This window comes from Nicotiana sylvestris, chromosome 10 (assembly GCF_000393655.2).
Source record: "Nicotiana sylvestris chromosome 10, ASM39365v2, whole genome shotgun sequence".
NCBI lineage: Eukaryota > Viridiplantae > Streptophyta > Magnoliopsida > Solanales > Solanaceae > Nicotiana > Nicotiana sylvestris.
In genome coordinates, this window is record NC_091066.1 from 129,590,575 (window position 1) to 129,662,663 (window position 72,089).

Below are 72,089 nucleotides of genomic sequence, written 5' to 3' on the forward strand. Positions count from 1 at the left end.
GCTTCCCAAATGCTACCCTTACCCGAACACCGGTCACAGTGCCAGATGATCCCTCATACTCTCCAGATCCACCCGCTTATCATGGCTTTCCCAACCACCCTAGTAGCTCAATCACTCATCTTCCAATTACCTTTCCCAAAAATTACCCTCCTGTCTTATCCACCATCCCCAACAATGAACACTCACTCAAAGCTCACGATGCCCAATATTACCCCTCAAAGGTTGCCCACAAGGTTCCTAACTCATACAAGCAGAGCCCGCGGGATGAACCTCATGTTGTAAATGAAAAGTTCACAGGAATAAAAGGGCGAGATGGGAAACCCAGGAGGCCGAAAGGCATAGAACAGTCCTTAAAGAACAAGCAAGGAATGGGAGACCAGGGTAGCATGTCTTACAAAGAATTGTCTATGTCCCCCGATGTTCGTCTGCCTGCGGGATTTGAAGTGCCAAAGTTTAACTTATATGATGGGTGTGGGGATCCGGTAGCCCATTTGAGGGATTATTGCAGTAAAATGAGAAGTGTTGGCGAGAAAGATGATTTGTTGATGGCGTACTTCAGTGAGAGCCTGACTGGGGTAGCTTTGGAATGGCATAATCGTCAAGATGTTGGTAAGTGGCCTACATTGGGTGACATGACTCAAGATTTTGTTCGATACTTTCAATACAGATCAGGTGTTGTCCCAGACCGCTCCTCCCTATCTCAAACGGAAAAGAAACCCAATAAAAGTTTTAGGGATTTTTGGCTCATATGGAACGAACAAATTGCTCAGGATAGTCCACCCATTGATAGAAAAGATATTGGTGAGCCCCGCCGATGACAGGGTCCAGTGGTCGCTCTTTCTAAATGCTTTCAACCTCAATGTCGACCTCATGGGTATGCTTGTAATGCTCCCCAATGCTACTTCTCCCCACAGAAATCCCAAAGTCGTACATCACTTTCCCAGTACCCTATCCACAATGCACCACCATATGCTCCACACCCACAAGGCTCGTGATGTCCCACACCACTTCCCCAAATGTCTTACCCGCCCCCACGAGCCTGCCAAAAACCCCTGGATCAAGTTTCCGACCCAATCAAGCATTTAAGAATGAGAGGTTGCTGAAAAAAGAAAAGGCTTTCACCCCCTATTGGAGAATCATATGCCAGTTTGTTCCAAGGGTTGAAGCAATTGGACATGTTGGAGCCAATTCATATAAAAATGCCAAACTCTCTGTCAAAGAAGTTTGATTTTTCTCAAAGGTGCGCATATTGCTCAGATGCTCCGGGGCATGACATAGAGAAGTGTTAGAATCTGAAGAAAGCAATTCAGAAGCTTATTGATGTAGGCGACATTGTCGTACAAAATCCAGATGCAGCAAACACTAGCCAAAGTCCATCGCCTGTGCATAATGAGACGTATATGGTGGGTATGGTTTATTCTGAAAAGGAATGTGATAATTCTTCTGGGAGCCTTGGAGGTCCACGTGCTACTAAGCTTTCAGTGCTATCAGAGGTTGATCATAAGAACGAGCCAACAAAGGGAACCCAAAAGCAATTTGTTAATAACAATGTGATGGAAGTTTGTGAAGGTCCTAGTAATGTTGATGCAGAATTCAGTGGCTAAGATGCCGAACTTGGCAATTGGAAAGACGCTCTTGTCTTGGTTAGCCAGGGAGGAGTTTTGGTGGTTTATTTTGTTGTCATTTCTGTTGTCCGGGTTATTTTCGGGTTGTAATCCAGATATTGTCTTGTGACTCAAACCCTTCTATCCTCTTATTTTTCCTAGTTTGTTTAGTCTAGTAGCTTGTTTAGTGTTGTCTAGGTTTGTTCTAGGTTTGTAGCCCCAGTTTAGTTTGTTTGTTTTGTTGTCCAAACCCTGTCACCATCTGTCTAATGCAATTTTCTGTTTTCTGTGATTTCTAGTCATTTTCGTTTAGTTCTCTTTTCTTTTATAGTTCTTTTCCTGTTGACTCTAGTAACATGATATGTATGCGTAATTCGCGGCCTGGTCTTAAAAATTCAGTTTAGTCATGAAGCAATGAATGAAACAATTTTGAAGATGATAGGGACATTTGAGGGAAACAAGTAAAGGCATGTTGAGATCACTTCAAGCCCGAATTGTGTGAAATTGGGGCAGATAGAATATGAAGAAACCCTATTGAAATGCATCATGCCGCATCGGTTTGAAGGTAAAGGCAAGTTTGCCCAAATTGACAGGGGTCGTTCGTGGTAATGAGAGTGAGAGTGTTGTCCAATGGTTCTTTGTATATAGCAGATGTAGAAGGCGAATGTGTGGATACGGTCGTCAAGTCTGGCACAATCAAAAGATGTTACGAATGTTTTTCTTGGTTTATTTAATTGTGTTGTTTGTACCTGGCATGTTTTGAAGATTGGAATGACGAAGGCATTTTGTTCTGCTATCTAAACACTTTATCCTTCGTTACCCCTTTGAGCCTCATTTATTTTCTTTCATACCCCTCTTTCGGAATTAGTTGCAAAGATCAGAAACGCAAGCGTGAAAGATGAGTAAAGTAAAAAGAGAAAAGAAAAAGACTGAAAAGAGAGAGAAGAAAAAGAAGAAGAAAGAGAAAAGAAAAAGAAAAGAGAAAAGAAAAAAAATAATAAGAAAGAGAAGAAAAACAACAACAAAAGAAAAAGAAGGAAAGAAAAGAAAAGGAAAAGAAAAGAAAAATCACAACAAACAAAGTAATTTCTATAACATGAACTACGTTCGACCTGATTCCTTTTAAGGATACGTAGGCAACCTCACAGTTCGGTCTCATCAAAATAAAAATCCAAAAGTCCCCAAGCAAGAAACTGGGGCAGAAGTTATGGTTGGTGTAAGAAAATCTGGTTCCGAAATTTGTAATGTTGAACCCATGTGAATAGTTTTGAGCCTTTGATATCTTTTCTTTTTTAACCCTATCCAAAAGCCATATTACGGTCCAAAGAAAGACCTTCATATCAGTCTTCGAGGAATGCCAAGTCAAGCAAGGAGAGGTAATTCATATTAGGGGCAACACTCTGGTCCAAGCAGAAACATAACGAAAATGAGAGAGTCTTATTGGTGAAAACTCTCATGGGCACCGTAGGGCGACGGGAGCTGAGAGAAATCCAAAAATGAGAGAGTCTTATTGGTAAAAACCCTTGAGAGCACCATAAGGCAACGGTAAGTTGAGAGAAAGAACAAAATGAGAGAGGCTTGATGGTGAAAACCCTTTGGGCACTACAAGTCGAATAAGGATTGTGAATCAGATTAGATGATCGGAGCATTGAAGCCCAGTTTCACGGTTTAGAGGTATAACAGGATTTGAACATCAGACTTGCTCAACAGAATAGGCTACATGTGCATGTCATGGTCATTGGAATTGGTATCCACATCTAATAGGTTTCTACTTTGTAGTTTTCTTGTTAGGAATCATCTCTTTCCTTTGTCCTTTACTCCGTTCCTTTTGTCTTGTTTACTTCCTCTTCCTGAGTCTGTTTGGTCAAAATAGGTGAGAAATGACTTCAAAACTTGCCACCAGCTTTCCAATTACACAAAACGGGATCCGACCAGCACATCAAAGTGGCATAAGTTAGGAAAGAACAACAAGCGCACTGAGTTGGTAGCAATCAACATGTTTTGGGGTCCATGAGAAATACAAACGTTTGGTATATTTCAATTCATGAAAAGTGCAATAGATGGAGGGTGTAGGGTGAACGGATCAAAGGTATTTTCCGTGATAAGATTGACAAAGAAAGTGGTTAACCAGTGACAAGCAAGGTCTTCTAAGCAGAAATCAAAGTTATCATGGCAAGTGAAGGAGCAATAGACCTCAAGGCCAAGGCTAGTGGTTTAAGCAAGAAAGAACAATGTACATACTGAGTGGGTGGCAATTGGCACACTTTGCGATTCATGTGAGACACAAAGGTTTGGTAAATGCCAGTTCATGAGCAATGCAACAAATAGAGGGTATTGGGTCTAAACGGATAAGAGGTATTTTCTGTGATAAGGATGACAGAGAAAGTGGTTAGCAAGGTGTTCGAGTGGAAATCAAAGTTATCATGGCAAGTGAAGGAGCAATAGACCTCAAGGCTAATGCTAGTGGGTTAAGTCAGGAAAGAACAACATGTATATTGAGTGGACGGTAATTGACGTGCTTTGGGATTCATGTGAAACACAAAGGTTGGTAAATGTTAGTTCATGAGCAATGCAACAGATAAAAGGAATTGGGTCTGAACGAAGAAGGGGCATTTTCTGTGATAAGGATGGCAGAGAATGTGGCTAGTCCATAAGCAAGCAAGGTCCTTGAGGGGAAATCAGTTATCATGAGAAGTGAAGGAGCAACCGCCCTCAAAGTCAAGGCCACAAACCAACCACCACATTTTTAAACTGATAAGATTTTTCTTTGATTTGAAACAGGGGTAGGAAATTTCGGTTGTTTCGGAGAAACCCTCCGTGGAGAAAGGCAGTCACCAAACAGGTTTGATTCTCGATTTTCAGGACCCTCCTGGAAAATGGGACCTAGTTTAAAGTTCAGAAGTAGCATAATCTAGCATAAATGTATCTCAAAAGAATATAAGTTAGCTTAGAAGTTTGCATGTTCGAGATAGGATTCAATTAGCAGTTTCCAGGACCCTCCTGAATAATGAGACTTAGATTTAAGATTTCGATTAGATAACAACATTTAGCGTAAACTCTGTTGTAGGGTAGTATAATTCAGACATGAAAGTTGTCACCCTTAAGATAAAATTTGACCTTTGATTTTCAGGACCCTCCTGGATAATGGGGAGTAGTTTAAAGATTCTCTTAGATAGCAAGAATTAGCAGAAGTTGCACCTGCAGAAGATATAACTTAGATTTAAAATTGTCATTTAGTTAAGAGTTGTCAGGACCCCCTGCATAATGGGACCTAGCTTTCAAATTCTTAGTAATATTGGGTAATATGATTCAGTTTAACACTTACATCTGTGCCCAACCACCAACTGGGGCAGAAAATTTCTTTGTTTTTGTCTATTTTGTTGAAGTCAGGAGCCCGCCTGGAGAGTAGGGAATACTTTCAAGCGCAGCAGTCAGGAGCCCGCCTGGAGAACAAGGGAGTATAATTTAGATTTTAGCTTTCAAATTCTTTGTGTTGTCTATCTTGAAGTCAGGAGCCCGCCTGGAGAGCAGGGAGCACTTTCAAGTTGAAGTCAGGAGCCCGCCTGGAAAGCAGGGAATACTTTCAAGTCAGCAATCAGGAGCCCGCTTGGAAAGAGGGAATACATTCAAGCGTAGCAGTTAGGAGCCCGCCTGGAGAACAAGGGAGTACAATTTAAATTTTAGCTTTCAAATTCTTTGTTTTGTCTATGTTAAAGTCAGGAGCCCGCCTGGAGAGCAGAGAATACATTTCAAGTCAGCAGTCAGGAGCCCGCCTGGAGAGCAGGGAATACATTTCAAGTCAGTAGTTAGGAGCCCGCCTGGAGAGCAGGGAATACTTTCAAGCGCAGCAGTCAGGAGCCCGCCTGGAGAGCAGGAAATACATTTCAAGTTAGCAGTCAGGAGCCCGCCTGTAGTACAAGGGAGTACAATTTAAATTTTAGCTTTCAAATTCTTTGTGTTGTCTATCTTGAAGTCAGGAGCCCGCCTGGAGAGCAGAGAGCACTTTCAAGTTGAAGTCAGGAGCCCGCCTGAAAAGCAGGGAATACTTTCAAGTCAGCAATCAGGAGCCCACCTGGAAAGCAGGGAATACATTCAAGCGTAGCAGTCAGGAGCCTGCCTGGAGAACAAGGGAGTACAATTTAAATTTTAGCTTTCAAATTCTTTGTTTTGTCTATGTTGAAGTCAGGAGCCCGCTTGGAGAGTAGGGAATACATTTCAAGTTAGCAGTCAGGAGTCCGCCTGGAAAGCAGGGAATACATTCAAGTTCAGCAGTCAGGAGCCTGCCTAGAGAGCAGGGAACACATTTCCAGTCAGCAATCAGGAGCCCGCCTGGAGAACAAGGGAGTACAATTCAAGTTTTAGCTTTCAAGTTCTTATTGATATTTGGTAATGTGATCCATTTTACACTTACATCTGTGTCCAGCCACCAAACTGGGGCAGAAATTTTTTTTTGTTTTGTCTCTTTTGTTGAAGTCAGGAGCCCGCCTGGAGAGCAGGGAATACATTTCAAGTTAGCAGTCAGGAGCCCGCCTGGAGAGCAGGGAATACATTCAAGTTTAGCTGTCAGGAGACCGCCTTGAGAGCAGGGAATACATTTCAAGTTCAGCGGTCAGGAGCCTGCCTGGAGAGCAGGGAATATATTTCAAGTTAGCAGTCAGGGGCCCCGCCTGGAGAATAGGGTCAGTTTTTACTTTGGTCAAGCTTAGTTTATAGTTTCCTAGTCTATTCTTTAGTTTAATTTCATCATTGCATCAATAGTACAAGTGGTTTACAATTTTGCTAACAACTCACAAATCTTCCTAGAGCAAATTGGGGTAGAAAAATTCCTTTATTTTTCCTATTTTGTTGTAATCAGGCGCCCACCTGGAGAATAAGGGGAAACAACTCGAGTTTCAAGGGAAAGCAGTTTCGAAGGAAGACAGTTCAAGTTTCAGGGGAAAATGGTTCAAGGTGCAAAGGAAAACAGTGTCAAGTAACAAGAGAAGACGGTTCGAGTCCAACAGTCAGGCGTCCACCTGAAAAAAAAGGAAAAGCATCTCAGATTGCAAGTCAAGTCAGCAACCAAAGAATCTCGCGGCAAGAATGCGAGTCAACAGTCCGAGGTGATAAACAGAAGTTAGTCACAGTAAAGAAAAAAGAAAGGAAAGAAGTGAATCCAAATGCAGAAATTGATGAAAGATGTGGGTTGCTCAAAACATGGCCGAGGTAACAAGCATTGCATACCTGGTCTTGATCCGAAAAGTTGAAGAAGGATGAACTAGCACCTGCAACTAGCAAGCATCAAGGTTCAAATCTAAAGTCTGCATGAAGAACCATTCAAGACTCAAGATCAAGCTTCAGAAGACTTATAGATAGGAATCTTGTAACTCGTAATTGATAGGCTTAGCTAGTCTTTTTCATGTTTTGATTTTGATGTAATAGCAGGACTGTGGACCGGAACCTCAGCGGAACGGCACCTCGACCGGATCTCCACCTCGGCATACTCCGTCATCTCACTCATTTCTGAACTACACTTGGCCTGATTCCTTTATAACCAAGGATATGTAGGCAGCCCAGATAACAGAGCTCGGTCACATTCCCTTCTCTCTTAGCTTTGGTCTCTCCAAATAAGGGTCAGGTCAAAAACCTGTCTAGTCAGTCCTTGTCTGAAAACTCTGTATGTTTCCAGTCAAAGAGGGGCAGCTGTAGACATGTGATTTTTGACCCTCCCCAAGATTTTATATATTAGCGTACAATATTTAATTTAGGCCTAATATAGAGATATTAAGCAATCTTGACTCTTTTACTTTATTTTATTACAAGAAAACAAAAATTACAAAAGATAGGTTCATTAATGTTTTGTAGTCATTTTTAATCTTAAAAAAAATATGCAAAAATAGTATCGTATTTTTATTTTAATATGATATTTGAAAATACTAAAAATAGATTTGTTTTGATGGTAATTTTTATTTTAATAATTATTTGAATAGTAGGAATAATTAATAAATGGACTCATATTTTTAATCTCGTTCGAGCGGAAGAATAGAACTTAGGCTCGAGCAACCCATTTTTAGTCCTAATTTTGGACCTAGCCCATAATTGTCAAGCCCATAATTCCTAGGCCCATACCCCTTAACCTAAAAACCCTACCAAAACATAAAATATAAAAAGAAGGCTTTAGACTAAAGAAGAAAAAAAAACGGAAAAAAAAGGCTAAAAAAGGTTGCGCCAAAAGGACCCCCCATCGGATCTCTTTCTTCACCAACTAAGAAAGCTTCTTCGTTTAAGAAGCTGGAACAAAAAGCAGCAAAAGCTGCGCATGGAGGATAACGAAGGAGGCTAAAAAATGCACAAAAGTTGCGCAGTTTTCAGAGAACGACCCCGAGCCCCCTTTTTGAACCTGGAACGATCATCTTCTTCATGAAGATTGAAGAAGTTAGCTCTTCATCTGTCTAACACTAAAAACGACCCCCCCCCCCCCCGTATTCCATCTCCTTCACAACCCCAGTTCCAGTCGCAACACCAACCAAAAACACCTCCCTGACCAAGAAAGCCCTCCATCGTCGTAGCTTCCCACCTATAACACACACGTATATAGCTGCAACGGGAGGGCAGCAGCAGCGAAAGCAGCAGGAGTGAAAGGGAGGCGACGAGTGGAATTCGGAAAGTCAATGAAATAGTAGTCTCGATATAGGTTCGTCCGAGCTATCCGTTTGCGAATCCTAGGTGCCGATGCAAGGTCTGTCGTTGAGTGTTGTCGCGTTTCCGGCGAAGTTTTCGGCGAGGCTTCGATGTCGAAGCTCTAACTCATAGATTCAGTTTTTTTAGGTCTGTTGGATCCTTCTCTATTTTGTACGTGTTGACTTTAATCATCAATAAAATTTGTTCGACAATTGGATTTTCTAGTGTTGAGACTCGAAGCAAAATTTGAAAAAAAAAAAACTTTAGTTTCTGAGATTGATTTTGGAGCTGCGTAGCCTCGTTTCGCTGCTGGAATTTCGTTGCTTTGAGTCCATTTTGGAACTCGCTTGTGAGATCTGCTCGGAGCCAGTCGTTGAAGTCTCGAGGTCGTTTCATCGAGGGCTGGTCACGGTTCGATTTTTGTACAAATTCCCATCGGAGCTTGTCGTTGCACTTTTATTTGGCTACAGTGAAAGGTCCGTTTTGATTCATCTCATTTACATGACTTTAAAGTCTCATGTGTTTTGGCTGAAATTTCTCTTTGGTTTCATAATCATACTTTCTTGTTGTTGTTTATAAAATGAAATTTGGCATGGATTAATTTGCTAAAAATATTTGTTTAAATTGAAGCTCAAAACCTTTGAAATCAAAAAGGGCACATGTAATTGAGCAAGATATATATACAAGTTTAGTCATAAGTTTCTTTCCCTCTGTTTCGTTTCATTGGATGGTTATTTGGCATTTTGGTTCTTTCTGTTTTGATTGATGTTTGTCTTAATAGGTGTTTATACTTGTTCAACGATTTTATCATTTTTAATTCCTCAAGTATTTGGTCCGATTGATTCACATGTTAATGGGTTGTGATGGATATGCCGATTTGAGCATTAAATAGGCTGAACTATAGTTTTTGTTGTTTAATCAAACTATTATAATTGTGGACACGTTCGCGTGACACGGTTATGATTTCTTTATAAATAAATCGGAGTATATGTTCGCGTAACTTCGGCTAAACTTTTTAAATAAACAAAGTGTTATTAATTACGGACACGTTCGCGTGACATGATTTTTGACGCGCCAAAGGAAAAGAGTATACGTACGCATAACTCAACTCTTTAACTATGAATATTCAAGTGATTTAAAAGCGGTAAAGGGTAAACGCACATAGGATCTAAAATCAGTAATTAAATAATTTTAATAAGCCAAGTATGATCAAAGCGACCATGCTAGAACCACGGAACTCGGGAATGCCTAATATCTTCTCCCGGGTTAACAGAATTCCTTACCCGGATTTCTATGTTCGCGGAGCGATAATAGAGTCAAACTTCCTCAATTCGAGATTTTAAACCGGTGACTTGGGACACCCTAAATTATCCCAAGTGGCGACTCTAATTTTTAATAAACAAACAATCCCGTTTCGATTGTCCTTTAATTGGAAAAACTCTCTTGTATTTATGCCCTTTACGGGGTGTAGGTAAAAAGGAGGTGTGGCATCCCTAATGTTGCAGGGCTGAGTCGGCAAGTTATGGGAGAAACTCACTATTCTCGTTATTCTATCCATCCAAGAGCAACAAAGATGTATCATGATATCAAGGAGGTATATTGGTGGGACGGAATGGACAAGGATATAGCAGAGTTTGTTGCTCAAGCGCCCTAACTGTCAGCAGTTTAAGATTGAGCATCAAAAGCCCGATGGATTATTGCAGGCTATGGAGATTCCGACTTGGAGATAGGAAGTAATTAATATGGATTTCATCGTGGGCTTACCTCGTACCTAGCATAAGTTCGTTTTGATATGGGTGATTGTTGATAGGCTTACAAAGTCAACCCATTTTCGGCTCGTACCTAGCATATTAAAGAGATAGTATGACTACATGGTGTCCCTATATCTATTATCTCGGATAGAGGGGCTCATTTATAGCTAACTTCTGGAGGTCATTCCAAAAAGGATTGGGGACTCAAGTAAGTCTTAGTACAACATTTCATCCCCAGACAGACGGATAGGTTGAGCGTACTATTCAGACACTGGAGGATATATTACGAGCTTGTGTGATAGACTTCAAAGGTAGCTGGGATGATCATCTACCGCTTATTGAATTCGCATAAAATAATAGCTATCATTCTGGTATTCAGATGGCTCCATACAAAGCTTCTTACGGATGGAAATGTAGGTCGCCTATAGGGTGGTTTGATGTTGGGGAAACTACGTTAATAGGACCAGAATTGGTACAGTAGGCAATCGAGAAGATTAAGCTTATACAGGAAAGGTTATTAGCAGCAAATCTTATGCGTATAATCGATGGTGAGACTTGGAATTTCAGGTGGACGACTGGGTATTCCAAAAAGGTATCACCGATGAAAGGTGTCATGAGATTCGGAAAGAAAGGAAAACATAGCCCTCGGTACATGGGACCATAGAGGATCATACGCAAAGTAAGCCAGGTAGTATATGAGTTAGACTTGTCTTCGAACTTGGAGTCTGTACATCCAGTCTTTCATGTGTCTATGCTCCATTAATATACCAGAGATCCTTCCAAAATTGTGTTAGTTGACGATGTTCAGGTCACAGAGCAGCTATCATATGAAGAAACTCCCATTGCTATATTAGAAGGACAGATTCGGAGATCGGAACTAAAGACATAGCTTTGGTGAAAGTACTTTGAAGAAATAACAATGTGGAAGAAGTGACTTAGGAGGCAGAGGAAAACATGAAGAATAAATATTCCTACTTATTTCCTTCTCAAGAGAAGGATCTGAATGAGACGTCATAACCTTAAGGTACGTGTATGGATTCTGGTGTCAGTTATTGTCGTTGGTTGTGTGAGGCCATTGTCGTTATTAATGATTGTGATCCTATGTGGAGTTGAATTATTAAGGAAGAGTTGGTTGTAGTATTGTTACAAAGGTGACTCTTCCAAGGTTATATAGATCCCGGAGAGTTAAACATTCGAGGATGAATGTTTCTAAGGGGGAAGGATATTACATCTCGCGTTTTCATACGTTACAAGTTTCGTCTTCAGTTAATCGATGTAGACTCAGGTATGAGATTATCTTGAGGTTAATGTATTTATGCTATCTATAACAAACGATAAATAAGTGTCATGAAGGATAAAGGGCACACAAATTAAAGACAACGAGTTTCGTTGAAGGTGGCCGATTTGGGATAAAATATGGGTCGAGCGATAATACGCGACAATTATGGACTAGTACCATGCAAGGTACCATATGACCACGGTAGTACGATGTATAAAATATATTAAAAATAAACAAAATTTTAAGTAATTTGAGATAATTCTTAATTATACAGGTAATTGGTTAATTATCGGGTAGCGGGACATTACCTAATTAATTAATCAAATAAGTGGATAAGATTAAATCCCTCCCTCCCTCCCCCAAAAAACGTGGCAGAAGGCCACTACTTAAAAAAATGACTCATATTGATTTATGAGTAGGTGGCTACCAAAGATTAATTGAAATATTAACAAAGCAAGACTTAGTAAATGTCTTTGTTTCCATGTTCATTTGGACAAGAGATCAGAATGTCCTTTAAGTTCAAAATAGGAATCATATATCAAGTCTCCATTTTCATTTGGAAAGGAGTAACGTAGTCATTCCTCAAAAAGCAAGAGATACATTCTTTCTTGATCTGAAAAATTCAATAACAGAATTTAAGAAAATTCGTTCAGTACCTCAACAAGCAAGAAGCTTGAAGTTACGTTCAAGAATTTCGAAGAAGCAGAAGCTTAATCCGATTTTTGGGGTTCTAAGTTCAATCCACGAAGGATTCCAATGAAATATTATACGGAGTTTCCCTACTCCAGGTATGTTAAGGTCATCCCTTCTTTCTTTTGGCATAGTCCAAATTATACTAAAGAAACTAGCAAACGTATAGTTTCCATAAATTGCTCTATTCATAGAGATACTAGGGGTGTCTATATTCTTGATTTCCCATGATAATTATTATTATATTCTGTTCATGGGTCTCAGAATAATACGCAGTTGAAAAAAATTTATCCAGAAGGAATATTGAAATTTTTACGTATTTTTCATGCATTTCACCCATTTATACATGTGCATTGACCCATGACCAGATGGCGTTATATACGCGTATATATGTAAATATATGTATATGGGATATGGAAAAAGGTTACGACGTTATATACGCACCACCACCTGATCAGCTGGTATATGTTGATGATGTTGCCCATAGTGGTCGAGATAATATGATGGGATGCCCTCAGTGGCTTGATGATGTTATGTACACCTATACCCATGCATGACACGACATTTATATACACATGCATATCATTATAAATGTTTCAGAATTTACAAAGTTATTCAGATTTACAGATGGATTTCTTTATCCCATGTTTCATCTATGACTTTTATGTATAGATTTTCATGTCTTACATACTCAGTACATTATTCGTACTGATGCCCGATTTTACAGGGCTTGCGTTTCATGTCCGCAGGTGCAGATAGGCAAGTTGACGGTCCCCCTTCTTAAGATCCCTGATCAGCGAGAGTTGGCGTGCTTCACTTGATCTGAAGCTGCTTTTGATTTTGGTATGATACGTTTGTATATATATAGGTATGGCGTGGCTCAGTCCCGTCTTTGTATAGTTATGTTTCTATTAGAGGTCTGTAGACAATATGTCTAGTTGGATAGTATGTTGTCTTGCCGGCTTCCAGTTTTGAGATGTACAGTTGTCTATAGCAGCCTTGTCGGCTCGCCATATGTATGTTGTACGTATATGTATGTATGCCTTTTTGGGTAGATTTCCTTCATGTACATTATTCTCGTAATTCAGCAGAACTTATTCAGGTTTATATCTTAGACGCATGCTTAGGGGGTGTTTGACAGGTAAGACTCGGGCACCCGTCGCGGCCCATCGGCTTGGGTCATGACAATTACCATCGGTTTGTGGAGGGGTTTTCATCTATAGCGGCCCCAATGACAGTTTGACCCAGAAGGGTGCCCAGTTCAGGTGGTCGGACGAGTGTGAGGCGAGCTTTCAGAAGCTCAAGATAGCTTTGACTATGGCGTCTGTGTTGGTATTGCCCACAGGTTCAGGGCCATATACAGTGTATTGTGATGCATCTTGTGTTGGACTTGGTGGGGTGTTGATGCAGAATGGCAAGGTTATTGCATATGCTTCACGTCAGTTGAAGATCCACGAGAAATATTATCCAGTTCATGATTTGGAGCTAGCAGCCATTGTTCAAGCGCTGAAGATTTGGAGGCATTATTTATATGGCGTGTCATGTGAGGTGTTCACGGATCATAAGTGTTCGCAGTATTTGTTCAAGCAGAAGGAGCTAAATTTGAGGCAGAGGAGGTGGTTGGAGCTATTGAAAGACTATGATATCACCATCTTGTATCATCCTGGGAAGGCCAATGTAGTGGCTGATGCTTTGAGTAGGAAGTCAGTCAGTATGGGCAGCCTTGTGTATATTTCAGTCGGTAAGAGATCACTTGCTTTGGATGTTCAGGCTTTAGCCAATCAGTTCGTGAGGTTAGATGTTTTTGAGCCCAGCCATGCTCTAGCTTGCACAATCCCTCGTTCTTCATTATTTTAGCGTATCAGAGATCATCAGTATGATGATCCTCATTTGTTTGTCCTTAGAGACATAGTGCGGCACGGAGGTGCCAAGCAGGTTACAGTTGGAGATGATGGAGTTTTGAGGATGCAGGAACGCATTTGTGTGCCTAATGTGGATGAACTTCGTGAGTTGATTCTAGAGGAGGCCCATAGTTCCCGGTAATCTATTCATCCGGGCGCCGCTAAGATGTATCAGGACTTGCGGCAGCATTATTGGTGGAGGATGATGAAGAAGGATATTGTGTCATATGTAGCTTGGTGTTTGAATTGTTAGCAGGTAAAATACGAGCATCAGATACCTGGTGGTTTGCTTCAGAAGATTGAGATTCCTGAGTGGAAGTGGGAGCGTATCACTATGGATTTCGTTGTTAGACTCCCACAGACTTAGAGGAAGTTCGACGCAGTATGGGTTACTGTGGATAGGCTAACCAAGTCAGCGCATTTCATTCATGTGGCAGTCTGCTATTCTTCAGAGAGGTTAGCTGATATTTATATCCGGGAGATTGTTCTTCTTCTTGGTGTGCCCTTGTCTATTATTTCTGACCGAGGTACGCAATTTACCTCACATTTTTTTAGGGTAGTTCAGTGTGAGTTGGGTACACGGGTCGAGTTGAGCACAGCATTTCATCCTTAGACGGACGGACAGTCCGAGCATACTATTCAAATTTTGGAGGATATGCTCCGAGCATGTGTTATTGACTTTGAAGATTTTTGGGATCAATTTTTTCCATTAGCAGAGTTTGCCTACAACAACAGGTATCAGTTAAGCATTTAGATGGCTCCCTATGAGGAATTATATGGTAGACGGTGTCGGTCGCAGGTTGGATGGTTTGAGCTGGGAGAGGCTCGGTTGTTAGATACAGATTTAGTGCAGGATGTCTTGGATAAGTCTAAGATCATTCAGGATAGACTTCGTACAGTCAGTCTAGGCAAGAGTTATGCCGACCGTAAGGTTCACGATATGGCATTCATAGTTGGAGAGTGAGTGTTGCTTCGGGTGTCGCCCATGAAGGGCGTGATGAGATTTGGGAAGAAGGGCAAGTTAAGACCTAGCATTGGGCCTTTTGACATCCTTCGGAGAGTGGGTGAGGTGGCTTACGAGCTTGCATTGCCACCGGGTTTATCAGCAGTGCATCCAGTGTTTTATGTGTCCATACTTTGAAAGTATCACGGCGATCCATCCCACGTGTTAGACTTCAGCATTGTCCAGTTGGACAAGGACTTGACCTATAAGGAGGAGCCGATAGCTATTCTAGACCGGCAGGTTCGTCAGTTGAGATCGAAGAATTTCCCTTCAGTTCGTATGCAGTGGAGAGGTTATCCTATTGAGGCAGCGACCTAGGAGTCTGCGTCCAATATACCGAGTCGATATCCCCATCTTTTCACCAACTCGGGTACTTTTCTATGTCTGTTCGAGGACGAATGGTTGTTTTAAAGGTGGAGAATGTGATGACCCAAAGGGTCATCTTGTGTTTTAGAATCCGAATCCGGGTTCCAACCTCATTTTCTTTCTCCTCGATTTGCGTGCGTAGTCCGGACACATTTCCAGAAAGCTTTTATGTGAAATTTAAGAAAAAGATTGATTTTGGCCTTTAAATTGATTAAAATTGACATCGGTCAATATTTTTGGTAAACGGACCTGGACCCGTGACTAGACGGTCCCGTAAGGTCCGTAGTAAAATATGGGACTTGGGCGTATGCCCGGAATCAAATTCCGAGGTCCCTAGCTCGAGAAAAGAATTTTTAAAGAAAATTATTTGCTGGAAAATATAAAGACTTTTGGAAATGAAATGGTGTGTGTTCTTGAGGGTATTGGGCCCGTATCTTGGTTCCGGAACCCGGTACAGGTTTAAAATAATGATTAAGTCGAATATGTGAAATTTGGTAACAGTCGGAGTTGATTTGGTATAAATTGGACCCTTAGTTGAGAAAATGGAAATTTCAATGTTCTTAAAGAATTTCATGAATTTGAGGTTAAATTCGTAGTTTTTGGTGTTATTTTGATGATTTGATCGCACGAGCAAGTCCATATAATATTTTTAGACTTGTGTGCATGTTTGGTTTGGAGCCTCGAGGGCTCGGGTGAGTTTTGGATAGGCCACGGGGTGATTTGAACTTAGGAAACTCAGTTGTGCATCTGGTATTTTTGCACAGGCCTCTGATCTCGCAATTGCGAGATCAGGCTTCGCAATTGCGAAGTGAACAGGCCTGGGAAATGCGACAATTATGTCGCAAATGCGAACCAGGCCTGGGAAGGCCACCATCGGAAATGTGAACTCTGGACTGGAATTTGTGAAGCCCTTCTGTCACAAATGCGAAGGTAGCAGAATTTCAAAGGGTTCGCAATTGATCGCAATTGCGATATCTGCAACCTGTTAATTGAGATTTCAGACGGGATTTTCATCATTTTTCAAATTCTCTCAAACCCTAAACATCCCTAGGCGATTTTTCAAAGACCCAAACTTCTCCAAATCATAGGTAAGTGATTTCTAACTCATCTTCTTCAATCTAATTCATCTTTTTACATGATTTCACTTCAAAATCTAGGGTTTTTCATGGAAAATTGGGTGGGTTTTGGTAGAAATTAGGATTGTCAAATTTTGGAGATTTGGACCTCAATTTGAGGTCGGATTTCAAAATGAATTGCATATTTAGGTTCGTGGGTGAATGGGTAGTCGGGTTTTGGTTCGAACTTCGAGTTTTGGCCAAGCGGGCTCGGGGTCGGTTTTTGACTTTTTGGGGAAAACATTGGAAAATCTATATTCATGCATTAGAATTGGTTTATTTAGCCTATATTGATGTTATTAAGTAATTTATGACTAGATACAAGCAGATTAGAGGTAGAACCAAGAGGTAAAGCGGTAATTGAGGCTTGATTTTTGACCGTGGAATCGAGGTAAGTGTTTGGCCTAACCTTAGCTTGAGGTAATAGGTGTTGTGGTCTTATTTGCTACGTATTAGTACTGAGTATGACGTATAGGTGTGGTGACGAGTATCTATATGTTGGTGTCAAGCATGCCTGTGAGTCTTATACCATTATCGTTGTGAATCTTATTATGTATTGTCCATGCTTAAATTGATGATTATCCATGTTGAACAATACTTATGATATTTCTTGGGAGTTGACCATAGTTGAGTATTGACTCAAGCTGAGACTTATTATGTGAAATTAACTGTTGAAACGAGATTGGTTATAGCTGATTCCCTTGCCGGGACGTTATTGATTATATTGTTGATTCCTTTGCCGGGATGTTATTGTTTATATTGTTGATTCCCTTGTCGGGATGCATCGCTTCTATTTATTGGGTGAGAAAGAGTGTAAAGCACGAAGGGTGATGTCGTGCACGATATTGTGAGTGAGTGTTAATGCACGAAGGGTGATGTCGTGCCATGATTATAAGAGGTAATGCACGAAGGGTGATGTCGTGCCGTTTATGTTGTTTTTTATGGTGAGTACGAGAGTAAAAGCACGAAGGGTGATGTTGTGCACGTGTTACTGTTTCATTATTCTTGTTGATACAAAAATGATGTTCATTATGCTTCTCTATTGGTTTATTGTTAGAAATTGATATTCCGCGCAGCATGTTCCCTTCCCATCTTTATCTGTTATTTCCTGTTATTATTGTTCTGTTTGTATACAATTTAACTGCACAATATATTGTTGTTATTTTTATTACGCATTTTTATGGTACTAATATATCATCTCCTATTGTTTTTTGAGCCGAGGGTCTCCTGGAAACAGCCTCCCTATCCTTCGGGGTAGGGGTAAGGTCTGCGTACATATTACCCTCCCCAGACCCCACTTGTGGGATTATACTGGGTCGTTGTTGTTGTTGTTGTTGTAGGTTTATATGGTTGTCGTGTCCTAGCCTCGTCACTACTTCGCTGAGGTTAGGCTCGACACTTCCAGTACATGGGATCGGTTGTATTGATACTGCACTATACACTTTCTATGCAGATTTTGGTGTCGGATCCTGTAAGTAGCTTGAGGTAGCTGCCTTCAGTCCAGGGAGACCAAGGTAGTTCTGATGGCGTTTGCAGAGCCTGAAGTCCCCCTTTCCCCGTTTTAGTTTTCTGTTGTCTCCTATATTTCGAGAACAGTTGTACTTCTTTCAGACTTGTATTTGTAGTAAATCTTAGTCGTTCGTGGATTGTGACACCAGATCTTTGGGGTAGCTATGTATTTGAGTTATGGCACTGTTAAATCATTTTTTGCATTTCTTAATTATCTTGCTTTAATTAATATCTGTTCTTGTTGAATTAGTAATAATGGTAGTAAAATTGTAACCTTCGGCTTGCCTAGCTTTCACGAGTAGGCTCCATCACGACTCCTAAAGGTGGAAAAATTCGGGTCGTGACAAAGACTGTCATCCTTTAAGGGAATATGATGGTCAAACACTCCTCTTGAAGGTGGTAGCTTCCTTAGTTCCTGAAATAGCCCATGATATTCTTCCAGTAATGCTTGCACTTTAGCTGGTCTTTCCTCCAAACTACTGTCCTGTTTCTCTTTAGTAGGTGACGTTGGGCACACCTTGATCATAAAAATTTGGGCATCATTAGCAGTAATGTTGTTGAAAGCCTTTGTATCTACAGTTTTGAAGGAAGGCTGGATGCCCTGTAGAGCAACTTACTTGCCTTGATACACAAACCTCATATACAGCTTCTCAAAATTGATTTGACTGTCCCCCAACTTGCTCAATCACTAAATTCCCAATACCACATCATAGCTTCCTATGGGAAGCACCAGAAAATCATCTTGAAACATGACACCTTGCATCAACCATTTGAATCCCTGGCTTCCTTTCACTGATTGGATAACCCTTCCATCAGCTACTGATACATCTTGAGGATTCATCTGATAAGCCTTGCATCCAATACTCTGAACTGCCTTTTCATTAATGAAGTTATGTGTAGAGCCACTATCAACGAGGATATTAATCGGTTTGTGCTCAGTGAACCCTTGGACCTTTAAGGTTTTGCATCCTCTGGAACCATGCAAGGCTTCTAAAGAGTCTCACAGCTTTCTATAGCCTCTTCTTCTTTCCCTTGATCTGTGGTGCCCTCTTCAAGTTCTACTTCTTCAGTGATAACCGCATTTGTTTCTTCAAATTCCAAAGAGTAGATCTGCTTTTTGGCCTTGCATATATGCCCTGGCACAAACTTTTCATCATAGAAGAAACACATTCCCTGAGCTCTTTTCTCCTCCATCTCAGCTGGAGTGAGTCTCCTTCTCCTATTATTATCAAAGCTGGTAGTAACTGGCCCTTTGCTTCCTGCCATGATTCCCTTAGAAGGTCCACTAAATCCTGGTCTTGAAGCTGCCTTAAATGTATAGTGTGCTGCAGTTTACCCTTTGATGGCCTTGCTCTGAGCAGCAAAACTTGCCTCTTGTAGTCTGGCCAGGTAATAAGCTTGAGGCAAGCTGCAGGGGTTCCATATTCTAACAACATCCCTGAGCTCAGGTTTTAAGTTATTCAGGAAGATGTTGATTGCATGCTCAGTAGCTAGGTTGATCCTGGTGATAACACTAACAAAGGCCCTCTGATAATCCTGCACTGGCCCTGTGTGCTTGACATTCATGAGCTCAGTCATAGGATCAGAATACTCAGCCCTAAAGCTGTCACAAAGTGCCCACAAGTACTCTTTCCCAGTAGGGAGAAGCAGTTGTCCTCTACTCCTCATGTAACCTAAGTGCCACTACAAGGCATCCCCTTCAAAATGCATGGATAATAACTTCATTCTCTGCTGAATTGTAACATCCTCATCAGCAAAAAAGTGCTCCACCTTATATAACCAAGTTCTCAAGTCTTCACCATTGAACTTAGGAAACTCATCCTTGTGATATTTAGCAAAAAAGATGTTAGGTAAGGCAATAGTGGGAGTGTAAGAAGGATTCTATTATTTTTATTCGCAAAATATAACATAAGTTAAATTTAAATTATTTAAAAAGTAGATGAGTAAATTTGGCCCTTTTCTCTTAAATAAAAGTTTCTCACAATTTGTCGTTTGCTTTATCAACTTGTTTCTTTTTCAAGTTTGTCCTCTCTCAATTTCTCTTTGACCTTCTGGTTAAGATCGAATACCATATTTCTAAAATAAGGGCTATTTTTTAGTTCTGATTTTCTCATTCACGCAAAAGTAAGGCCAAAAGGGACAACAAAATTGAACCTTGGAAGTGTCATTTTCATTTTAAACATTTTTCTTTAATTTTGAGTAGGAACACTGACTTTTCTTCTTTGTTATTAGAACATTCAAATTTGGAGTTCCGCACAGGACTGTTTTTCTCAATCTAGCAACCGTCCAATTGCTGAAATTTTCTGTTCCCATTTTGGCTAAGTACTTGAATAAAGCGTTTAACTTTCTTTTCAAAACTGTTCAACTGTAAATCGGAAAAAGATAAAGGTAGGTATAACTTTTCGATCATTATTAGTTTTAGGGTATACTTTCTTTACAAAACTAATGTTTAATTGTAAAGTCATGTCCTTATTTCAATTGGGTTGAATATTTATTACATTAAAAATGGGTTAATTTATTAAAAGGATAAGACTTGTGATATTTATGTTATAAGATAAAGTTGTGTGACTTTAATGAAAAAAAGACATAGCTGTGTACATTTTAAGAAATTTACCCTCGAAAGTTTATTTGACCTCAGTTATGCATAAGCATTAGATCATTGACTTCTGGTTAACTAATTACGCACGCAAAATTAGTAAGTTCGAGTTAACTCAATTTCTTCATTTTTGTTAACTTTTTCGATATATTGATAAAGAGAAATTGTAGTAAAATTGAAATTGTAGAGTTCCGTATGAGATCAAACTGTCGCATTACGGTGAGTCACATTCCAAAACATGATATTTTTAGACATTAGGACCTATATAGCATTTTTATGAATAAAAAGAATAGGGCAATTTCTAGTATCTCTTAATTACTTAATCCATTATTATTGAAGTTTACATTTATTAGAATTTTGTTCATCTCGTAAGATTGACAAATAAAAAATACAAGATATAGCGGAAATGTGCTATTTAAAAAATAAAGAACCTATCCTTTGTAGGCTGCCGTTTCATACTCAATAATCAACAGTGTCCAACTAAAACGTTTTTTAGCTATAAACTCCCTATAATAGGATAGGATGAATTTATGTTATCTTAAAAAGTTAAGAAATCATGTTATTAAGACAGTAATCTATATTAAAGGCAACATTATCACATGCAATCGAGAAAATCGACTGCATCCTAAGTTCAATTTTTTTTAAAACTTTTTTGGCTCATTAAATGATAAAAATATACAAACACTCTCTACTTTCTCCTATGCCACATATAATCCTAATTAGGCTCACCTAGAATTAGAGGCGGAGCTAGGATTTGAAAATAATGGGTTCGAGATTTTAATCTTTTCAAATTATTGGATTTTAAATTAATAATTTGTTTGTACATGTTCAATAAACTTTTAAAGACAAATATAAAATTTGAACCAAATCTACTGTGTTCGACTGAACCCGTGTCTGAAGCTCTAGCTCCCGCATGCCTAGAGTTGATGGTTTATTGGGAAACTATTAGCAGTGGTCCATGGAATGTGCATATAACATATCTATAATTGCGTATGTGTTTTCTTGTATCCTTAGGACAATAGACTCTATCGGTTATGGCGCACGTTTGATTTTTAACTTTTATATACTGATATTATAAAATATATTTCTTACTAATTATAAATGAAATTAAGAACTTAAAAATTAAAATATGTACATTGATGGCGTGTACAATCTTTACACCATATCATTTATTCTAGTTATTATGTTTGTAAAAAGATCTATACAAGTAGGATATTACTGTTGAGTTTTGGATTGTTGAGTTTTTGTTTAAGATGAAATAGTCTTAAAATGAGAGTGAATGGGAAATGGGATTTAGATTTGGATTTGGATTCGGATTTGATCAAATGATCGATCGATTGATTAATTATTTGGACCAAATTTATTTGTTAATAGTGAATATTAACGTGATATAATCCGTGTTTGTAACGGATGTTTTCCAATCTGTGTATTGTGTTGCACCAAGAAAGAAACAAGATACCTAGTGCACCTCCCACCATGGCCAAGTGCTCCTCCCACCGAGCAAGTGTTCATTCCACCATGTAAGTGTTTCCTCCATGATATCCTAATGCTTGTTCCACCATGGAGGGGCGGATTTCTCTCACATGACTGCTATAAATAGAGCAGAAGTTGTAGAGAAAGGATAACACACCGGAAAAAAACACTCGAAACACTCAGTATACAATTGATATACACTCTGTATATAATTTTCTGTATATAATTGATATACACTCTGTATACACTCAAACTACACTCTGTATACACTGTGTATACACTGGAAAAACGAATTGCAATCTGATATCCTCTTCAGTAAGAATTCAACATCGGCTATACATTGCATTCCTTCCTCTCAGAATTTCCATTCGACTTCTGAGTTCTCCTCCCTTGTTCTACATTGTTTTAAAACTACAAACAAAGCAACTGTAAGTGTGATTTGCTGCCGAACTTTGCGTTCGCTGAAATACTGGGGTTTGAAGTACCGCTACACCAGTGTGTAATTCGTTCTATCCTGGGAGGAAATAATCCATAACCTTGGGTACTAGGAGGGGATTAAATTCCTTAAGGAAACACTGTGAATTCAGTGGGTTCGAATTAATTTTTGTTTTAGTTATATCATTTATATTTACGTATGTTACTGCTGTAGGTAGCTGATAAAGAGGATAATATATATCTAAGAGTGGAAATGTTAAAACTTGATCTTCCATCATTCCATATTTATACCAGATAAGAAGTACTATACAGGAAACAACAACAACAACAACAACAACAAGCTTAAGGAATTTAATAATTTTAATTTCTGTATTTGTGTTACTTTTATTATTCTGGAAACTTAAAACCTTTGTGGTTTTGTGTACTCCCATTTGGAGAGTAAAGCCTTTGTGGCGTTTTGTTGGAGATTAAAATCTACGCGATTTTTCACTCCAGTTTTAAACGTTTGTTTGTGTCATTTTTATAGTAAAAATGGCAAATGACGGAAATCAAGCTGTTCCGATGATGACTGCCAACGCATCGACAAGTCGAACTCCGGCGTTGGCACCGGCAGAGAAACCCGGAAAATTTTCCGGGATGGATTTCAAGCGCTGGCAGCAAAAGATGTTCTTCTACTTGACTACGTTATGTCTACAGAAGTTCATCAAGGAAGATGTTCCTGATCTTCCAGATGAAACTCCAGAGAATGATAGCTTTCTCGTGATTGAGGCGTGGAAGCATTCTGACTTCTTGTGCAGGAATTATATTCTTAGCGGACTGGAGGATAATCTGTATAATGTATACAGTGGCGTGGAGACGTCAAAAGAATTGTGGAATGCGCTTGAAAAGAAATACAAAACTGAAGATGTCGGGATGAAGAAATTCGTTGCTGCAAAATTTTTGGACTACAAAATGGTAGATAGCAAGTCTGTTATTACCCAAGTCCAGGAGTTACAAGTGATTATGCATGATCTACTTGCTGAAGGTATTTTCAAATGAATGCTAATGTTGAAAGTAAAATTTTTAGTAATTTTACTAACGGAATTTTCTTTGAAGGTCTTGTCATCAATGAGGCATTCCAAGTAGCAGCAATAATTGAGAAGTTGCCTCCATTGTGGAAGGACTTTAAAAATTATTTGAAACACAAACGAAAGGAGATGTCCCTTGAAGATCTCATTGTTCGATTGAGAATCGAAGAGGACAATAAAGCTGCTGAAAGGAGAGGCCGTGGAAATTCAACAATAATGGGAGCAAATATTGTTGAAGATAACAAAAAGAGAAAGAAGGCTTCTGGTCCGAAATACAACCCAAGCAAGAAGCGGTTCAGTGGAAACTGCTACAACTGTGGGAAAACCGGACACAAATCTACGGAGTGTCGTGCTCGGAAGAAAGACAAGCAAAGGGGTCAAGCAAACATGGTAGAAAAGCATGATGATGTTGATGACTTGTGCGCCATGCTTTCTGAATGCAACCTGGTAGGAAACCCAAAGGAGTGGTGGATTGATTCTGGAGCCACTCGCCATGTTTGTGCTGTGAGGGAAGCATTTTCTACATATGCTTCGGCTGGACCCGAAGAAACGCTCTCTATGGGAAATGCTGCTACAGCAAACATTGAAGGATACGGTAAGATATTTCTCAAGATGACTTCTGGCAAGGTCATGACTTTGAACAACGTCCTTCATATTCCCGAGATTAGGAAGAACTTAGTCTCTACTGGACTTCTTGTAAAGCACGGTTTCAAGTGCGTTTTTGTATCTGAAAAGGTAGTGATTAGTAAGAATGAAATGTTTGTAGGAAAAGGTTACCTTACTGAGGGCCTTTTCAAACTGAATGTAATAGTTGTTGAAACTAATAATAAAACTTCAGCTTCTTCTTACTTACTTGAGTCAAATGATTTATGGCATGTACGTTTGGGTCATGTCAATTATAAAACCTTGCGAAAAATGATTAACCTGGAAGTATTGCCTAAGTTTGAATGCGAAAAATCAAAATGTCAAATATGTGTGGAATCTAAGTATGTTAAACATCCTTATAAGTCGGTTGAAAGGAATTCAAATCCTTTAGACTTAATTCACACAGATATTTGTGACATGAAGTCAATACCATCTCGCGGTGGAAAGAAGTATTTCATAACTTTTATTGACGATAGTACTCGATATTGCTATGTTTACTTACTTAATAGTAAAGATGAAGCAATAGACGCATTCAAGCAATACAAAAATGAAGTTGAAACGCAACTTAACAAGAAAATCAAAATGATAAGAAGTGATAGGGGTGGTGAATATGAATCTCCTTTTGAACAAATATGTTTAGAATATGGAATTATTCATCAAACAACAGCCCCTTACACTCCCCAATCCAATGGGATTGCGGAAAGAAAGAATCGTTCATTAAAGGAGATGATGAACGCATTGTTGATAAGTTCTGGTTTGCCACAGAACTTGTGGGGGGAAGCCATTCTTACGGCCAGCCGAATACTAAATCGAGTACCCCATAGTAAAACACAATCCATTCCATATGAAAAATGGAAAAGAAGGAAGCCCAACTTGAATTATTTTAAAGTGTGGGGGTGTTTGGCAAAAGTGCAAGTTCCTAAACCCAAAAGGGTAAAAATAGGACCGAAAACAGTTGATTGTATTTTCATAGGATATGTGACTAATAGTAAAGCATATTGATTTCTGGTTCATAAATCAGAAAATCCCGACATTCATAATAATACGGTTATAGAATTAGATAATGCTGAGTTCTTTGATAATATATATCCGTATAAAAAGGAATGCGAGTCGATTGGTGAAGGATCTAAACGACCTCGGGAAGAAACAAAAGAAAGTACTTTTAATCAAGGGGGATCCAAGACGTAGTAAACGTCAAAGAACCTCTACTTCGTTTGGACCAGATTTTGTGACTTTCTTATTGGAAAATGAGCCTCGAACATTTAAAGAAGCTATGTCTTCTTCGGAATCATTGTTCTGGAAAGAGGCAGTCAATAGTGAAATAGAATCCATATTGAACAACCATACATGGGAATTGGTTGATCTTCCTCCTGGAAATAAACCTTTGGGTTCTAAATGGATTTTTAAGAGAAAAATGAAAGATGATGGCACTATTGATAAATTTAAGGCAAGACTTGTTGTCAAAGGGTATAGACAACGAGAAGGTCTTGACTACTTTGATACATACTCCCCAGTTACAAGGATTACGTCCATACGGATGTTAGTAGCATTAGCTGCAGTGTATGGTCTTGAAATTCATCAAATGGATGTTAAAACGGCCTTCTTAAATGGAGAGTTGGAGGAAGAAATTTACATGGAACAACCTGAAGGGTTTGTGGTTCCAGGTAAAGAAAATAAGGTATGTAGACTTGTTAAGTCCCTTTACGGACTAAAACAAGCACCCAAACAATGGCATGCGAAATTTGACCAAACAATGTTGTCAAATGGTTTTAAGATAAATGAATGTGATAAATGTGTGTACATTAAAAATGTTCCAAATCACATAGTCATTGTTTGCCTATATGTGGATGATATGCTGATAATGAGTAATAACATTGCCAACATAAATGCTACTAAGCGTATGCTAACTAGCAAGTTTGATATGAAGGACTTGGGAATTGCGGATTTAATTCTGGGGATTAAGATCCAAAAGACTCCTCAAGGTCTGGCATTGTCACAATCTCATTATATTAAGACAGTACTTGAAAAATTCAAGCACTTGGGCTTTAAAGTTGCAAAGACTCCAATTGACGTAAATCTTGCACTAGCAAAGAATAAAGGCCAAAGCATATCACAATTGGATTATGCTCGTGTGTTGGGATGCTTAATGTACATCATGAATTGTACACGACCAGATATAGCTTGTGCTATAAGTAAACTAAGTCGATACACGAGCAATCCAGGTCAATCTCATTGGATGGCAATGAAACGAGTTTTGGGATACTTAGAACATACCCAAAACTTTGATTTGCACTACAGTAAATATCCTGCGGTGATTGAAGGATATTGTGATGCAAATTGGATCACCGGTTCAACTGATTCGAAGTCCACAAGTGGATATGTATTCACTATTGGTGGAGGAGCGGTATCTTGGAAGTCGTCCAAACAAACATGTATTGCCCGCTCTACAATGGAGGCTGAGTTCATAGCCTTAGATAAAGCCGGTGAAGAAGCTGAATGGCTCCGGAATTTCTTGGAAGATATTCCATTTTGGCCCAAACCGTTGGCACCAATATGCATACACTGTGATAGCCAAGCGGCAATTGGAAGGGCTGGGAGCGTTATGTATAACGGTAAATCTCGTCATATACGACGAAGACATAAAACCGTTAGGCAACTTCTCTCTAGAGGAATTATCACGATTGACTATGTAAAGTCAAGTGATAATGTGTCAGATCCACTTACAAAAGGCCTAACTAGAGAGGTAGTTGAGAAATCATCGAGGGGAATGGGACTATGGCCGAGAACAAGTCATTGTGGCGGTAACTCTACCTAGAAGACTGGAGATCCCAAGATCTAGGTTCAAGGAGATCAAACAAAGTCATTAATGACGGTTCAACATTGTCAACAAAATTTGTTTTAGTCCATTCTCGTGATGAGACAATGTTCAGTACCAAGGATAAAGCATTAAGGCTTTTTAATGATTTCTAAATTTGATACAGGGTATATCAAATAGTGTATCTATGAGATGACACGTTTAGGAATCACCTATGTATGTGTGAAGTGTTAGCCGCTTCAAGGAGAATTTTGCAAGGCCAATTCTCTACGCACTTATGAAACCAGGCAGTGTTCATGGCTGAAACGAACACAACAATGAGAACCAAAGACGGTTAAGGGATTGATTGTGTGACTTATGGTTGTCTAGGTATACACTAAAGTTCGACGGTTCAAAGATATCAAATCTACCGATTGACCGAGTATATCCGACATAAGTTCACTACGGAAAGTTCAAAGGGAAACCTACTTATCCAGATGCAATTAATTCTTGTTTGCAAATCACACAAGTTTTTCATGCATACTTCCATGATATAGCCATTCCCCATTCATGTGGGGGATTGTTGAGTTTTTGTTTAAGATGAAATAGTCTTAAAATTAGAGTGAATGGGACATGGGATTTGGATTTGGATTTGGATTTGGATTTGATCAAATGATTGATCGATTGATTAATTATTTGGACCAAATTTATTTGTTAATAGTGAATATTAACGTGATATAATCCGTGTTTGTAACGGATGTTTTCCAATCCGTGTATTGTGTTGCACCAAGAAAGCAACAAGATGCCTAGTGCACCTCCCACCATAGCCAAGTGCTCCTCCCACCAAGCAAGTGTTCATTCCACCATGTAAGTGCTTCCTCCATGATATCCTAATGTTTGTTTCACCATGGAGAGGGCGGATTTCTCTCACATGACTGCTATAAATAGAGCAGAAGTTGTAGATAAAGGAAAACACACCAGAAAAAAACACTCGAAACACTCAGTATACAATTGATATACGCTCTGTATACACTCAAACTACACTATGTATACACTCAAACTACACTCTGTATACACTCAAACTACACTCTGTATACACTGTGTATACACTGGAAAAACGAATTGCAATCTGATATCCTCTTCAGTAAGAATTCAACATCGGCTATACATTGCATTCCTTCCTCTCAGAATTTCCATTCGACTTCTGAGTTCTCCTCCCTTGTTCTGCATTGTTTTAAAACTACAAACAAAGCAACTGGAAGTGTGATTTGCTACCGAACTTTGCGTTCGCTGAAATACTGGGGTTTGAAGTACTGCTACACCAGTGTGTAATTCGTTCTATCATGGGGGGAAATAATCCATAACCTTGAGTACTAGGAGGGAATTAAATTCCTTAAGGAAACACTGTGAATTCAGTGAGCTCGAATTAATTTTTGTTTTAGTTATATCATTTATATTTACGTATGTTACTGCTGTAGGTAGCTGATAAAGAGGATAATATATATCTAAGAGTGGAAAAGTTAAAACTTGATCTTCTATCATTCCATATTTATATCAGATAAGAAGTACTATACAGGAAACAACAACAACAATTACTCAAAAGAAATTGAAGAATTCTCTTTACGAACATTAATTGGTAAAAATGGAAAGCAATCTTAGTAAAATTCACAAAATAATGCAAAATCTTTATACCAGGGATACACATAATTTGAACTCTTATTCTAGATACCAATCAATTCTTATGTATATAGAATTATCTTCAATTGCCTTTTTAAATTACTTGATTATCTAACTATATTTTACAATATAAAATATAAGATAGTGTAAGAGTTTTTTTTTTTATATTGTCCTATATAATCTAAATCCACTTTATGTTAATCTCTTTTGTTAATGATCGTAATTTGACGTGTATAATTTAATTTGACTGAATATTTAGCTTAATATATATATTTAGATTATACTTTTTGAAGTGATCATTGATGATAACGGCCATGATTTTGCGGGGAAAAGATTGCACCACCAAATTGAAATCATTTTTTGGACGATTTCTGCCTCATCTTATATAAGTAGCGTGTTGATATGCATGGATAACTCACTTTTCTCTCTCTATCTTTTGTTTAAATTCAATTTTTTAGTCTGAAGTATTACTTTTTGATAAGTCATACACTTGCCACCGTATACGTGACACAACAAACTATTCATAGACTTTTCCTGTATATAAAGTTGCTACTCCATCTTTTATTGGTTCTTCAATTCATTACAGTGAGAAACTTTCATTTGCTCTACTTTTCATATTAATGGCGGCTCGTGTGTTTACCTCTCGTCTCTCTCGCTCTTTGACATCCTCTTCTCATCTGCTCTCAAGAGGTATATATATATATATATTTTTTCTTTTATGAATCATTTTTTCATCTGAGATTTATTACTATATGTTTGTTTTGTTTTTCTTGGATTGGGTTTTTGTGTAAATGGATTTTGATACCTTTGTTTGATCATGATTTTGTGATGTGCATTTCGAAATATGATGAGTTTTCGTTGAAACTCTTACATTTCTTCATGATCTATAATGAATTCCATGACCATGTTATATCATAAGCCCTGGATGCATTGTATTTCAAGATCTGGATTGAAAGTTTCAATTGCCGTTTGGTTATAAATTTTGGGATTAAATGTATCCTGTGTTTGGTTGAAGGTGGGATAAGTTATTCATGTTATAATCCTGGTATATCCAGGTTTGATCATTGTGGATAAGCAAAAATCCCATCTGGGCAGAATAGCTGCTTATCAATACAGCACGGCGGCTGCTATTGAGGAACCGATCAAACCAGCTGTCAATGTGGAACATACTAAACTTTTTATCAATGGCCAATTTGTTGATGCTGCATCAGGTAAATATGTTGTCGCACTAATAGATTCTGTTCTCTTTTTTCCATATCAACTTTGGCCATTTATTGTACAATGGAGCTAATTTTCTTGAGATTTTAGGAAAAACATTCCCTACCCTTGACCCCAGGACAGGGGAGGTAATTGCACATGTTGCTGAAGGTGATGCAGAAGATATTAATCGGGCAGTAGCTGCTGCTCGTAAGGCTTTTGACGAAGGACCATGGCCTAAAATGAATGCTTATGTATCGAATTCTTATCTCTCAGTTCTCTCTTATGCTATGTTAATGGTTGTGCACGCGACATTGCGCCTAATTCTCCATCTCTCATAACTGCAGGAAAGGTCAAAGATATTGCTACGCCTTGCTGATCTGATTGAAAAACATAACGATCAAATTGCAACGCTCGAGACTTGGGATACTGGGAAGCCGTATGAACAGGCTGCTAAGATTGAAGTACCAATGGTTGTACGTCTACTCCGTTATTATGCTGGTAAGTCAGAAAGCCAACACGAAAGCAAGTATATCATCACTTATTTCGCGTCGAAAATATTAATGATCTCCTATTGGTTTTGCAGGCTGGGCAGATAAAATTCATGGTATGACTATTCCTGCAGATGGACCATATCATGTTCAGACATTGCACGAACCAATTGGGGTTGCTGGTCAGATTATCCCATGGAACTTTCCTCTTCTCATGTTTTCTTGGAAGATTGGACCTGCTTTAGCTTGTGGGAACACTGTCGTGCTAAAGACAGCTGAGCAGACACCATTATCTGCATTCTACGTAGCACATCTGTTACAGGAGGTAGCATCCAAATTTCCATTACTTCTAATACTATAGTCACTAAAGTATTTCTTCTGTTTCCATGAGTTTATGGTGTTAATACAATCAGAAACTGAAGCATATACTAATTGATGAGGAATTTCAACAACTCTTTTTCTTTTTAACACATTGTTGTTGCTACTTTCTACAAGTTATCTATTGTATGGAATATCTCTAATACTCAGTTATCACTAACAGGCTGGGCTGCCTGAAGGTGTTTTGAACATCATTTCTGGTTTTGGTCCAACAGCTGGTGCTCCTCTTTGTAGTCATATGGATGTCGATAAGGTAAACTCTTTAAGCTCTTCTTCAGTCCTATAGTCCACTCTGTGTAACAATCTGACATTTGTGGCTTTTCAGCTTTTAATTCTCCACGAAAGTAATCTGGCAATACTTTGGTTGGACCGATTGCGAGACACTGCAACTACTCCTCGTTCATATTCAAGCACTGATCTCATATATTGCATTTGCTGCCATATCTTGTCAAAACTAGTGGTGTCAAATGAGCTAATATTCCTCAATTTTATATTATTATTTTAAAAAAAAACAATGAAGAGATCTTTGTTGCATGTTGTATCTGCAACTTTTGAAAGGATGAATTTTTATTCAATAATAAAGAAGGCAAATTTCATAGATTTCATGTAGAAAATCCAGCCATCTTATAGTTTTGATCCCATTATGGAAGTCTAGAAATATTTAGTGTTATCATCACACTCATTCTCTTATCCAATCATGGAATTGTATTAAGGGATTTTAGAGTTGGCAGCTTTTGATTCTTTAGCGCGCTGTGCTATTTAATGCAATTTATCCAAAGTCAAAGTATTAGCATGGAAGTAGATACCAGTATATTGCATTGGATTGGACACTGATTCACCTTCGTTTCGTCCACAGCTTGCTTTTACTGGATCGACAGATACAGGAAAAGCTATACTTTCACTGGCTGCTAAGAGCAATCTTAAGCCGGTGACTTTGGAACTTGGAGGGAAATCCCCTTTTATTGTTTGTGAGGATGCTGATATTGATACGGCCGTTGAACAAGCTCACTTTGCTCTCTTCTTTAATCAGGTTATTTCCAATCTATACTTCTGCAAAAAGGTGTTGGTCAGGTTAATGGTAGATACTAACATCAATGGCATTTATTTTAAAGGGGCAATGTTGCTGTGCTGGATCTCGGACTTTTGTTCACGAGAAAGTTTATGATGAATTTCTTGAGAAGGCAAAGGCACGTGCCTTGAAACGAACAGTTGGTGATCCGTTTAAATCAGGCACTGAGCAGGGTCCTCAGGTATTGATGATCCCTTATCTCTATTACCGATCATGATCAAAATAGTATCATGGAAAATATGTCCTTCCTTTTAAGTCATTTGTTGTGGTAATACTAAACCTAAGAGTTTCATGTCGCAACAGATTGATTCAAAACAGTTTGATAAGATCATGAATTACATTAGATCTGGTATCGATAGTGGAGCAACTCTTGAAACTGGAGGTGAGCGACTTGGTGAACGGGGATACTATATTAAGCCCACAGTTTTCTCTAACGTTAAGGTATATACATCACTTCACTTTAATAGACACAATTTCAGCATCAACATCCACATATTGTTATAACTAACACATTGTAAAATTGTCAGGACGATATGCTGATTGCACAAGATGAAATATTTGGTCCAGTGCAGTCCATCTTAAAATTTAAGTATGTCTGAACGCCCTAATGTATATGTAAGCATGGCGCTTTGAAACAGATTTATTTATTACATGAATTTGTTATTACAGGGATGTTGATGATGTGATACGGAGAGCTAATAACAGTCGGTATGGTCTAGCTGCTGGAGTATTTACACAGAACATTGACACTGCAAACACATTGACACGAGCCTTGAGAGTTGGAACGGTATGGGTTAATTGCTTTGATACCTTCGATGCTACAATTCCTTTTGGTGGGTATAAAATGAGTGGACACGGAAGAGAAAAGGGAGAATACAGTCTCAAGAATTACTTGCAAGTAAAGGCAGTTGTGACCCCATTGAAGAATCCTGCATGGTTATAAACATGATCCTCAGCAATTTTTACAAATAAAACTATATCAAGTTGCTTTATTTTATGATGCTGATGACGATAAAGTGTTGGTTTTCTTTAAAACTTGCTACTATAAGCAAACTGCAATTAATTTTAACAGGCAGCAGGGTTTATTGAATCGTCATTTCTCTTTTATATATCCTCCTTGCATATATGTTTTATCTATCCCAATGAAGATCTAAACTATGAAGTAGAATCCATCCGTTAACGCTGTGATTCTTAGATAGACTGGTCATGAAATTCTGTGAGAACTGAACAGCTTTTTAGGTTATAGGGAAAAATATGACAAATTATAAGAAAACTGCACATACAAACACAAGACTGAACATTGTGATGATATACTGTAGACCTACTAGAGACCTTAGTACATGGAATGGTTATAGAATACAAAGAATACAAATGAGACACTGATTACAAGTGATGTTGGAACTATTTCTGACTCGTATCGTCAAGTATATATCTTTTCATGTTCATTGATCACCATCAGGATTGATCTTCTTTTTGCTGTTCTTGACAAGGGAAACAACGGACTGACCAATTTTCTCACCCATCATGGTGGAAACATGTTTTTTCTCTTTAGGAAGTAGACTTCCTTTCTTGGGAGTGAATGGGAATACGCCACTTTTGCGCGCTCCACTGCCTGCCATCTCTGCTTTTCCTTTTCCTTTGCTTTCCTTATCTGCCATTTTTCTCTTTCTCTCTTCTTGCTTTTCTTGCTTAAGATAGTAGCTTAGTTTGTTATGTGAATTGTGTGTCTCTAACCAACAAGGAAAAGAGGCTTCTTATAGGCCTAAGAAACCAATTCTCCTACTACCATTTTGATTAATTTCTTGTGTGTGTATGTGTAATGTGTATGTTTGTGTGTGTTTAAGCAAGTCAACATGAGTTCAAGCAAAGATCATATTCTGAGCTATGTGTGTTTGTGTGTGTTTAATTAAACTAGTCAACATGAGCTTGAGCAAAGATCATATTCTGAGCACAAACAAAGATCATATTGTGTGTATGTATGTTTATAGCTAGTCAACGTGAGCTCAAGCAAATATTATATTGTGGTGTTTGCCTTCAGGCGGAAAAAGAACACAAATTCCTATGCTAAATCCTGTGTGTTGTGGTGTATGCCTGTTGACATTACGAATGTCCTCTAGCTGATATATAATACTCCCTCCGTCCCAATTTATGTGACATTATTTGATTAGACATGAAGTTTAAGGAAAAAAGGAATGTTTTTTGAAATTTATAATCTAAAAAAAAAATTAAAGTTATTATTTTTAAATATTGAAATGTGACATTCTTTTTGGGATATATTTAAAAGCGAAAAGTGTTATTGTTTCTAAATATAGAAACGTGATATTCTTTTTGGGATAGACTAAAAAAGAATTATGCTACATAAATTGGGACGGAATGAGTACTAGTTTGACGGGCTATTTCACCTAAAATTAATTTTTTGTAATGAAATAAATTGTATCTATACTTATGTATCCCCTAAAAATAAAAACGCTAGAAAGTTATAAATCCAGTGCCATGAACATGTACATCTCCTCCAAGTTAACGCGGAGGCAAGTTTATAAGCCAATTGTTAGATAATGACATACCGTGTTTTACCTATCATTGGTTATGACATAAGTCCCAAGCACTGTGGGTATCTCCCATGAAATTTAAATTTTTAATACATTTAAAAACAAAAGTGACATTTAAAGATTGATTAATATATGAAATAAAAAATGTATAGTAAAATATGTCTAAAAATTGTGTAAACCAATAAAAACATTGATTTAACTATATATCTTGACATTCATAATATATGTACATAATAATATTGTAAATTGCCTAATTCTCGATTGTAGAACAAAATTATAGATTATTATAGTCAAATAATGAAGATTAAAAAGTAAAAAATTATTTGGAGACGAATTTTAATAGAATTCAAATTTTACACGTTTTAATGTTGACGACAAAATAAACTTACGGAAAAAGCTTCATGGTGTCACGCCTTGGCTAAACTGCCTGTGATTGTGTGTGTGTGTGTGCTGGGGTGTGAATCTCCGCGTTGTCTTATTATTTTGTATTGCCATTTTTCTTTTAGATATAACCACACACAGAAGAAAGTTCTTCCTTCATCTCAGCATACATGACATTATTTTACTTTAGAACTTCCTAAAAAGTTAATCATTGTTCTATTAATGGTATTTATTTCTAAATAATTTTAACAATTCAAATGTAATATGGTATTTGTTACTATCTAATTGATTTTTCAACATCATTTTAACGTTTTCTTCCAGTGTACTGATATATAAATGAAAAGGAACATTTACGTTCTTGTCCTGCTAAACACCGTTACTCCACCATATAAAATCAGAGTAAAGAAGAGTAATTTTTTGCACAAGATGAAAGAGTCGTGATGTTACTTTTGTATGGAGAATTTATAGGTATTTTGAGGAGGACAAGCATAACTACGAGATCAAGTTACACTGGATTTCAACGTCAAGAGATAATTCATTTTGAACAATATAACTTAATTACAGCTTCACAATTATTATTTTTGCATAAATATTGGGTACAAATAATTTGTTTTCGTACAATAATATTTGTGGGCGACTTACTAACTACTTTCACAATAGATTTAATTGAATAAACCACTTCAAGTGTCACTAAATGTTCTTCTTGCTAGTATTCTTTTTTAACAAAAAATCAGGAACTAAAAAAAAAAAAAAAAATCCAACCTCATGTACTGCTATCAAATTTCCCTTGCTTCTTCCCAAAAGTCCTAGCAATTTCTGAATTGTGTTCACACAAACTTGAAGAGGAAGCACAAAGGAGATGCTTAAAGAGTCACTATGGCAATATCCTCAATTTCTTTGTAACTAGAGTGAAAGATCGCATACTTGTACTAAAGCTTCTCGTAGACCAAATAATCATCTTTCTTAGAATCTTTTCCTTTTACCATATTTCATTCTCTCCCATTTTCTTAATAAATTTTTTGGTGATTAAACGGGTAGGGCGTCCGCAAAGGAACAATCCAACAACTAAAATACCACAATTTGAACTAAGTTTCACGAATTTAAATCTTAGAATTTTTTTACCATGAATTTAAGTCTTAAAATCGAGATTGAAAAACTCAAATTTTATTCGTTTGGTTTGATTTATAGATAAAATCCGATACAATTGGTTTGAAACTTTAAATTGATAATTAAAAAATCCGAACAAACTTGATCGATGTATACCTCTAATTCAATTAATATGCTCTAAGGTAGGGGTGTTCATGGTTCGGTTTGGATCGGTTTTTCCCTAAAAAGAAACCAAACCAATTTAGTCGGTTTTTCAAATATTAGAACCAAACCAAACCAATTAAGTCGATTTTTTCTCGATTCGGTTTATGTCGGTTCTTCGGTTTTTTCAGTTATTTGTCGGTTTTTTCTTAAATATAAGACATACACTACCAAACATATATTTCGACGACCACATTTTCAACGTAACACTATCAAATCAATTGTCCTTTGAGAAATCTATTATTTACCAAGATATATTGATGATAATTGAATCAAATAGTGATGAATAATTTAAGGACTTAATTAAAAATATATTATTTTTAACATGAAATAGATTTTTACACTTAACAAAAGAAAACTATCAATCAAACTAGAAAGTAAAGGTAAAGAACTGTACTAAAAGTGCAAACGATTAACATTTACTACAAAATTTTTGAAACTTTGTATAAAAATATACATATATATACGTGTAATAATAAATCTAAAATAGCAACTCCTATATTCGGTTTGGTTCGGTTTTTTTAATTAAAACCAAAACCAAACCAAATTTGATCGGTTTTTAAATTTCAAAACCAAAACCAAATCAAACCAAACCAAAATGTATCAGTTTTTTTGGTCGGTTTAGTTTGGTTTTCGATTTGATTCGGATTTTCGGATTTTTATGAACACCCCTACTCTCAGGAAAATGTACTTGTGATCCATTTATCTAAACCAAGCATTCTTTCGAACATTAATTGTCCTTGGTGTGATATGATTAAAAAGTCTAAATACTCAGTGCGAGTCTACTCACAATATTTCTTTTTACTTAGGTGCACTTTGTTTAGAGCTTAAACTCACAAGAGTCAGGGCCGGCTCAATGGTAAAGCCACTCAAGCAACTGCTTGAGGCCCCATATCTAGGGGGGCCAATTTTTTTTGATATTATAATAAATTTTCTGATATTAATAAATAGTTGTATCTGCATTTGATGAATTTTTAAAGAAATATTTAGTATATAAAAAAAGTATATCCTTCAGAAATAAGGAAACTATGGGACCGTGCTATAACTCTCAAAACAACCGGCCGGGTCGTTACATATTATCTTTTTTAATTTATTAGAATTTTAATATATCAACAAGAAAATATGAATCCGCATATTAAAAATATCAAAAAAAGAGAATAAATTTGAAACTTTAATACAATCCCCAAAAATAGGAAGAATTTATGGTAGATAATCAGATCAGTAATACAATTGAGCTAGAAGAGAATTGAATCCAACAAGAAGAAGAAGAAGTTGGTGAGAGTTTAACATAGGTCTTTTAAAAAATCAGGAAATCCTAAAAGAATTGAATAATAATCCTAGAAAGTAGAGTATATATAATCCTAGTTAAGAAATCGATTATAAATAAATTATTAAAAATTTTACATCTCAAAAAGCTTGAAAAATAAACTTCAATTTTTTTTATTAAATGAATTTTTAAATATAGAAAAACTTAGGGCCCCTCGTTGAAGTTTGGTTTTAGGCCCCGGATACTGTTGAGCCGCCCCTGACAGGAGCCCTACGGGAGAACCTCTCATCTTATCTCTCTCACTTCTTGAATTGCTAGTACAGTAAATGAAAGGGGGGGGGGGGTTACAAATATGCTCTATTTTGGGGTTATTATTGAAGTTATATTCGTATTATATAAAAATTTATAAGTTTACTCGTTTTAGGATCAATTTAGATTTAGCGGGTGTGAAGTGGGAAATATTCGCGTCTGAAATTGCAAACTTAAGATGCACTTAAGATTGTTTAGTTTTATGTGCGGCTAATTTTTACATGAACAGACTTTTTAGTCCGAAGTGCAAAAATTGCACTTAAGACTTAATTGGTCTGAAGTGCAGCTAATTTTGCATGCATTTAAGACATTTTTAGTCTGAAGTGCAAATTGTCTAGGAACAAAAAAAAATTCTTCGAATTTTAACAATGTAACACATGATTCAACACTCAACTTTACTCCTAATGAACTCAAATAACTTTTAAACATCATACTGAACGAACCTCAATCTTCAATTTGTCATAACAACAACAAATCTAACAAACTCATTTTGCAACTAAGAGGGAAAAAAAAGAGAAATCCTAAGCAATAGCAAAGAAAGGAGTGCCGCAACAGCTCACTACTGTAAAACACCTTAAAACCTGCTCACAAATATCATGTAAATCCACTTGTCACTTTCTTTTTATAGCAACTAACAATCACAAGAAGGAGGAGGATGAGGAGGAGGAGAAGAAAAATGTCTGAAGTTATATGTATTAAGGTACTAGTTAATTTATTTTTAAAAAAATTGTGTACAAGTTAAATAGGGGCGACCAAATATGGTGTCCCGTGTCCGAATAAAAGTCTCCTGCACTTGTTCTTCTGACATAGGCCCATTTGTTCGAGAAAAAGAGGGGAGAAATTAAAAAATAGTCAGATTTACAACTGGTCGTTCAAAAATAGCTCAATTTCAAAAGTAATCGAATTTTAGCCACTTTTCATGTAAAGATAAATCTGAGCGAAAATACTATTCAAAACCCGAAAAATAATTGTACAGTATATTATACTGGAGTTCCAACATAAGTATGCTTGAACTCCAGCTTATTATACTGGAGTTCCAGCATAATTACACTAAAACTCCAGCATAATATACTGGAGTTCCAGAAAGTATAATTGTACATTATAATATATTAAATTTTGGAGTATTGGTGCTCCAGTCTCCAGTATATTATACTAGAGTCAGCAAAGTATACCGGTCCAACATAATATGCTGGAGGTCATACACAGGTGCACCGAACTCCAGTATATTATGTCGGACCGGTCTCTGTTGCAGCAAAATAGTGACTATTTTTCATTGACTTCGTAAACACTGGCTATTTTTGAATGACCAATCTGAAAACTGACTATACCGTGCTATTTTTACGAAAAAGAGACTTGAGACAAGAAAGCCCAATTTAAGGACCAGTGGCCCATTTCCTCCACGAGCCCGATACAAACCCTAATCTATTTCATACACATATATAAGATTTTTATCCCTCCATCTACAAAAACCTCAGGTATTTTCATTTTAGGTTAGGTCATTTTCCAGCGGAAGAGTGCGAGCAAACCAAACAAAAGCAGAACAATGAACGCGGCACCAGCGGCGGTGGAATCAGTCCAATGTTTCGGTCGAAAGAAGACGGCGGTAGCAGTAACACACTGCAAGCGCGGCCGCGGCCTGATTAAGATCAACGGTGTACCAATCGAGCTCGTTCAACCCGAAATCCTCCGGTACAAAGCCTTCGAACCAATCCTCCTCTTAGGTCGCCACCGGTTCGCCGGAGTCGACATGCGAATCCGCGTCAAAGGAGGAGGTCACACTTCTCAGATCTACGCTATTCGTCAGTCGATAGCGAAGGCGCTGGTTGCTTTTTACCAGAAGTATGTGGATGAGCAGCAGAAGAAGGAGATTAAGGATATTTTGGTTAGGTATGACAGGACTTTGCTTGTTGCTGATCCGAGAAGGTGTGAGCCTAAGAAGTTTGGTGGTCGTGGTGCTCGTGCTAGGTTCCAGAAATCTTACCGTTAAAATTCCTATTTCCATTTATGGCATCTGCTTTTATTCCTGTTGGTACTGTTTGAATTTGAGTATGGTTTTGGTTTAGGAATTGTTATGGATTTACTGCTATCTGAGAAAGTTTTGGATTTTGATAAACGTTAATGTAGCTGTTTCACATGGTAATGGTTTTATGCTATGAAATATGAATGCAATGAATTGTGCTTTTAAATGCGAATGTAGAATTTCTGTTATGCAATGTGGCCTACTTGTAGGCTGTAGCTAAATTGATATTTTTGTTAATGAGGAAACTGGAGTAAAGGTCATTCCCCTGAGAAAAGATATAGGGAACATTGTCCCGCAATATTGAAAATGTCGTTATTCAATTAGTCTGTAATGGTTGTCAGTTCCCCAGACTCTTTCTTTATTCCTGTAAATTATTATTATTTATGGATTAGTTTGAGATTAGGAGACCCTTAATTTGCCTTGAAAGAATGATTATATAGTATTGGGATTAGACCTGAGTAGAGCAGAACAATATAGATGAACCATACAACCTACCCTAACTGAGTTTGGTATATGCCTGTTGATGTGCTACCGTTTTATGAGTTTTCAGGTGAATAAAGGGTTCCCTTCATGCTATGACCTGTTTATACTATCCTAGTTACGTGTATTGCTTTATGGATATAGAAATGAAGCTCTGACAAGAAGCAGACATGCGCTACTAACTTGTGTTGATATTAGGTTCCCTCTAAGTTATCAAAAAATAAAAATGTCTGTTATGCTTAATTCTAGGAACCCCGTAGCTTCTTCTGACGGAGTTTAATACTATACATACTAATGTCTTGGACACAAGAATCCAACGTCCCTGAAACGCGTTAGGATATGGGATTGTTTCTCACTTTTGATTTGAAGAAAAATAGGATGTAACTAGCCCATTACGTAACATGTTGCTCCACTGTCTCATTAGCATGTGTTTACAACCTTCAAGTGTAGGTGCCTGATCTACACCACCATATTGGGTTCTTGAAAGTATTAAGTTCTTTGCTATGATTTCCTTTACCGAAAGCCTTTTCCATTTGTTTGCCTATTGGCTCTTCCTCATTTCATACCATTCTTGGGCAGATTGTTCTGTTTTATCATAATTAGTTCTTATTTGTATTTGTTCTTCCAGCATATTCCTTGGTGGAGTTATATATGTTAGATCTCATTTTTCCTGCAGTAATGTGTTGAAACAAGTAAATAAATGAGTGTGCAGTCCATCTTTTTGGTGATAATGCTAAGAAGCTGGAAACTGAGATTTGTGCAATTGCATACTTCTTTCCCCATGGCTTACTGATGATTTTAACCCTGTAGGGAGTTTTGCTCAGTAATGCTTTGTCTTATTACTTTCACACAATCTTTCTTTTTGGCTATTACTTTGGCACACAATTTATCTAATACACAGTGATTCCTCTGCCAAATTCAGTCTCTTTGATGATCCTAGATTAAGTCTAGAGCTATGAACTAACCATCTCAACTCATGTAAGTCCATTGGTGGCATTCAGAATCCCCATAATTCCATATTATGACTTCAGCTGTATTTTGCTTATTTTGCCATAAAGTTCAACTGGCTTTTGGGTTTAGATACACAATAGTGGAAATGGTCCATAGTTTTTGTTACCTTGAAAAATGTAGTCCAGTCGGGCGGATTATTTGGAAACTGGACAATGACTTTAACTTTATTGTGAGATGCAAATACGCCTATAGATGCTGGATGCAACACTTGGTAGCCCATTATTTCTCTCCTTGATTGTTGATTTCTTCCTTGAGTTAAGAGGGGAGCTCTTCGAGATAGTTTTATTGGATCAACTAATAACAAATCCCTCTTTCGATCTCTTTGTGTGTGTCCACGATGAATAAGCTCCAACCAGGTTGTCTGTTACAACTATAGTGAAAAAAATAAATGAATTGCAGTATGGGCTGTTGATATGAGAATTAGAATCTAGGAATTACGTATGTAATCCTTTTCGCTGCGTGAGAAGTCATATATGCAACGTATAAATGTATGCTATGTTTGATTTGCTTTTTTGTTTCTCTAGTTTTGTTCAATTATACAGTCTAGTGCTTAGCCAGTATATTACTATATACTTTAAACTAAACTTATGGAAATTTTATGTCATATACCCAATTTGTTTCATTAATATTTGAAGAATGTTGTATTAATGTAATAATCACCTGGAGTGTAATTCATGAAATTAAGTTCCTTTATCTTGTTAGTGCCCAATTCACCCTCTGTAAGTTAAGTGAAAGCTAATCAAAATTAAATCTTAGAAAAGGGGTTCCTTGTCGTTCAAAACCTTATGCTCCTTATTAAAAATCAAAATATACACAAAATTAAGTAATACTAGAAGAAGGTAGTATTATTACTCAGTTACATTAACAGTACGGACAGTTTCAGTATCTTTTTTTGCTGACAATCTCCTTTTTATAATTAGAGACAAAGAATCCCGCTTTTTATCTTGGATTGTTATTTTTTATCCCATAAAACAAAGGACCCTAAATCAATAAAGACGAAGATTATTTTTAACGATCTCTACCCCCACCCCACAGAGTTTATCCCGTTGCAAAGAAAACTTTAACACGAAAGAAGAGAAAAGAGACTATTTTCTTTTTTGAATTAACTCAAAATGAATGACATTATGCATATTAAACTTTGGAACTTGTTATGCGTTAATTTTAAAACTTACGATTCTATTAAATGCCAAAAGTGAATCATTCCCCCAAAATACACGATACTTGTATTTTTTATCTTTTTAAAATTTTCATTCAAATTGATATCGTTATTGTTTTAAGAGCTCTCTTCGTAACCTTTTTGTTTTTTGTTTTGGCCAAAATCTCATGCAAAATACTCCCCCCCCAAAAAATAATATTATATGCAAAATACAACTGACCACATTAATGCATTGGTTCTTGAAGCTGCGAAAGAATCTTATAGACCAAACCACCAATCCAACATACGCCTTGTTAAAGTAGGCTCAATCACGAATCAACCACTTCATCATTAGCTCTATTTGATTTATAAGAATATGGAAAAGTAATAAACTTGAATACACATCAAACAAAGACTACAACGCACCATCAAACCTGACAAGTATTAAACTAATTTTGATTCTTCACTTAAAATTGGTAGATAGGAAAATTAAACAACTCCCGTAAACAACTCCTAAACTATACAGAGTCAGCGTTTGTAAGAAAAGAATAAACACTAGAGACTCTTGGCTAGGGGTGTACAAACCGAACCGGAAAATCGCACCAAATCGAAAAGTCAAACCAAACCGATTAAAAAATCCGACTAGGTTTGGTTTGATTTGGTTTGGTATTGAGTAAAAAAATTCGAACCAAACTGACATATAAATATATGATTTATATATATATATATATTTAAGGTTTTATAAAGAATTTTCTTTAAAAATGTCTAGAAATATTTGGGATTCTCTTACGTGATATAATATTTAATAGAATATGAAGTGCTCCATATTTATTAACCTTAAATAATGGGTTGTATGATCACTTTCTTATCAAGTGTTACTGAAATGTGTCAATCTTTGTTCTTCCATATTCATATGTCAATATCTATTAAATTTTTTATGTATTGCATATTTACTTTGGGACTACGGAACGGATCTTTTTCAATTTTGAAGTGATTATTATTATCTAGTTATCGTGTTGATTTTTATGTTTAATTACTAAATTCGATTAACCTTAAAAGTATACATCAACAAAAAAATTATTGTCAGCCGACTAAAAAGATAACTATCATGTGTTACCAAGTAATTTCTCCCATAAAAATATTTTAATAGATAATATGTTTGTCAATTTTTTAAATTTTTACTAAATATATATTTACTTATAAAAAATTTAACAAAGCAAGATTGAAATAATATTTAAGTAACAAAAAACCCGAAAAGCCCAACAAAACCGAACCAATCCAAGCCGATATAATTGATTTGGTTTTGATAAAAACCGAACCAACCTGGTCCATATACACCCTACTCTTGGCCATAATCTTCAGCAAATTACTAACACTTCACAGTAGCTAAACGTTTCTTCGACTTGGCTTTTCCCATCTCTTCACGTAATTCCTTTTCCCATGTCTGTTTTTTCTCGTTGATTTGTTGTTCATCAAATTCTTTACCCATTAGCAATAAAATTTCTTTTTCTGTTTCCAAATTCAAAGTCTTTTTTATGTTTTTTCTTTGGCCTTGTAACGTTAACTTTGCTTGTTTTATCTCTTCAAACAATTCCTTTTTCCACATCTCTTTTTTCTTGAAATTGCTCTGCTGGGAGCAAGCCATTGGAGAATAAAAATTTTGGACGGAGAAAGAAAATATCGAGAATGAGAGAGTAGAGCAACTTTGGGTAGAGAAACAAAAATATATAGAGAACGAATAGTAATACCGAGGAACAATTTGGGTAGAGGAAGAGAATGAGAGAATAGTAGTAATAGTGAGGAGCAGCTTTGAGCAAAAGAAAGAAAAATATATATAGACAATGCTTTCCCTGTTGACACGCTTTCCTATTCCTATCTTCAACAGGAAAGGAAATTTTGATTCTATTTTGCAGTTTAGGAGAAAACGATTCTTTCCTATCTCGTGTAGGAATTGGATGTTTAACCAAAATTTGTTTCAATTTTATGTTTAATAGTTCGGAAATTTTGAGACCCTTTTCTTTTAGGTAAACTTCATAAATGATTATATAATTATAATTTTGTTTATTAAAGTTATAATTATGTTTTCTCACACAAAAATCATAAAACTTTAATTAACTCGTACAAAAATCATAATGACCTAAAAACACAATTTTCCGGTAAGTTTTTTCTTATTCCACATTTTCTTATTCTTTATACCTATATACATAAATCAAAATAATAGTAAAAGTGAATCATCCCTCTCCCCAAATTACACGATACTTGTATTTTTTTCTTTTACCTTTTTAACATTTTTATTCAAATTGATAACATTATTATTTCAAGAGCTCTTTGATTATCCATACCTTTTTTTATAGTCAAAATCTCATGCAAATACTCCAAAGAAAGAAATATAATATTATATGCAAAATACTCCAAATAGATAATCATATACTTACAAGGACGTCTCAATAAAATTCGTGGTCTAAAGCCAAATTTTAATAAGGGGCATTTTTTTTTTCTTTTGTTTATACTGTAGTTATCTTACAAAATGTAATACTAATATTTACTTTGGTTTTTTCCTTTCTTTTTGTCTGTAATTTAGTTACCTTACAAAATATAATACGTAGTACTAATATTTATATTAGTAAGAAAATTCAAGTTACTAAGATGTTAGTACTAATATTTATATTACTAAGAAAATTCAAGTTACTAAGATGTTAGTCACGTATTTACAATGTGTTACCATGGATCTTATTATAAAAAATATTATTTACCAATATAAAGAATTGAGTATCTTAATTCAAAGTTCTAAAATATTTATACTGTTAAAAATAAACACTCTTTATTTCTACTTTTATAAGGAGTTTGTATAAACTTCAATAATGTCTAAGCAAAAAAAAAAAAAAAATCGAAAATTCACAATTATTTTTGTGGCCCCAAAATTTAGGGGGCCTAAATCAAATGCTTTACTAGTCTACTCCTTGAGCCACCCCAGTACACTTAGTAATTAGTATTTGAAGCACCTTCAAGTAGCAAATGATTCTAAGATTGGCGACCTAATTCATGGAGTATTATGTTGATGACACTGTCATCGCATCTATTTATGCCCTTCCGGAGGGATTCAAATATTATCTACTTAACTGGACCAATCAAAATAATGAATTTATCCTAATTTACCAAAGTGAACCTAGAATGACCAGAATACCCTTCAAGAGGCAAGCAGACATGGCAATTTGTTTATGAAAATACTAGTGGTGTGTGCCCGTGGCGTACGCCCGACATTAAAGTTCATTTTAGTAGAGACCATTTCTAAAGCTTTACAGCTTTTAAAGGAGAACAGACTTGAAAATATGGCACTCTTTGAAGATTGGTGGAATACAAACCAACCTGTTATAATTTGATGTTTATCCTTCCTTATCTTTGATGAACTAATCATATTATATAAACACCTAAGCTGTCCAATAGTCTGATGAAATTACATTCTTCCGCTCATTCATTTCTAAATGTATCGAAGTCCTGGGTAGTAAAGAAAAGTGGGATGCTATATTTCCAGGATTGGGATTCGTAAATATGTTAATAGATTCTTGATCTATATCTTCCTCATTGCGGACTGAAATTTGACAAAGTAAATCAACTGCTTCACAGTTAAGAAAAGCAAATGGGAAACCATCTGAAAGAATATAAACAAAGGTATCAAACATGAAAATCGGATATACATAAAACTAAAAGGCTGACAATACAGAACTCTCTTGCTTACCTATAAAGGTCTTCAGTAAGATTAGGTTGAGCACTGAAAAGCAGCTTCTGAAACATTTAAAACACTCAATTGCTACTCTCTTCTTTGTAGAAGTTGAAATCAAGAATTCACCTGATCATTCTTTAGACACACCGATTGGCGCGACTAATGAATCACATTTACATCAAGCAGAAGAATAGCATCCTCCCCGTCATAAAGCTTAAGACTTGGTTTACACTATCGTTCCATCCGAGCAGCGAAAATTTGCAGAAGAACCGGATGATGCACATATAGACCAATCACGAATTCATGATCTTCCAGTGGCTGAGTTGTTATGGTTTCTTTATTTTCCACGTTTGAAGTTACTTCTTGAATTTGCTTATCAGGCTGGCTGAATCCCCCACTGTGTCATGCACAAGAAATGCCCAAGCAAAATAGAAAGGATAATAGAGGTAAATTACCTCAATTCTCAAGCATATGGTATTTCCCTCAGTTTAAATACATTTATTTTCTCAAGCTCCGGTAAGATTGGCATGAACAATCAACAATGGTATCTCAACTACAAATACATTATGCATAAGTGAAAGTAATATAACTATTACTTCATGATAGACGACATAGTTAGAAGCATCTCGTCCTCATTTGCTTTTATTTAGCACAGACGATGGATGAATCTGCACAAATCAAATAGCTATGTGAGATTTGAGAATTCAAATACACCAGTATAAAACCATAATAATGGCCAAACATAAAAAGAGACAATGGAGAGCATACACCATATTTAAAGTTCATTTTCAAACTACAAATGAAACTTGAGCACATGGCCTCCACATAAAAGGACCAACATGCATGACAAAGTACCACTGTGAAAGAGTAATTATCTGTATGAGTTTAGGCCTGAAACCAAGAGTTTTACCTATCATGTCAAACCTTCTAATTTGCATAGTCAATGCACATTGCTTTCCGCACATTGCTTTCCTCATTTTTAAGAAGGTAAAAGTATTTGTATGAATGAAGCAATACTAAGAGTGATGTGAGAACCGTACAAAAATACATTTAGCAAAGGTATATCCCTTTACACCTGTAGGAGTTGTAGCATCTCTAGAATTGATTCAGCCTAATTTACATGTTCCCTACAACTCCAGAAGCAAAACAAAGCTATACAAATATATTTCTGCTTCTGGATATTGTTTGCATCGTTTTCCAAGGACTTTCGATTTTTTTTTATCCAAATAGTCCACCAAATAATGCTAGAATAGCGTGTTCCTGCTAGTTCTTCTTCCTCCTAGTCAGCCCTTTTCTACCCCCAACACTTCAGCACTCAGTAGTTTTTCTTGCACGACCCACTGCATGCCAAATAGCATTAAAGAACAAGCTCCATATTTGATCAGTGATGCAAGAGTGCAAAAGTAATCTATCAATAACTTCAACATGTTTTCAACATAAAAACACCTACTGCACAGTACTCTTTTCAGTAAATTTTCATGTGTAAGACATATCCTCAAATTTTTATACTCATGTTGGCTGCCTCACTGTCTTTTGCTTGTTTGAACATCTAATGAGCCTAGTTTAACAAGACAACATAGAGTGACATTAGGAGCTTGATTTTCTCAAAAACATTATAGAGGCACCCATGCACTTCCCAAAATCAGAAACTAAATACTAATTTAAGGGAGATTTCAAAGTTAATATCATAGTAGACTACAGATGTTGGATTATGATGTTTAAGAGAAAAGGACAAGTTAAAATTCCTCCCAACAGCAAAATCAGAAATGACTCTTATTTATCAATAGTTTCTATTTTAAAAATTCTAGTAACATAAACCATTACCTTTAGCCATTTTTTACATTATTTGGTCAAGAAAAAATAGAATCTACTTATATCATTCCACCTATGTGTAATTGCATAAAAAGTTAAAACGACTTCAAATAATAGTGAAAAAACTACCTGTAAGTTGTTCTCTTTACACCAGTCTGCATTGTAGTCAGTCTGATGCCATTTCTCACAAAGTTAAAGTAACTGGAGTGATTACCCAGCCCAGAACCATCCAACTTGAGCCACGACAAACTTCCTCCCCCTTTATTTTAAGTCATGTCTTCGGAAAATGGTTCGAGTTATAGTAGCACTTTCTGATATATGAGCTCTGGCCTTTTCTTCCTTGGTGCTTCGCGGAATAGCATATAGTTGTAATTCTCATATAAAATGGCAAATAGATAAGTATTAGTTGAAAACAACATTTGTAACAAATCTAATTGAGTTATCTCGTCCATCAGCTATTGCCTTAAAGAAGAATACTAACAGAGTTGTGTATTTTTTCCTAAAAGATCATTAGGATATAAATAAACCCAGCCAATATTTGTAATAGGAACGACCACAACAATTTGCAAATTCAACATTTGATAAAGCGAGAAATCGACATATCACAGTGCAATTTGTACCAGTTTATCTTAAACCTTAAATTTAGGTAAAATAGATTATGTGTATTATTCTAAAACAATGATAGCTCCTTTCAGCTCCTTGCTGTTAGATCGTCCGAACCTGAAAAGATAAAAGGAAACTACATGCTCAAAAAGTATATCCATATTTGCACATCCAAGCAACATCAGATGAACAGAGGAAAACGTTCACCATGTAAGAGTTCCATAAATTTTTCAAACTCCTCTGGAAAAATTAAGTGCTGAGAGGCAGAATTCAGTAAGTAACAGCAATAACGTCTATAAAACAAAAGGTTAGGTTACCTGCGAGAACTTAATCAATTAATAGTCTGAATAAACACTACTGTGACCTAACTCCTAACATTTTATCAGTGTAGTCTGATACTGTAAAAAGATTAATATGCGGGATTTGCAATGAAACTCACAAAAAAATGCAGTATGCTCACCACTAAGTTCATTCCAAAACAAAGCAACAATACCGAATACATCAAATAATTAGAGAAAACATCTTAACTTCCACTCTGTATGTCACGCCATAGCTAGAACATGCACTGCAAGAGAATAATTTGACAAAAATCAGAGAATATCAGACCCAAAATTTTTATTTTGAAACACATGCATGGTTGGAAAAAAATGCAAAAAAGGTGTCCATTTTACTGCTACTAAGTAGTGAGGAAACTGAAAAGTCACAAGAGAACTTCATTATCTTAAATAAAAAACCCAAATCAGAGATTGGATTTCTTTGATTATCTGAATTGGACAGCAACTAATTAATTAATGATAGATGAACTGTGGGTCAATTTTGGAATATAAAGAATATTATATCAAGTGACTTAGAGAAGAGAATGCTCCAGAGACAGAAGCACAAAACTTACTGATGGAGGAACCGGTGATGGATTTTGGGTGTGAACAAATATATCCCACTGTAACGCAGCGAACCAAGTCAATTTCAAGCATAAATCCACTTGCATGTTCAAAAAAGTGTTCCCAGCCACCACAATGGGAAGGATGAAAAGGGCTGGAGAATGGAAAAGACGAAAATGAGAATTGTCAATTGTGTACACAAGAAATTAGAGTATTTGTACAAAACACGTGGAAAGCTACTAAATCAAGACTAATTTACCATAATACCCTTCGCCGTACCTATTATACTTTCCTTGTATACACATTTGATATCTCCAAAATACCCTTATTAATAGCGAGAACCTTTTTCTCTTTTCATTAACTTTTTCCATTTTACAACTATCAGGCGGGAAACATTTCCCCCTCTATTTTTCTTCTCCAGTCATTGCTCTTCTCAGATTTTAGAAGGGGGTTTTCTTTTATTATCTTTTTTGGTTGCACCTTGACTAGCACTGCAATGAAGATAGGAGTTTGGTATTCTAATTTCTCTTCATTCAGTGATCAGAATCATGGTGTACACTTTTTATAAGTTTTTTATTTATTTGTTTATACCCAGCAATTAGTCTTTCTAATTTTATTCGATAGAAACCACCATTGTTGTTTCATTTAATTTTGGATTAGCTTTAGTTTTTCTTCGATCACTACAACAGGATTGGTAAAAAAGTTTTCTTCTTGCATAATATCTAAAATCTAGGAACAAGGGATGAACATTCAGAAAGATCTAGAAAATAAAATTTAGAATTCTTTCAAACCGCATTTGTTTTTTGGGTTTACCTCGAAGTGGAAGTGAAAATCTTTAGTATTTGGGTATTTGTTACTATTTGCCAGAAATAAAAATAGAGATGAATTTGGGGAATATGTTATGGAATAATGAGAATAAGTCTATGGTAGCAACTGTACTAAGAACAAAAGCTTTAAATTGCTTAATGTCCAGTTCTGTTTCATACAATGTTCTTTAGTGACAACGTGGAAATTGATGGGAAGCTGTAGATTGAGAGGGTTTGGGCTTTTGGAACAGTTATGTATCGAGTGAGAGTAATAGAAAACTTTTGGTGAAACGACAAAAAGCTCCTCACTATTAATGAGGTGGTAGCAAATAATAAGGGCATTTTGGAGATATCAAATGTGTATACAATGCTAACCTAATATATATATATAACCCATTCAACTTGACCCCATTTTTTCATTTTGGCACTCTATCTCTACTTTGTTTCATTTTGGCCCTCAACTCTATTTTATATGTTCCATTTTGACCCTCCAACTCTATTTTTTATGTTCCACTTTAACACAAAAGCTGAAACCAGTGTAAAAAATATAGCGGGTGTGTATACACAAATATGAGGTGTAATAAATATCCAATTAAATGTTACCACCTGGTTTTTCCATTCATGTCAAACGGGTCAATACTAAAATACCCGAACCCGACCGTATTTTTTCATCCACTATTGCCCCATCTTCATTCTCTAAGTTCCAAAGCTTTCATCTACCGATTTCATACTTGGCCCGTTTAGATGAAATAAACTCACAAAAAATATGGTCGGGTTCATGTATTTTAGTATTGACCCGTTTGATACGGATGAAAAAATCAAGTGACAACATTTAATTGAATATTTATTACACCTCAGATTAGTGTATACACATGCGCTATATATTTTGCACTGATTTCAACTTCTGTGTCAAAGTGGAACATAAGAAATAGAGTTAGAGGACCAAAATGGAACATATAAAATAGAGTTGGAGGGCCAAAATGGAACAAGGTAGAGATAGAGTGCCAAAATAAAAAATGGTGCCGAGTTGAATGAATTATATATGTATTTGGCCATATATATATATATATATGTATAACAAAGGTCGCCTGATATAATTGAAAATGACAGAACAATCGTTAAATCTTTACTTTAATGATTATTTTTCTGTTTCTAGGAAATGATGATATAGGGAATTAACAGAGTAAAATCACTAACCCTGTTTTGAATATTACTGATAATGATCTGCACTATACAATAATATGCTTCCAGCTAAGGAATTTGGTAATTATATAATGCAATAATAATGTTGAAAACGCAAGCTAGTAGTGGATGTTTCTCCTCACACTAGCTTGAAGGAAAGTGTTGAAGATACTTGTAAGTTGTAAGGATCATGGATAGAAAATCTTATGTTTGCTCTTGAGCCTGAGGGAGTTTTATCCTAATTTGAAATTATAGTAAAAAAGTACGGGATAAAATTAAACATAAAATTTATTCATGTTATGTTAGAGTTCTATTAATAACAAAGATAAGTACGAGATGTGCTAATCAGGGGCGAAAATGTTTAATTCTTTTAATTAAACATTTTTGCTGCAGATGACATGCAAATTGTACATGTATAGATATTATTTAAAGTGACACACTTGACTACATTATAAACCAATGGGACATATGATGATCTGCAATGGAAAAAATGACCCAATTTTTTATTTTGACATTTTAACTCAGTCTTATTCTATTTTGGCCTTCTAACTCAATTTTTTTTATTTCACTTTAACGCAAAAGCTGACTAGATTCCATGTTTGATTTGCCTCACCCTTGTAGGCGCATGAGAGTCATTTTTAAGCCAAATTTCATATTCCCAACGCAGAGGCAGATCCAGGATTTAAATTCTATGGATTTAATTTTAATGTTTTTAACATTGAACCCATTATATTTTTAAAAGTTATGGGTTCATATCTATTATTTTTGCAATTTTAAAAAAAAATTAAAAGAGGGTCGCGGGCTAGGGCGGGCCGGCCCTTCAACTTTTTTAGAAAAAAAATATTTCTTCAATTTTTTTAGATATTTTTTCGTGACATAATATTTTAATCATATGAACGACTTCTGTTTATTTAGAGTGTACAAGAATCTTGATATTTGATAAGGAATCTCGTAATTGAAATACAAATTCTCTATATCTCTAGCTCTTTTTTTTTAACGTTACATGAATATTTTTGTAATACTTTTCTTATATTTTCCTTACACTTTGCAATACACCTATTACAAAGACTTCAACTCATGACTAACTCTAGTCACGATACAAACACAAAAGGGTTTATGATTTTATAAAAGGGTTCCTAAGCAACGCTTCTAGCTAAGCAAATTAGGAGTTACAATGAAGAATAATTACAAAGTTACAACTCAACCAAAGACAATAAGTTACTAGATTTAGGAACTTGTCTGTAGTAGTGTTAAACTTTGTTCTTGATGCACTTGAGAATTGAATGCTCGAATATCAGATGGCTTGAATGCTTGGAGTGAATTCTCAAGTGTTCAAGTGATGTTTTGCTGTGATACTCTTGTTAATACAACTTGGATGACATCACTTGAATGATGTAATCACTTGGTTGGTCAAAGGACAAGTGACTGCAGAACTGTGCTGTACTGTTTCTGTGTACAGTGCAGGCAGTCACTTTCCGGCTGTACACAGTTGACTTTTCGTACTGCTGTCAGGGAAACACAAGGGATCAGGTCCCTGTGTTGGTTCTCTATCTTCTGAAGTTGTAGCAGTTCACATTAGCTGGAGTCTGTTGATTAGCAATGTGTACCAAGTGTGTTAGGTTCCCTATCTGGTTCTTTGACAGTAAGTTTGTTAGATCATCAAAACATAAAGCTAAGATATTAAAAACCCATCAATTTTCCCCTTTTTGATGATGACAAACTTAGACATTGATAATATATTTTTGGAACAGAAAAACCGGAAGAAGCAATAGGAACTTCACAAGTTCCCCCTGACTTTATGCTTCCCTCTTAATCCGATCCCTGTTTCAATTATACTTTCCCTTTTTGGCATCATTAAAAATACACAAGCAGTCAATCAACATAAAGAAGTCTAGCCTAGCTAACTCATGTTAGATATGTGCACACTGTCGCGCCCCCTTTTTTCCCTTTTGGCGGGGAAGTCCAGGTTTCGACATTTATGCGGGAACAACTCTTTTCCTTTTGGAAATTTGGGTATTTGAAGAGTCGCCACCTAACGTATTATGGTGCGTTAGGGCACCTAGAGTAATTAGCTCTTGTGACTAGTTTGCATTACCAGAGATTAGGGTAAGGGCTCGAAATAACCTTGAGGGGAAGGTGTTAAGCACCCCTAGCGGTCCACAATGGTGGGTCCCGACCGAACTTAAATTATATGAATTAGTCAATTATCAAACAAGCAAGTATTTGCAGATAAAGTAGCTTTCCCCATGCATATATGATCAAGGAAGTTCAAATAATGAAGGTAAAGAGATTTGGACCACTTATGTATATGTAAAGGAGGTTCAGGGAATTTAAACACATTTGAGAATTGGGAAAGAGGAGTCCTAGGTTAGTTAGCCTACAGGATCATACCCATGCAATGCCCGGTAATCACTCCTCAATGAGGGTCTACACGTGATACTAGCGCGCAAGTCATCATATCCTTACTACCCAATTCCCTCCCTTTGGTCATGGCCTAAAGCGTTCTAGCAACCTTAAGATATATCCTATGTGTGCATTACCCGTCCCTTCCTTGTGGCCTTGAGGTATTTAGAACCTCTAATTTAGGTAGTTTTGGACTATCCTAAGGTGCTTAAAGGAGAAAAATCTAGGCGACAACCAAAACAATTAGGACTGGACCAAAGATATAAAAATTAAAGGCTCAAGTTTTACTCCACAAACAGAGCAAGCAAGTGCACGTCTTAAACACAGTTTCAGATATTTAAGAGAAGCCCTAGAACAAGATATCCAAGTGAGCAGAGGATATGCAGTATTGAGTTAAGACCAAAGTGTCAAAGACCTATTCAATTTGTCTACTAAATTTTTAGAACCTGTTGAATCTGGGCAGTCACAATAAGCAAAGCAGTTTCACAGTTTTTATTAGACATTAATTACCTATAGGCTTGCCTAGGCGTAATACCTTATACATGCTATATAAATGCAATTAAAATTCTGCGACCCATTTTTAAAACAGTTTGAGTTTATTAAGTCCTATAGACATGCTGGTCTAGGCTCTGAATAACTGATTTTAGACTTATAGATGCCGGCAGCTAAATGCAGAAACTGGTCTTTGAATCCTATAAGCATGACATCTAAATGTAGTGATTAAAACATGCTGATGATTTATTTGAACATTGTTAATACGCAGAATCTGATCTTTTTCAGGCAAGACTAATTAATTTTAAAACCCCTATAGGCATGGTATCCAAGCGAACATCGCAACAAACTTACATACATGTTATTAGAATGCAGGATCGATTTTTTTGAATCTTATTGGCATGATGTCTAAGTGAACAAATATTGTAACAACTTATAGGCATGGTATCTAGATAGACAAGATATTGTAACAACCTATAGGCATGGTATCTAGATAGACAAGATGTTGTAACAACCTCTAAGCATGGTTTTTAGGAATGTAAACATTGTTTTAAAATCCTATAGGCAGGATATCTATCCATTCCCTAAGAAATGTGTATAATAATCCCTCCCAGTTTACTAATTTCCCCAATATCTGTTTACAAAGATTATTATTATAGCCCATAAATTTACATAATGAATAAAAAACTATACTATAGAGAGCCTAAAATAGGCCCAAAGTGAATCCTAGAAATACCAGGCCTTCAAACAGTCCCAGATGACATAGCCTCATGATGTCCAATAAGGGTATCCTGGTGTGTCAAAGTTCCCAAGGGCCTTAGGGACCCCGGGCAATGCTCACACCAAGATCCTTTTGAATAAAATAGTAGTTATGTGCAGTGTGGAAGTGCCAACCCTAGTGTGCTAGAGTTCAGAGGAATCTTATGGATCCCTAGGCAGTACACACACTGGAGGGGTAGAGCTTAAGTAATCTAGGAGTAGAAGTGAGAGTGCTCGACATAGTTAAAATGACTTTTGGAAAAAATAGGGTAGAGATAAGATCTTTTGGAGTGAAAATACTTTTAGGAGTAGCAGTAGTTTAGGAAAACATGTTAGGAATAAAAAGATGTTAAAAATCTTTTGAGGGAAAAGAAGGTTCAACAAACAACAACCTAGTCACAAAAATATCATATTGCCCAACTTCAGTTTGTTAATTAGTCTGGGTAAACAAATAATTGCACAAAAGGGAGCATGGATTGGGAACACAAGATGTTTAAAGCATGAGCATATAAGATGAAGGGGAAGGCAATCATGTTAATTAATAGGAACATAGAGCGGGCATGAATTAATAAGACATAATGATCACTCAGATCTTACAAATCATACTTAGTGATAGGGTAAACATGCTACTTAAGACAAGAGACAAGAAGGCCTAGTATTTACACACTGAAATAAACATATAAGGATATATAGGTATGGATACAAAAGTAGTCATGCTAAGTAATACAAAAAGAGCCATAGCAATTCAGTCACACAAAGTAGCCATACTAGTTGGGGTTACAAGACAGGGGAGACACAAGTAAACAGGTTGTTCTAAGGCCATATTGGATACTCAAACAGAATAGACAAGCTGATTAAAACAAGAGAAGGTGAAACTTGAGCATACTGGTCAAAGCAACAAACATGAAAGGACATAGAATTATGTACATAAGCAATTAAACTAGTGCAAGAATAGACATGGATTTAACAGCTATGGAACAACAATGAGCACATAGATTTGAATTTCAGAATGACATTGAGATAGGAACATACCAGTTAAGGAAGCAAATGCAGAAAATAGAGCAGGAAGGATGCAACAGTCTAGCCTTGGCTTTCAGCCGGCTAGACAAGCAATGAGCACAAGTAGCAGAAAGAGAGATGAGAGGAAGTTTGTGTGTATGTGTGTGTTTTTTGAACTACTGTTCGTGTGTTTGAGAGGTAGAATAAGAATGTATATACAGTACTTAGGGACTACAACAAATAAGGTAAAGAGAATTAGAATTCAATCAATTAAGGGCAATCACATAATCACAGAATAAATTTCCATGAGGGAGTCCGGGATAGACCCATTAATTTGGGGATAATCAGTTAACGGTCACAACATGAGGTTTAATTAAGGCAAAGTATCCATAATCATGCCATATAAAGAGTCAATAAAAATCCCCAAACTTCTGTTCATTAGTTAAGGCAAAAAAAATAGGGAAGCATGTCAGAAATAAGGAAACAAATAAAATTTCAGCACACACACACTGATTTTAATATGACAGTAACATGAATCAACCAGTAAAATCTTCAAAGAATATTGATATTGTAGGAAAGACTTATTCAGATTTCCTAAATAGAAATCAATTAAGTAACCTCACAGAAATACCGGATTTAACAAGAAAAACTGGTTCGAAGCCCTAATAGAGATCAATTAGGGCAAAAATTCCAAAGAATACTGGATTTAACAAGGAAAACATTTGAATCCCCAAAATAGAACCAGTTAGTACCACTGATTGCCAGAAATCAACATAATAAACAAAAGAAGAAAAAAATTAGTATAACCACTAGAAACGTCTAGGGTTCGAGCATTTGTGCAAAAATTAGTCAAATACGTAAAGAGATGAGCAGATTAAACATTGAAAGTAGAAAAAATTCTTTGAAGAAGGTCTGGGAAGAACCCTAGTTTTAGAAGAGAGTGACTAAGATCGAGATAGTTAGTATTAACAGGGGATTTTTAAAGGAAAATACTTAATAATACTCGAATCACCTCGGATCTATAAAGATCTGTGAAGAATCGAATAGTAGTGAATTAGGGTTTTCAGAAAATAGTACAGATGAAGAGAATCGGTTAAAAACTCATGGATTCAAACAAAAACAAGAGAAAATCCTTACTTACAAACGAAAGCGGTCGGAGACAGACCGGTAAACGAGTTTCAAACTGGAACATGTTGGCTTTCTTTGAGAATCTTCTCAAGGATTCATGAAGTCGAAGATCCATGGAGTATAGGAGACCAGAGGTGGTCGGAGAAGGCACGAAAATACCATAGGAGGGAGCTTCTCGTTGGTGACAGCGATTAGGGTTAGGGTTTAGGTGGAGAGTATTTGAGAGAGGAGGGAACATATGACGGTGGGGTGGGGTGGGAAATGATTAGGGTTTGAAGGGGGTATATGGGTTTAATTAAGGTAAGGGGGATTTGGACTGTTGATCAAAATGATCAACGGCCAGGGTAAGCCAAGGCATTGGGTCAGGTAGGCTTGTTAGGGTCAGATGGGATTTGGGCTTGGGCTTTGGGCTGGTTAAGTTTGAAATTGAGTCTTTTCTAGGGATATATTTTAAATACTCGATTAATTTAGTAAAATAATTTATAAATGATAAAAATATGATTTGTATGTGAAAATATTTTAAATACTTAATTAATATTATTAAAATATGAAAAGCCATTTTCTGTATGGATAATATAATTTTGCATATATATAGGCTATTGTTGCAAAATACATAATTCTAGCCTAAAAATGCAAATGTGATTGTAAAAGTACAATTAAAATATTTAAGGGTTTATATGGGCATAAAATGATGAATTTAAATAATCAATCTTCATAAAAATAATATGAGGAATAGTTATTGAATATTTGTATAAATAAAATACAGAAATAGATTGGTTTTTAAGTCCTTTAAAAATACTAGAAAAATTATAAAAATATTTGTGCATGTTTGTAAGTGTGTATGCAATATTTTAAAAGTATGTATACATATTTAAATATATGGAAACAAAATTGGGTATCAACACACAACATAATAGAAGAGAGAAACAGAGAAACATAAGCATTAGATAGCAAAATAGGATAGGTTTTATATATAAAACATATGCCTTTGATGTATTTTTATATATAAAAATATGCCTTTGCTATACAACAAAGGCAAGGTTTGGACTATTTTCAGTATGAGCAGTACAGGTGCATCCCATCCACATCACAAAAAAGAAACAAAAATAATTGCCAAGTCATTAAAGCAAGAACATAAAATCCAGAAACTGGTCGCTGAAAGGGCTGCCTATGGGACACTAGGAGGAGAGGGTTTGGAAGTTGCAGCAAGGGTTTGGAGAACAAGATCTATTTGGGCATTCGTCGACGTTTGCTCGGTGAGCAGTTTCTCCTTCAGGCTCTCTACTTGTGCCCTAAGATCAACATTTTCTTTGGTCAAACGAGCTATCTCCTCATTTGACCCTGAGGCCTCTTGGGCCTGCTGACCTTCCAGGATAGCGTTCCGCGCCTTCAACTTTCAAATCTCCTAAGTTGTACTATTTTGAGCATTGATGAGCTGAGAGATTGTCGAAGTACTGCCTACCCCTCCATTCTTTTCGATACACTCACATTCCTCCAAAGTTGTTTGAGAGAAGGTCTACTTCTTGGTCCCTACTTTGCACTTTCCCAGTGGTACTTTGAAGAACTTAAAAACATGCGTAAGAAGAAACCCATATGGAAGACCATGGTTTCCATCCTTGAAAGTCGCCACCTTTCGCATATTCTCAATCATGATGGAAAGCAAGTTCACAGGTGTAAATCTATCCAGTGCCTCCATCAGATGCAAGTCGGACCTGGAAGTCATGGACCTCCGCTCAGCACGGGGTAGAAGACCCTTGTTCACCAGCTCGAGGAGTAACTGATAAACATGGAGTAAGGCTTTCTTGTGAACCCGTTCCCCTTTCTGGTTTGGATTATCCTTTATGATAGCATTTCGGAAATTTGACTTACACACATCCTTCATAGAAGACATACCAACAGTAGAGACTTTCAGAATATCCCCAAGTAGAGCAACATCAAACACAATATGCACCCCATTAACTAAACCACAAAATATGGTTAGAGTCAACTGGAAAGAGGTCGGCATAGAAGCTTTGGACCTCATCCTCATACACCTTGGGCGCATCCATTTGGAATAAATGCCCCCACCATTGAAACTCAATCATCTCAATTACTTGTATCATTCCAGCCATATCAGAAATTGCTGGGTCAAAAGTGCGACCCAACAAGACCTTTTGGTGCCTCAAACGTTCTGTAGCTGACCTAGTCTCACCTTTCACTTTCTTTGCAGAACTAGGTTCCTTCAGAGATTCCAACTTTCTCTTGCCAGACTTCACAATACTGGATTTTTCTTTTCCACTAGACTTGTCCAAAACATCCTCATCAGAAAATGATGGTTCACTCACAACATCTTTCGATTTTCCACTTTTCACAACAGCTTTCAACTTTGAACTGGGGGTTGTAACAGCTTCCACTGAAGCAAAGTGCTTCTTCTTTTGGGACCTTTTGACCAAGGAACTAGGTTACTCTATTGCTTCCTCATCAACTTCCACCACAGGGACGTCCTTGTCACATACTACCTCTCCATTTTTCACCAACCTCTTCATTTTCTTCTTACTGCTCCTTTTGCTCTTTTAGAGGGCAGACTCATAAGCCTCTTTTGCTTGCAACCTAGTAGTAGGCCGCTTAGTATAAGACTCAGGAGTGATTATTGCCCTTCGCTTGACAATAAACTCATTTAGAGCAATGTTGTCTTGATCTTCCTCATCACTAGACCTCATCTCAGGAGCCAGAATTTCCAAGGGCTCAACAGCAAATTGGGGAGAAGGTGCAGGAGCAGAACTGACCTAGGAGAGAGTTCCTTGACTTGTTTCCTCCGAAGAGGGGTCAGGTCCTTCACGAGAAGTCCCAGTAGTTTCTGCTGGTGCAGAGATTTCAAATAGAACCACGACTCCATCTTCCACAAACTCCTGTGTCTCATTCCTCTGAGACTTGTGTACACCAGAGACTACCTCATGCACTATTCCATCTGTAGATACAACAAAAATGGTTGCGACGGTTTCCTCCTCTAAAGACTCCACGGACACCACAAAATCTGAAGTAAGAATGGCAGAAGGTTGATCTATCTTAGCCCCTAAAACCTCTACAAACTTTGGAACTTTACCCTATTCTCCACCCTTGCCTTGGTCGGTGAGAATCTTAGTCGATAGAGATGAATGGTCATTGATTTTTGGGGTTTCTGTGTCCTCAAAATTTGGAGGGAGATAGGGGTCTGAGATAGTTGTATTAGAACATGAGGGTGTAGGGAAATCTGGGTTGGAGGTATTTTCAGTGGGTGAGACTGGAATGGTGATAGATGGTTCATCAGGGATGGAGGACTCAAGGGTTTTCTCTGGGTTAATTTCTACTGAAGAAGGGATTTTCGAGTGATTGTCAGCCATTGCAGAGATAGAGTTGAGAACTTTTTGGAGAAGGTCTGATGAGAGGAATATGATCGGTCAAGAGAAGATAAGGTTTTAATGAGAGATTATAATTATGAAGAGAGAGATAGAAATCGGTTCTGAAATAGTGGTAGTGCGTGGGAAATTGCAACATTTCAGAGAGAGATGGAAAGGATTTGAAATTAAAAGACGTGACAGCAGAGTCTGAAAAGGTGGATGACGTGGCAGTTGATATTTGCACCTTTTTAAGATGTGTATGAAAGAATGCACATGACTACTAACCTTTGGTACAAGAACCATGTTCATACATGTCTTTGAAAATTTCAATCCTCTTTTACCGCCCATGCAATGCATCTACAACTTCTATAATTATCATGCGTGTATACTTTTAATGGTATTAAAGTGAGTTAGACTTGGCCGGAAAATACTTTAGCTAATATTACCTGGAGGTGACTTTCATAGCCAACTGATGGGAATCAGGTTCTCAATTAGGCTTCAATAGCTCCAGCTTCACCCTATTTCTTTCAAAATTCTCCCTACTCAATGCTTTGGTGAAGATATCTGCAATTTATTCTTCTATACTGCAGAACTTCATACAGATAAACCCTTTCTCTCTATTTTCCCTCTGAAAATAATATCTCACATCAATGTGCTTGGTTCTTTTGTGTTGAACTGGATTCTTGTCCATGTTGAGTGCACTGGTGTTATCACATAGAAGAGGCACACAGTCAGTATACACACCAAAATTCTTCCAATTGTTATTTGATCCATAAGAGCTGAGCACAATAGGAAGTTGCGGCTACATATTCTGCTTCAGCTATTGAAAGAGCCACTGAGTTTTGCTTCCTTGTGCCCCATGAGATGAGACATGATCCTAGAAAGTGAACCATTCTAGAAGTATTTTTCCTGTCCACAAGATAACCTGCATAGTCAGCATCAACATATCCAATAAGATTAAAGTTGTCACCTGAGGGGTAGTATTGGACCGGGTCATACGTTCCCTTAAGATATCTCAAAATTCTTTTGGCAGCCTTCAGATGAGATTCCTTGGGATTTGACTGAAACCTAGCACATAGCTCCACACTGAAAACAATATCAGGTCTGCGGGCAGTGAGGTAGAGAAGAGACCCAATAATGCCTCTATACATGGTTTGATTAGCAGAAGAGCTAGATTCATCCATGTCCAGTCGAGTGGCAGTGGCAATGGGAGTGTCTATTACTTTTGATGCTTCCATATCAAACCTCTTCAGGAGCTCATTGATGTATTTCTACTGGCAGATGTATGTACCATTTGTGGACTGCTTCACTTGAAGACCCAAAAAGAAATTCAACTCACCCATCATACTCATTTCAAACTCACTTCCCATGAGTTTTGTAAATTCTTCACACAGTGAATCAAATGTTGCCCCAAAAATGATATCATCAACATATACCTGAACGATGAGCAGGTTCCTCCCCCGTTTCTTTAGGAACAAGGTGTTGTCAATTTTCCCTCTTGTAAAACCATTTTATAAGAGGAACTTTGACAACCTTTCATACGAAGCATGAGGATCCTGCTTCAACCCATACAATGCCTTGTCTAGTTTAAACACATATTCAGGGTATTCATGACATTCAAACCTTGAAGGTTGTTTTACATATACTTCTTCCTTAAGAAATCCATTCAGAAATGCACTTTTGACATTCATTTGGAACAGAGTGAATTCCATATGTGATGCAAAATCGATTAGGATTCTAATGGTTTCCATGAGAGCAACCGGAGCAAACGTCTCATCATAATCAATTCCTTCTTCTTGATTGTAACCTTGAACCACTAGCCTAGCCTTGTTCTTTGTAGTGTTTCTATGTTCATCAAGCTTATTCTTGAATACCCACCTGGTTCCTATGATAGTTTGATCTGAGGGTCTAGGTACCAGGTGCCATACCTTGTTCCTTTCGAATTGATGCAACTCATCTTGTATGGCTGTAATCCAGTCTGCATCCTTTAAGGCTTCCTTGATATTTTTGGGTTCTATTTGGGAAAGAAAGGTTGAGAAGGTAAGTGAATTTTTGGCTTTTGATCACACCTGAATCTAGATGGGTAATTATGTTGTCAAGAGGATGAGAGCTTTTGTGTTTCTAGTTGGATACTTGAACCTCATTTGTAGAGGAGCTGGGAGGATCTAACTGGTTCCCTTGTGTTCTTCTCTCAGCTACTTGAGGAGTACCTTGCACTGTATTAACCACTCTTTCTTCCGCTTCAGTGGTTGTAATTGTGTTACCTGGTTCCCTTGAGGAAGAAGCTGCATTGTCTCCACTTGGCTCCTTCACTTGACTCATCATATCTGCCTTTTCATTTGTCATGTCGATGACTTCACCTGGAACCAGTAAAGGCTCCCCATCTTGATCATCCTTGTTGATTTTCTCACAGGAGGGATAGGACTCGTCAAAGATTACGTGAACACTTTCCTCAACACACTGAGTCCGTTTGTTATATATATTGTAAGCTTTGCTTTGAGAAGAATACCCCAAAAAGATTCCTTCATCACTCTTGGCATCAAATTTTCCAAGCTGATCCTTTCCATTGCTGAGAATATAACATTTGCACCCAAATGTTCTCAAGTGAGTCAGCTTGGGCTTCCTTTAGTTCAACAACTAATAGGGGGTTTTGTTAAGGAGAGATCTGATCATGCACTTGTTTACCAAATAGCAAGCAGTGTTGACAACTTTAGCCCAGAAGTTCTTTGCAATCCCACTTTCAATCAGCATAGTTCCTGCCATTTCCTCAAGAGTTCTGTTCTTCCTTTCCACAACTCCATTTTGCTGGGAAGTTCTTGGGGCTGAGAAGTTGTGAGTAATGCCATTCTCGGTACAAAATTCATCAAACTTGGCATTGTCAAACTCTGCTCCATGATCTGATCTAATTTATGCTACTTTCGATTCCATCTTCACTTGGATTTTCTTTACAAAGGCTACGAATACTTCAAAGGTTTCATCTTTTGTTCTAAGAAATAGAGTCCAAGTGAATCTGGAGTAGTCATCCACTATCATAAAGATGTACCTTTTCCTCCCCTACTTTGCACTCTCATAGGTCCACATAGATCTATATGAAGGAGATCAAGTGGTTTTGAGGTGCTGACATCTTTCTTTGACTTGATTGAGGACTTCACATGCTTCCCCCTAGCACAAGCATCATAGACTTTGTGTTCCTTGATTTTTGACATGGGCAGACCATGAACCAGGTCCTTATGAATTAGTTTATTCAGAAGAGAGAAGCTTGCGTGCCCCAGTCTTCTGTGCCAGAGTTCAGCATCATCATCAATAGCTTTCAGGCAACTCAGATCACCACTTTGTATAGACTCGAAATCAGCAACATAGATGTTCTTGTATTTTTTGGCCACAAGTACCACTTCACCAGTTAGCAGATTTGTAACTATACATATCTTGGACAAGAACTCCACCTTGTTTCCTTTATCACAAATCTGAGAGACACTCAAGAGACTGTACTTAAGACCATTGACATAGTACGCATTCTCAATTGAGTGAGTGAGTGATTTCCCGACTTTTCCAACTCCGAGAATGTACCCCTTTTTTCATTGCCAAAGGATAAACTCCCTCCTTGCAGGGATTTTAGTGAAAGAAAGTTCATGGTGTTCCCAGTCATGTGCTTTGAACATCCACTATCCATGAACTATTGTTGACTGCTTCTTGTCACTGTTCCCTGCACAAGGAAATCAAGAATTAGTTTTAGGAACACAAACAAGTTTGGGTCCCTTGAAGTATGCAAGAGGATGAATAAGAGCTCTCTTAGTCCATGCAGGTAACATGTGTTTTCTTATGGGTAGCACCTGGTCCCTTTATAGTAGTTACCTTTTCAGCAAACACTTTGTTTTTCTGAATAGACTGGACCCTGGCTTGGCAATTTTTCTTGAAATTCCCATTGTTTCCATAGTGGGTACACATCTAGTTATCCGGTACAGTAACATACTTGCTATGAGGGTTGTAAGGAGTTCTCTCCCTTTGAAACCCTATTCCCTGCCTGTTTCCACCATTATTAACATACATGGCAGTAATAGCTTCCGAGGACCAGGTCCACTTAGGGAATTTTCAAGATCATTTTTTACTCTTTTCCAGTTTAGTTTGAAGATGCTTGTTTTTCTCAAGTTCAACACACAGGCTAGTTTTCACAGCTTTCAACTCATCTTTAAGCTTAATGTGTGCCTCACTGGCCACCTCTTTTCCTTTATCAGAATTTCCATGTCTAGACTCAGTTCCTAGTCCCTCTATAGTTTCCCTCAGGTCTGCAATCACTATTAAGGGTCATCTCTTTCCTCCTCAAACGCAGTCACTCTCTCCACTAAGGCCTCTTTTTCTTTACTGAAATTCTCAATGGTTTCCTTATAGTCAATAGCTACAACCACCAAGTCATCTCTTTCATGTTCTATACTAGCAATTTTTTCAGTTAAAACAATTTTTTCATTTTCTAAATCGCTTATGGTTTCCTTCATATCGACTACACACACTACCAGATCATCTCTAGTTTATTCAGCTTCTCCTAGCTCTAAGGTTCGAGCATCTTTATCCTCTATAAAACTATGATAGGCATCAAAATACATTTGCTAATGCCATGAGTTTCTTAGGGGAGCAGGATTTCAGATTTCTTTGTGTCACACCTCCTTTTTGCGCGCCTGCCCCGAAGGGTAAAATGCGTGAGGGAGCTTTTCCAATTTAAGTGACAATATTCGAAATGAGATTATTTATTTAATTCAGAGTCGCCACTTGGGAAAGGTTTGGCTTTTGGTGTCCCAAGTCACCGGTTTATCTTGAATCCCAAATCGAGGAAATTTTTTCGACTTTCCAAATGAAGTCTGCGAACCAGAAATTCTAAGTAAGGAATTTTGTTGACCCGAGGGAAGGTGTTAGGAACCCCCGAATCTCGTGGTTCTAGCACGGTCACTTAAATTGTTATAATGGCTAAATATCTAATTTTAATACATGTTATAACTGGTGTGCTTTTATTAAGTTTAAACCGCTTTTATTATTATTTTTCAATAGAATTGCAACGTTGTGAAAATGCATCTCGAACCACGTCACAATCAATGCACTCGTGGTTGTTAATACATTTCAACTCCGTTGAGATTTGAATTTGGGTCACATAAATGCGCACCCGAATTTAAAATGTAATTTAATTAAGTCGCGCCTAAAGAGTCTAACGCGTTATTATCTTTGGGGAAGGCAGTGAAATTCATTAAACAATTCATCCCAAATTCTAAGTATTTATTATGATCAATTATTGAGGGCCCTGCAATTTGCATTTTTATTTGGCGAGGCTCGTCTCATTATTTTTAAAAGGATAATCTTAGCATGACTACATTTTCTATTTTTTTGTTTTCTAAAATAAATAAAGATAAGGTCCTACTTTATTTACATACGTTCGAGTTATTATGGTTAAGTTTCAAAAGTGAGTTGTTTAAGGAGTTTGCATGGCAACGCATAGAACATTCTACATACAGACAGTAAAAGAAAGAAAAGACTACATTAAATTACAACTTCAAATCTTTCTCATTTGTTTGCATTCATGCCTCGAGTGACTTACAAGATGAACCAGTGTATCAGTTTGTGTCTCTGGTATTTGGGAAAGCAAGGAAAGAAGATGAAGATCAGTAGAAGCAGTAGTAGTGTAAATACACAGCAACAACAACAATTCAAACCAGATTCAAGGCCCAGAAAACTTTGAAGAAAAACCGAACAACTCAACAGAACAAACCCAAAAGTTTGTAAACCAACTAAACAACAACAAACCACATCACCACAAACATAATCCAAACCCACGTGTATTAAAACCCGAAACTAAACTCGTTTCTCACTTTGTTTTTGTTTTCTCTTTTTAAACTCTATCACACTCTCTTCAGATTTTCAGAATGTATTCTTCTCTCTCTAAGTAAGTCTTTCAAGGTCAAGTCTAATATTCAAGTCTTGTCCCCCATCTCAAGTCCTAATGACTCTATTTATAACAAGACTCTTGTCTTGAATCCCCAAACCCAAATATTCCCCCAATTGCATGCTTTGTCCCCACTACTTAATGTTTTCTTTATTTTGAACACTTGTCCCCCATGCTTAGCATAAATAATTATATTATTCCCACCCTACTACATTATGTCTTGTCCCCCACTATATTAAACAATTATATCAACCCCAACCCATTACATCTTGTCCCCCATGCTTAACATAAATAATTACATTATTCCCTCCCACTACATTATGTCTTGTCCCCCATTATATTAAACAATTATATCAACCCCACCCCATTACATCTTGTCCCCCATGCTTAACTTAAATAATTGTTCAAATGTTCAATTCCAAAAATACCCCTCCGACCTTACTGCAATTACCATTTTACCCCTGAACATACTAAAATTTACCAAACTACCCCCATCAGCTATAACCAAATCACCTAATCAATCTCAACCAAAATACATCAAATATGACCAATTTCTAAGCAAATTCAACAACAAATCTCATGAACACAGATTGAATCATACAACTTCAAATTAATGGGAATAAGTTAACCATATTGGGAACCAATCCTGGTTAACTTAGACCAAAAATGAATGAGCAAAGAGACAACAACATCAACAACAAAAATAAACTGAAACAACATGAATCACAATTAACGGAAATGATGCAAACTGAAATCATACCATGAACAACAAAAAAAGCAGGAATTACTTTGACTGAACAAATTTTTAACAATAATCCTACTTTCAAATTTAACAAAGATAAGAAATTGATCATAACAAACAAATAGATTCAAACTAAATCAACAAGTCAAAAACCAAAACATAAACTCACATTAAATCACTGGATTAAAAATGAACTTCAAACAAAGATGAACATGAATTAAATCTATTTTAAACAACAAACATGACAGATTCAAATGATTTAACCAACATTAACAATTTCTGAAAAAATACATAACAACACATGAAACAAACTGAAGAAATAATTAATTAAATTTCAATTTGAATCTAACGATATTAAACTAATAATTTCACATGAACAAAATGAAAAAAAATTTAACAAAACAATGAACACGAACAAAAAAAAATCAAACATTTACCGATTTTAGATTCGAGAATATCAAAAACAAAATACGGACAAAAGTGAAACTCAAACCCACTAACCGGATCGGAAAACGAACAACGACTGACCAACAACGAACTCAAACTGTGTATGGACCATTTCGACAAACCCCGACCAAAGCTTGAATAAGCGAAATGGTGAGTCTCGTTTTTGAACTGGAGGCGTCGGAAAATGGTAAGTCGAGCTGCTTGACAAAGCAGCAGCATCGCAGCCCCACGCAGCTGCTGAACGGGCTATGGCAGCAACGACGTAGTGGAAGCAGAAGTGTTCGATGACAAAGCGAAGGTTGCCGGATTTAATAGGGGGTTGCCGGACTGGTTCTCGTGAGGTAAAGCAGAAGCAGTCGAGGCAGCTGGAGGCAGAAACAAAGACGACGAGGCAGCAACATCAAGGTGTGTTTGGACGTAGCAGGAGACGCAGCGACGCAGCAGCCATGGGAGCTCGGGCTCGAGTTCGACGGAGACGAAGAAAATGAAGCAGAAGCAGAAGCGTGGTCTGCTTGGTCGTAGCAGAAGTGTGGTCTGCTTGGACGTAGCAGAAGCAGCGGCAGCCATGGGTGTTGAGCTCGAGCTCGAGCTTGACGAAGAAGAAAACGAAACAGTGACAGTGGGGTCGTTCGGGGAAGAAAGTCGCCATGGAAGCTTGAGCTTGGGCTTGGCGATGAAGAAGACGAAGAAATGGTAGTGGGGTTTGTTTGGAGTGAGCTTGAGGGTGAGCAAGCCATGGTTGGCTAGGGTTTGGGGTAAAGGTTTTTTGGAGAAGAAGAGAGGGGGTGGCGGATGGGTTTAGTTTAGATTTTGGGTTTTTTTTTGTTTTGTTTTGTGAAATGCAAGATAGGGGGGTGTTGGGTCTTTGGGTTATGGATCGGGTCGACCCAGTTTGAAATGGACCGGGTCATAGGGAAGGTTGGGTATTCTTTGGGCTTGTGGCTTGAATTTTGAAGAAGGGCCCAATTCCGATTCTCTTTATATTTTTTGCTCTTTTTTCTTCTTTTTCTAAAACTAAATTCTAAAAATCCTTAAATCATTATTAAGTTATAAAAGCACAAATTAACTCCCAATAACAATTAACGCACAATTAAGTAATAATTAAGCATAAAATTGTACATTTGGACATTAAATGCTAAAAATGCAAAAGATGCCTATTTTTGTAATTTTTAATTTTTGTAAAACAAACTTAATTACTAACAATTGTAGAATTAAATCCTACATGCAAAATGCGACATATTTTTGTATTTTTTATTAATTTAACAAATAATCATGCACAGACAAATACAAATAATTATCCAAAAATGTCACAAAAACTCTCAAAATTGCACACCAAGGAAAATCATTTTATTTTGAATTTTTTGGGAGTAATTCTTTCATAGGGCAAAAATCACGTGCTTACAGCTGCCCCTCTTTGCCCGAAGACACGAAGGGTTTTCGTGCAAAGATAAAGTGAGCGATTTTTGCCCATCCGAGTACTCCGTGTGAAGCATTTTTTTGAAAAAGATTTAACCGAACCTTTGCTTCAAAGGTTTCCTACATATCCCTGGCTAAAGGGGAATCAGGTTAATGTAGTTCGGGAAATTTTGGTAGCTGGGACTACCGTGGGATTGCAATGTTACTGCTGTTGCATGTTGTTATCACTGCTTACCGCTTTACTGACCTCCTTATTACAACCAAAGGAAATTGAAACTGAACTAACTACTTATGCCTGTCAACCGCTAGTTACAAGATTCCTATCTATAATTCTTTTGCAACTTGATCTTGGGTCTTAGCTGATTCTGCTTGTAGACTTCGATCCGAATCTTGATGCTCGCAAGTTGTAGGCGCTTGCTTATTTCTGCAGTATTGAGTGAAAAGGGATTGGCGGAGCTCGGGAATTTGATCAAATTTTTGAGCGACCTGCCCTTTGTTTGTTCCAATATGTGGGAACATCTTTTTTTTTTTGTTCTTTTTCTTCTTTTCTTTATTCTGTATTGAGACTCATCCCGTAGGTCATCTCGATCCATGCACCTCGAGGTCAGACCTGCTGAGACAACAAAACAAACGAACGAAATTTTCTGCCCCAGTTTCACTAGGAAAATTTCGTGAGTTAATTGTCATGAAAACTTACAGCACTGATGAGGGGATTGGAAAAACTCTAGTCTACAAAGCGCAACTCAGGGATTGGAGCCCTAATGTCGCAAAAAGTAAAAATGTACAACTCAGGGATTGGAGCCCTAATGTTGGCTAAAGGAAAGTTGTTCAACTCAGGGATTGGAGCCCTAATGTCGGCTAAAAGAAAATTGCTCAACTCAGGGATTGGAGCCCTAATGTCGGCTAAAAGAAACTCGCTCAACTCAGGGATTGGAGCCCTAATGTTGGCTAAAGAAAAATTGCTCAACTCAGGGATTGGAGCCCTAATGCTGGCTAAAGGAAAAATGCTCGACTCAGGGATTGGAGCCCTAATATCGGCTAAAGCAAATTGCTCAACTCAGGGATTGGAGCCCTAATGTCGGCTAAAGGAAAAACGCTCAATTCAGGGATTGGAGCCCTAATGTCGGCTAAAGGAAAATCGCTCAACTCAGGGATTGGAGCCCTAATGCTGGCTAAAAGAAAGTTGCTCAACTCAGGGATTGGAGCCCTAATGTCGGCTAAAGAAGATTGCTCAACTTAGGGATTGGAGCCCTAATGTCGGCTAAAGAAAAGTTGTTCAACTCAGGGATTGGAGCCTTAATGCTGGCTAAAAGAAAAACGCTCAACTCAGGGATTGGAGCCCTAATGCCGGCTTAAAGAAAATTCGCTCAACTTAGGGATTGGAACCCTAATGTCGGCTAAACAGGGAAAAACGCTCAACTCAAGGATTGGAGCCCTAATGCTGGCTAAAGAAAATCGCTCAACTCAGGGATTGGAGCCCTAATGTCGGCTAAAAAGACAATGCTCAACTCAGGGATTGGAGCCCTAATGCTGGCTAAAAAGGAAAATCGCTCAACTCAGGGATTAGAGCCGTAATGTCGGCTAAAAGGAAATCACTCAACCTAGGGATTGGAGCCCTAAATTGGGAGGATTGCCAGGTTATGCCGGGAGAAAAGGAGAAAGGGCTCCTGGGTTATGCCAGGGAGGTTCACGGGTTATGCCGTGAAGAAAAGAGGTCATCGGGTTATGCCGGGGTAGAAAGAAAAAGGGGCCCTGGGTTATGCCAGGGAGGTCCACGGGTCCTGCCGGGAAATCATCGGGTTTTGCCGGGGAGATCATCGGGTTATGCTGGAAAAGGTCCACGGGTTATGCCGGGAAAAATCATCAGGTTATGCCGGAAAAGGTCCACGGGTTATGCCGGGAAAGTCCACGGTTTTTGGCCGGGATTTTGACAGAAAAAGCTCCACGGTTGCTTTGGCCGGGATATCCTCGATTTTTGGCCGGGACTTGGATAGAAAAAGCTCCTTGGGTTATGCCAGGGAGATCTGCGGTTTATACCGGGATAGTTGAGGAATAAGGTCCTATGCTACCATGATTTGTTTTTCTTTTGGGATTTTCATTTTTATTTCTTGTCTTATTTCTTTTCTTTGGTTTTCCTTTTTTATTTCCTTTTATTTATCAAAATGCATGAAAGAATTTTGGGGAAACTTCCTTTTGGTCGTTTTTCTGCTGCAAAGCTGTTTCAACGCTCGCGCATTTCATTTCTTTTTGGGTTACACCTGCTTCTTGCACGGTTGCTTTGGATAGCACCTGTCTCAATTTTCCTAAACAAAGAAAAATTGTCAGTTTGAAAATGGTGGTTGGTTCGGTAGCCTTGATCGTTCCAATTGCTTGGTCTCGGCCTAATTCCTGTTGAGAAACTCTGCCATTGATTGGATTCACAGGCGACCCATTTTAAACTGATCAGACTCGCATTTCCGGATTTTGTGATGATTTGCCCGTGTAAGGATTTGATTCTTTCATCCCATTTTGCTTGGGGTTTTTTACCGAGGCAGACTCAGTGGGGATTTTTATTAGGGAAGACTCATTGGGGATTTGCTGGGGCAGACTCTTTGGGGATTTTTACAAGGGGATACTCTGTGGGTATTTTCTGGATTTTTTTTTTGTTTCTACTTCGAAAGCAATCAACATCACGATCAGTCGGGATTGGACTGACGTACCACTGAAGCGGGGTATTTTCTTTACTTCCTACTAAACGGAGCTCCGTGAAACCGGTCCTGCCACCTTTTCTTTCCACCACATTTTGGAATTTAGGGTTAAAACGAAAGGGATTCAAAGAAAGGTAAAACAAAGAGCGGAGAAAACGAATTTAAAAAGAGAAGTGCCCCTTTCGGGATAAGAAAGACTTATCTGAGGCAACATGCTGACTTTAAATTGACATGACATGCTTTTTGGACTGGATGCCCGACCTTCATGAACTTGCATTTCCTCATGAACAAAAACGGATCTATGTTTTCAAACCAGGGAACCTTGCCAGAACTTTCTGAGGTGAAATCATCTTTTCGGCCGACAACGCCCTTTGCGGGTTTTCGCTAGTCGACCTCTCTCATTTCTCTTCTTACTATTGCCTGATAGCACTCTTTGCGAGTTTTTACTAAACAAGCCCTCTCAGTTTTGATTTCTCTACTCGCGTCGCCTCATGGTGCCCGAAGGTTTTCACCGACAAGACTCTCTCATTTTATTCTTCTCATTTTGTTGTATCAGATCCAAATAACTCCATCCT

At 37.2% G+C, this 72,089-nt stretch overlaps 3 protein-coding genes and 1 long non-coding RNA gene across 4 annotated transcripts; 2 read left to right on the forward strand and 2 right to left on the reverse strand.

Moving 5' to 3' along the window:
- Positions 1–29,088: 29,088 nt before the first annotated feature.
- LOC104212298 (benzaldehyde dehydrogenase, mitochondrial-like) lies at positions 29,089–32,790 on the forward strand. Its single transcript, XM_009761521.2, has 11 exons — positions 29,089–29,255; positions 29,621–29,776; positions 29,874–30,016; positions 30,110–30,263; positions 30,349–30,578; positions 30,795–30,884; positions 31,488–31,661; positions 31,744–31,881; positions 32,004–32,141; positions 32,228–32,289; positions 32,370–32,790. Exons 1-11 carry the CDS (start codon positions 29,186–29,188, stop codon positions 32,641–32,643), a joined length of 1,629 nt encoding a protein of 542 aa, XP_009759823.1. The 5' UTR covers positions 29,089–29,185; the 3' UTR covers positions 32,644–32,790.
- Positions 32,791–39,057: 6,267 nt separating this feature from the next.
- Positions 39,058–39,501, forward strand: LOC104212299 (small ribosomal subunit protein uS9). The gene has a single exon (XM_009761523.2). It carries the CDS (start codon positions 39,058–39,060, stop codon positions 39,499–39,501), a length of 444 nt encoding a protein of 147 aa, XP_009759825.1.
- A 6,062-nt stretch (positions 39,502–45,563) lies between these two features.
- On the reverse strand, positions 45,564–49,349 carry LOC104212300 (uncharacterized). The gene is made up of 4 exons (XR_707322.2): positions 49,186–49,349; positions 47,823–48,861; positions 45,897–46,549; positions 45,564–45,809 (listed from the first exon to the last, which is right to left on the reverse strand). It is a non-coding gene; the product is annotated as an uncharacterized lncRNA (long non-coding RNA).
- Positions 49,350–61,060: 11,711 nt separating this feature from the next.
- Positions 61,061–61,537, reverse strand: LOC138879947 (secreted RxLR effector protein 161-like). Its single transcript, XM_070159597.1, has one exon. It carries the CDS (start codon positions 61,535–61,537, stop codon positions 61,061–61,063), a length of 477 nt encoding a protein of 158 aa, XP_070015698.1.
- Positions 61,538–72,089: the final 10,552 nt, after the last annotated feature.

Excerpts from the sequence above, each read along its gene's own strand:
- LOC104212298 (XM_009761521.2), top strand. The coding sequence starts at position 29,186 with ATGGCGGCTCGTGTGTTTACCTCTCGTCTCTCTCGCTCTTTGACATCC. Across the intron at positions 29,256-29,620 it reads TTCTCATCTGCTCTCAAGAG|GTTTGATCATTGTGGATAAG; the intron begins GTATATATATAT and ends TGGTATATCCAG. Across the intron at positions 30,579-30,794 it reads TAGCACATCTGTTACAGGAG|GCTGGGCTGCCTGAAGGTGT; the intron begins GTAGCATCCAAA and ends TATCACTAACAG.
- LOC138879947 (XM_070159597.1), bottom strand. The coding sequence starts at position 61,537 with ATGGAAGCATCAAAAGTAATAGACACTCCCATTGCCACTGCCACTCGA.
- LOC104212299 (XM_009761523.2), top strand. The coding sequence starts at position 39,058 with ATGAACGCGGCACCAGCGGCGGTGGAATCAGTCCAATGTTTCGGTCGA.